The sequence below is a fragment of the Anser brachyrhynchus genome (assembly GCF_964034855.1).
Source record: "Anser brachyrhynchus genome assembly, contig: SCAFFOLD_134, whole genome shotgun sequence".
In the NCBI taxonomy this organism is placed as follows: domain Eukaryota; kingdom Metazoa; phylum Chordata; class Aves; order Anseriformes; family Anatidae; genus Anser; species Anser brachyrhynchus.
The window spans coordinates 261,582-333,670 of NW_027663843.1; the positions used below are offsets into that span (position 1 = coordinate 261,582).

Consider the following 72,089-nt stretch of genomic DNA (forward strand, 5'->3'; position numbering starts at 1 on the left):
TTAGTCGCAGTCCAGCCATTCATCCTACTAGCCTTTTCCACCACAGAACTAGCACTATTTTACATCTCATTTGAAGCAACCCTCATTCCCACCCTAATCTTAATCACCCGATGGGGGAACCAACCAGAACGCCTAAGCGCTGGCATCTACCTGCTATTCTACACGCCAGTAAGCTCTCTACCCCTGCTAATCACAATCATACACCTATACGTGAAAATTGGCACCCTGCACCTGCCAACCCTACAACTAACCCACCCAACCCTATCCACCTCATGGACAGGAATACTATCAGGTCTAGCACTGCTCATAGCATTCATAGTAAAAGCCCCACTATACGGCCTACACCTCTGACTGCCAAAAGCCCACGTAGAAGCACCCATCGCAGGCTCAATACTCCTCGCCGCCCTACTACTAAAGCTAGGAGGATACGGAATTATACGAGTCACTCTATTTATGGGCCCACTGTCCAACCTCCTGCACTACCCCTTCCTAACCCTGGCCCTATGAGGCGCCCTAATGACTAGCTCAATCTGCCTACGACAGACAGACCTAAAATCACTAATCGCTTATTCATCCGTTAGCCACATAGGCCTAGTTATCGCCGCAGGAATAATCCAAACCCACTGATCATTCTCAGGGGCAATGATCCTAATAATTTCCCATGGACTAACTTCCTCCATACTATTCTGCCTAGCCAACACAAACTATGAACGTACGCACAGCCGAATTCTACTACTCACACGAGGCCTACAACCTCTCCTACCACTCATAGCTACCTGATGATTGCTGGCCAATCTAACAAACATAGCCTTACCCCCAACAACAAACCTCATAGCAGAGCTAACCATTATAATCACCTTATTCAACTGATCTGCCTTCACGATCATCCTAACAGGAATCGCAACCCTACTAACCGCCTCCTACACCTTATTCATACTACTAATGACCCAACGAGGCTCAATCCCCTCCCACATCACATCTATGCAAAACTCAACCACGCGAGAACACCTGCTCATAACACTCCACATTATCCCAATATTCCTCCTAATCCTCAAACCCGAACTGATCTCCGGAATCCCCTCATGCAAGTATAGTTTAAACCAAACATTAGACTGTGATTCTAAGAATAGAAGTTCAAACCTTCTTACCTGCCGAGGGGAGGGTTTAACCAACAAGAGCTGCTAACTCTTACATCTGAGCCTAAAACCTCAGCCCCCTTACTTTTAAAGGATAACAGCAATCCACTGGTCTTAGGAACCACCCATCTTGGTGCAAATCCAAGTAAAAGTAGTGAACCCCACACTACTAATCAACTCCCTCACACTACTCACGCTGACAATCCTCCTAACCCCAATCATCCTGCCATTTCTATTTAAAAACTTTAAAAACACCCCACAAGCCACCACCCGCGCTGTTAAAACCGCATTCCTAATTAGCCTAGCCCCTACAACCGCATTCATCTACTCGGGAGTAGAATCTGTCACCTGCCACTGGGAGTGAAAATTCATTATAAACTTTAAAATCCCCCTGAGCCTAAAAATAGACCAATACTCAATAACATTTCTTCCAATCGCCCTATTTGTAACATGATCAATCCTACAATTCGCCATATGATACATGGCCTCAGAGCCATACGTAACAAAATTTTTCACCTACCTACTGACATTCCTAGTCGCCATACTCCTCCTAACAACCGCAAACAACATATTCCTCCTATTCGTAGGCTGGGAAGGAGTACGAATCATGTCCTTCCTTCTCATCGGCTGATGACAAGGCCGAGCAGATGCCAACACCGCCGCCCTACGAGCCGTAATCTACAACCGAATCGGAGACGTCGGACTGATCCTGAGCATAGCATGACTAGCTTCAACATTCAACACCTGAGAGATCCAACAAGCCGTACACCCCCACCAAACCCCAATCCTCCCCCTCATAGGATTAATCCTCGCAGCCGCAGGAAAATCCGCCCAATTTGGACTCCACCCATGACTGCCCGTAGCAATAGAAGGCCCCACCCCAGTATCAGCCCTACTGCACTCCAGTACCATAGTAGTAGCCGGAATCTTCCTGCTCATCCGCATGCACCCCCTGCTAGCCACCAACCAGACAGCCCTAACTGCCTGCCTATGCCTAGGTGCTCTATCAACCCTATTCGCTGCCACATGCGCCCTAACCCAAAATGACATCAAAAAAATCATTGCTTTCTCAACATCCAGCCAACTAGGACTAATAATAGTCACTATCGGACTAAACCTCCCACAACTAGCCTTCCTACACATCTCAACCCATGCCTTCTTTAAAGCCATACTATTCCTATGCTCAGGGTCTATCATCCACAACCTAAACGGAGAACAAGATATCCGAAAGATAGGAGGCCTACAGAAAATACTCCCAGTCACTACTTCCTGCCTAACCATCGGAAACCTGGCGCTGATAGGAACCCCATTCCTAGCCGGATTCTACTCAAAAGACCTCATCATCGAAAGCTTAAACACATCATACCTAAATACTTGAGCCCTACTCCTAACCCTTATAGCCACAGCATTCACCGCAACCTACAGCATCCGCATAACCATCCTAGTCCAAGCTGGACAAACCCGAATCCCCCCAATAGTATCAATAAACGAAAACAACCCACTAATCACCGCCCCCCTAACCCGACTCGCCCTAGGCAGCATTACAGCAGGAATAATCATTACCTCTTTCATCACACCAACCAAAACCCCCCCAATAACCATACCCCTTATCACCAAAACTGCTGCCATCCTCATAACAATCCTAGGAATCATCCTAGCCCTAGAACTATCGAACATAACACACACCCTCACTCACCCCAAACCAACCCCCCTCATAAAATTCTCCTCTGCATTAGGGTGCTTCAACCCCCTAGTACACCGATTCTTCTCCAAAAACCTACTAGAAAAGGGACAAAACATTGCCCTACACTTGATCGACCTCTCCTGACTCAAAAAAATAGGGCCAGAGGGCCTTGCTGAACTACAAGTAGCCGCAAGCAAAGCCGCAACCTCAATACACACAGGGCTAATTAAGGCCTACCTAGGATCCTTCGCCCTCTCCATCCTGGTAATAATCCTAATAACACACAGACTCACTAATGGCCCCTAACATCCGCAAATCCCATCCCCTACTAAAAATAATCAACAACTCCCTAATCGACCTACCTGCTCCCTCCAACATCTCTGCCTGATGAAACTTCGGCTCCCTTCTAGCCATCTGCTTAGCCACACAAATCCTAACAGGCCTGCTACTAGCCATACACTACACCGCAGACACTTCACTCGCCTTCTCCTCAGTAGCTCACACATGCCGAGACGTCCAGTACGGATGGCTCATCCGCAACCTCCACGCCAATGGTGCTTCGCTCTTCTTTATCTGCATCTACTTACACATCGGACGAGGCCTCTACTACGGCTCCTACCTATACAAAGAAACCTGAAACACAGGAGTAATCCTCCTACTCACCCTAATAGCAACTGCCTTCGTAGGGTATGTCCTACCATGAGGACAAATGTCATTCTGAGGGGCCACCGTAATCACCAACCTATTCTCAGCCATCCCGTACATTGGGCAAACTCTAGTAGAATGAGCCTGAGGAGGATTCTCAGTAGACAATCCAACCTTAACCCGATTCTTCGCCATCCACTTCCTACTGCCCTTCCTAATTGCAGGAATCACCCTAGTCCACCTAACCTTTCTACACGAATCAGGCTCAAATAACCCACTAGGAATCGTATCAGACTGCGACAAATGAGGCCTAGAAGGTTGATTGTAAGAAGTATGATTATTAGGGATGTAAATATTATGGCTCATTTGTGGCCATTTTTGTTGAGTGGGACTATTAGTTGTTTTGTGATTAGGTGAAGGAGTCATGTTTGGATAGTAGAAAGGCGGTTGTTGATTCATCGGTTGTTTGGGGACGGGAATAGTAGGGCTGGGAAGAGTAGGGATAGTAGAATTAAGGGGATGCCAAATAGATTGGGGCTGGAAAATTGGTCAAAGAAGCTTAGGTTCATGGTCAGGATCATGGTGTGGGTTTGGTAGTGAGGGAGGTCTTATTTGATGGGGGGTTGGTTGTGGTGAAGGCTAGTAGTTTTGGTTGGATGAGGAGTGCTAGGGTTAATCAGGTTATAATTATGATTGAAAATCATGGTGCGGGGTTAAGCTGTGGCATATCATTAAGGAGGGGGAAGTCCCTCTTTGGCTAGCTTAAAAGGCTAGTGCTGTTGCATAGCTTCTTAATGATTAGGATGATGATAGAAGGGACGATCAGGCCTCGAAATGTGGGAGTGGGGTTGATTCTACTACAATGGGTATGTAGCTGTGATTAGCCCCGCAAATTTCTGAGCATTGTCCGTAAAAAATCCCAGGCCGGGTGGTAATGAATGAAGTTTGGTTTAGTCGGCCTGGGATTGCGTCTGTTTTAACTCCGAGCGTTGGGACTGCTCAGGAGTGGAGTACGTCTCCTGCAGTAATGATCACGCGGATGGGGGATTCTATTGGGATAACTACGCGGTGGTCAACTTCTAGCAGTCGGAAGTGGCCGTTGGGTAAGTCTGGGGTGGGCACTATGTAGGAGTCGAAGGATAGGTCTTTGAAGTCTGTGTATTCGTAGCTTCAGTATCATTGGTGGCCGATGGCTTTTAGGGTGAGGTCTGGTTCATCGATTTTGTCCATTATGTAGAGGATTTGTAGGGATGGGAGGGCGAGGAGTACCAGGACGATAGCAGGTAGGATTGTCCAGATCAGCTCTACTTCTTGGGCGTCTACAGCATTGGACGAGAGTTTTTCTGTTAGTATGTGGGCTAAAAGGTAGAGAACTAGGCTGCAGATAGCTAGGGCAACGATTAGGGCGTGGTCGTGGAATTCAACGAGTTCTTCTATGATGGGTGATGAGGCGTCTTGGAATCCTAGTTGGGAGTGGTTGGCCACATGAGATGTACAGGATTTTTACCTGTGATTTAGTCTTGACAAGGCTATGTAATTGGTTTACTAACGTCTCATAAGAAAGAAGCATGAGCGGTGAATGCAGTTGGCTTGAAACCAGCATGTGAGGGTTCGATTCCTTCCTTTCTTGTACTTGGACGAAGGCCGGTTCCTCGAAAGTATGGTATGGGGGAGGGCAGCCGTGGATTCATTCAACGTTTGTGGTAGTTAGTTCTGGTTGTAGGACTTTTCGTTTGGCCGAAAAGGCTTCTCAGATGATGAATATTAGTATGATTACGGCTACTATTGAGATTAGGGAGCCGATGGAGGAAATGGTGTTTCATAGTGTGTAGGCGTCGGGATAGTCCGAGTATCGTCGGGGTATTCCTGCTAGGCCTAGGAAGTGCTGGGGGAAGAACGTTAGGTTTACTCCTGTAAATATTACCCCGAAGTGGGCTTTTGCTCATGTTTGGTGTAGGGTAAACCCAGTGAGTAGTGGGAATCAGTGAGTAAATCCTGCTAGAATGGCAAAGACGGCGCCTATGGATAGGACGTAGTGGAAGTGGGCAACTACGTAGTACGTGTCGTGCAGGGCGATGTCTAGGGAAGAGTTTGCAAGAACGATTCCTGTTAATCCTCCGATGGTAAATAGGAAGATAAATCCTAGAGCTCATAGTATTGGGGGGGTCTCATTTGATTGTTCCTCCGTGCAGGGTGGCTAGTCAGCTAAATACTTTGATTCCGGTAGGGATGGCAATGATTATAGTGGCTGATGTAAAGTAGGCTCGGGTATCAACGTCTATTCCTACTGTAAACATGTGGTGAGCTCAGACGATGAATCCTAGGAAGCCGATGGATAGTATGGCTCAGACTATTCCCATGTAGCCGAAGGGCTCCTTTTTGCCTGAGTAGTACGTGACTACGTGTGAGATGATTCCAAACCCCGGTAGGATCAGAATATAGACTTCTGGGTGTCCGAAGAATCAGAATAGGTGTTGGTACAGGATTGGGTCTCCTCCTCCAGCGGGGTCGAAGAATGTGGTGTTTAGGTTTCGATCAGTTAGTAATATTGTAATACCGGCGGCGAGTACGGGGAGTGATAGAAGGAGTAGGATGGCGGTAATTAGTACGGATCAGACAAATAGTGGGGTTTGGTATTGTGAGAGTGCGGGGGGTTTTATGTTGATGGCTGTGGTGATAAAGTTGATGGCCCCAAGGATGGAGGAGATACCGGCTAAGTGGAGTGAGAAGATAGCCAGGTCTACTGAAGCTCCGGCGTGGGCAAGGTTACCTGCTAGGGGAGGGTAGACAGTTCAGCCTGTGCCGGCGCCAGCTTCTACAGTGGATGAGGCTAGTAGGAGGAGGAATGATGGGGGGAGGAGTCAAAAGCTTATGTTGTTTATTCGCGGGAATGCTATGTCGGGGGCACCGATTATGAGGGGGACTAATCAGTTGCCGAATCCTCCGATCATGATGGGTATGACTATAAAGAAGCTTATTACAAAGGCGTGAGCGGTAACGATTACATTGTAAATTTGGTCGTCGCCTAGGAGAGTTCCTGGTTGTCCTAGTTCTGCGCGGATTAATAGGCTGAGTGCGGTGCCGACTATTCCTGCTCATGCCCCGAAGATGAGGTACAGGGTGCCAATATCCTTATGGTTAGTGGAAAATAGTCATCGGTTGATGAAGGTGACGGGTAAGATGGCTGAGTGTTGAAGCGTTAGGCTGTAGTCCTTTTTACAGAGGTTTAATTCCTCTTCTTATCGGCTCTGTAGTGAAATTCATGTTGAGTTGCAAGCTCATCGATGCGCACTAGGGTGCGTCAGGGTCTTTGTAGGCAGAAGCCAATTGGTTTAGGCATTTAGCTGTTAACTAGAGTTTTGTGGGATCGAAGCCCATCTGTCTAGGGAGGCTTTAGCTTAATTAAAGCGTCTGACTTGCATTCAGAAGATACAGGTTAATATTCTGTAAGTCTTAATGTGCAGAAACTAAGAGGGTTTAACTCTTATTTAAGGCTTTGAAGGCCTTCGGTTTGGGGTGTTATCCTAAGTTTCTAGACAATGGCATGTATTATTGGGGACAGGGGAAGTAAGAGGATTGATAGTGAGGCAAGGACCGCAGTAGGTGTGCTTGGGGCTTTGCTAGTGTATCATTGTTTTATGTGGTTAGAGGAGTTGGGGGGAAGGGTAATTGTTGAGTGGTATGCGAGGCGTAGGTAGAAGAAGAGGCTGAGCAGTGATAGCATGGCAATTGCCATGGCTGCTGGTGTTATTTCCTGTTTAGTTAGTTCTTGGATGATAAGTCACTTTGGTATAAAGCCTGTTAATGGGGGGAGGCCTGCTAGGGATAAAAGTACTAGTATTAGGGTGGCGTTTAGCACTGGGGTTTTTGTTCATGAGGTTGTGATCATGGATAGGTTAAGGGCTTTGATTTTGTTAAGGGCTAGGAATACGGCTGATGTTATGATTGTGTATAGGTAGAAGGTAAGTAAGGCCAATTTGGGGCTGTAAACTAGGATGATGGCGATTCAGCCTAAGTGGGAGATGGACGAGAAGGCTAGGATTTTGCGTGTTTGTGTTTGGTTCAGTCCTATTCAGCCTCCTAGTGCTGTTGAGGCTAGGGCCATGGCGGTGAGTAGAGCTGGGTCGAGGGATTTGGATGTTAGTAGGAGCAGGGTTAGTGGGGGGGAATTTTATGAGGGTCGAGAGTAGCAGGGCTGTTATTAGTGGCGATCCTTGTAGTACTTCTGGGAATCAGAAGTGAAATGGCACTAGGCCCAGTTTAATAGCGATTGCTGCTGTCAGTAGTAGACAGGAGGTTGGGTGGTTTATTTGTGTGATGTCTCATTGGCCGGTGACTCAGGCATTGGTTATGCTAGAGAATAGGACCAGGGCGGAAGCAGCTGCTTGGGTTAGGAAGTATTTCGTTGCGGCTTCTACTGCTCGTGGGTGGTGGGATTTGGCAATTAGGGGAATGATGGCTAGTGTGTTGATCTCCAGTCCTGTCCAGGCCAGAACTCAGTGGTTGCTGGAAATTGTGATTGTGGTGCCCAAGATGAGGCTGAAGGTTATGATTGGGGTCGCGTAAGGGTTCATTAGTAGAGGAGGGGGTTAAACCATCATTTTCGGGGTATGGGCCCGATAGCTTGATTAGCTGACTCTACTAGAAAATAATATAAGGGAAGTATGGAGAATTTTGATTTCTCTTGTGTGGGTTCAATTCCTACTTTTCTAAGGTCAACAGGAAATGAGAGGGCTGTTATACCTCTATGTTCACTTTATCATAGTGACCCTTTGTAGTTCAGGCACATTTCCTTATGTAAGGAGGTAGGCCTGCATAGCAGATAGGTATGCTGATGTGTCAGAGGCACAGAGCTAGTGTGAGGGGTAGGAAGTTTTTTCATAGTAGGTGCATTAGTTGGTCATATCGGAATCGTGGGTATGAAGCTCGGACCCATAAGAAACCAGAAGATAGTAGGAGGACTTTTGTGGCTAGGATGACGGGGAATAGTTCTGTGGGTGGCCCTAGGGCGCTTGGGTTTAGGAATATGATGGCTGTAAGTGTATTTATTAGCATAATGTTCGCATATTCAGCTAGGAAGAATAAGGCGAAGGGTCCTGCGGCGTATTCAACGTTAAACCCTGAGACTAGCTCAGATTCACCCTCTGTGAGGTCAAAAGGAGCTCGGTTTGTCTCTGCTAGGGTGGATACGTATCATATTATTGCTAGGGGTCATGAGGAGAAAATGAAGTATAGAGGCTCCTGTGCGACGGCAAAGGAGCTGAGTGTGTAGCTTCCGCTTAGTATGATTATTGATAGCAGGATTATGGCCAGTGTCACTTCGTATGAAATGGTCTGTGCTACTGCCCGTAGGGCTCCGATTAGTGCGTATTTTGAGTTCGAGGCTCAGCCTGATCATAGGACTGAGTAGACGGCTAGGCTTGACATGGCTATTAGGAAGAGAACTCCGAGGTTTAGATCTGCTAGGGGAAATGGGAGTGGTAGTGGTGCTCAAGTGGTGAGGGCTAGGACAAGGGCTAGTATTGGTATCAGAATGAATAGAAGTGGGGAAGAGGTAGAGGGTCGGATGGGCTCTTTGGTAAATAGTTTCAGTCCGTCCGCAAATGGTTGAAGTAGGCCAAAAGGCCCGACAACGTTAGGGCCTTTGCGGGATTGTATGTAGCTTAGGATTTTCCGTTCTACTAGGGTTAGGAAGGCTACGGCAATCAGGATTGGGATGATGTATAGGAGGGATATAACGAGGCAGCTTAGTGTTGTTATTTGAATCATGGGTGAAGCTAGGGAGAGGATTTGAACCTCTGGGGAAAGGGCTTAAGCCTTCTGCACTTGCCGGGCTCTGCCACTCTAGCTGGTCCTTTTCTAGGATTGAAAGTGGTGGGGGAAGGCCCTCTTCACGGTTTAGTTGGTTTCACTGCTTAGAGGGGGGGGGCGTGCTTGTGGTATTGGCCCCACTTTCCCGGTCCTTTCGTACTGGGGAGAGTGTGTCATAGATAGAAACCGACCTGGATTGCTCCGGTCTGAACTCAGATCACGTAGGACTGTTAATCGTTGAACAAACGAACCCTTAATAGCGGCTGCACCATTAGGATGTCCTGATCCAACATCGAGGTCGTAAACCCCCCTGTCGATATGGGCTCTTGAGGGGGATTGCGCTGTTATCCCTGGGGTAGCTTGGTCCATTAATCAATTATATTGGGTCTGGTCACTGTTAGCACTTTGAGGGGTAGCTCTAGGTAAAGAGGTATGGTCTTGTTTTTGGAGGATTTGTTCTCCTCCAAGGTCGCCCCAACCGAAAAATATCGACCAGGCTCTGCGATGGTAGTGGCCCCAGTGGGGTTGATTGAGGATTCGCGGTGGTCGTTGATTTTTAAGTTCCACAGGGTCTTCTCGTCTTATGTTCACATCCCCGCTTTTGCACGGGGAGATCAATTTCACTGATTATCTGTGAGAGACAGTTAAGACCTCGTTTAGCCATTCATACAAGTCTCGATTTATGGGACAATTGATTGCGCTACCTTTGCACGGTTAGGATACCGCGGCCGTTAAACCTAAGTCACCGGGCAGGCATCACCTTCAATACTTGTTTAATTTGCTGAAGGCTATGTTTTTGGTAAACAGTCGGGCCTTATTAATTTGCCGAGTTCCTTTCACAGATTTTAATCGCTCTTATAGGCGCTCCTGAGTCGGGTTAACAGGGTTAGTTAATACGTGGTCTTGTAGGGGTTTTTGTATCTGTCTAGGTCTGTTAATAATGTTTCTATGTAAGCTTGCGCCGTTAGAGGGGTGTGGCCCTGAGTTACTTATTTTAGCATTAATTCTCCTATATTCATAGGTTGACCTGTTTGTGATAAGGGAATCATCTTATTTTGGTATTTTTAGGTGGTGGAGCTTTGACGCACTCTTTTTTGATGGCTGCTTTAGGGCCCACGGTAGGATCAGTAGTAAGAATTATCCGCTAGTCGAGGTTGTGTCCTTTTTTAATGGAGCTGTCCCTCCATTAAATAGCTCTTAATCATCTCATTAGGGTTCAGGATGTCCGGTAGGGAGGATTAAGGGGGAACTTAGATTCGTTTCACAGGTAACCAGCTATCACCCAGCTCGGTTGGCTTTTCACCTCTACTGACAAGTCATCCCACTCTTTTGCAACAGAGACGGGTTCGCTCTCTTTAACTGCTTGAAAGTAGCTCGCTTGGGTTTCGGGGGGGCAAACTTTAGTTCACTTTGCTTGGTTGTTCTCGCTAAACCATGATGCAAAAGGTACAAGGGTTGATCTTTGCTGTCTGTCGCTTTGATTGTTTCACTGCTATTTCATCTTTCCCTTACGGTACTGGGGTCTCTATCACGTCTAAGTGTCTTTTCTATCGCCTATACTAAGACTGTAAAATGCTTTAGTTTAATTAGTTTAGTAAATTCTTTAGTTTTGGTGTACTATTTGTGTGGTTGAGCTAGAGGGGGGGCTTCAAGACGATCCGGTCTAGTAGATATCTTTCAGGTGTAAGCTGAGTGCTTTGGTGTTATAGCTACGTCTTGATATTCTAAGTACACCTTCCGGTACACTTACCTTGTTACGACTTACCTCATCTTCAGCGTATTTATGGTATTAGTTATGTGGGATGTGGCTTTTGAGGAGGGTGACGGGCGGTATGTACGTGCCCCAGGGCCGGCTTAAAGTAGGCTCTATTGTCCCACTTTACTGCTAAATCCGCCTTCCAGAAGTGGTTTCACGCTTCTTTCCGTGTGCCCTATGAATAGGGAATGTAGCCCATTTCTTCCACTCCATAGGCTATACCTTGACCTGTCTTATTAGCGGGGTGCTATTGTGTCCACTGTTGTGCTCTCATTCGAGGTGGGCTGGCGACGGCGGTATGTAGGCTGTGTTGGCAAGGGGTGGTTGGGTTAATCGGGGATTATCGATTGTAGAACAGGCTCCTCTAGGTGGGTTTGGGGCACCGCCAAGTCCTTAGAGTTTTAAGCGTTTGTGCTCGTAGTTCTCTGGCGGATACTTCGGTAAAGTAAGTATCAAGATTTAGGGCCAGGCATAGTGGGGTATCTAATCCCAGTTTGGGCCCTGGCTTTCGTGGGTTTAAATCAGTCGTTAGTTCCTAAGATCATCTTAATGGTGTGTTTAGGTGCATCTTGGGCTTATGACAGCTCAGTTGCATTTTGATCTTAGTTAGCTAGGATAGGCATTTTACCACTCTTTACGCCGTGTCAATAGGACGGTTGATTTGGGTTTCTTGTATGACCGCGGTGGCTGGCACAAGATTTACCAACCCTTGAAGTTAGGCTGTTGCTATAACTAAGTCAAGTTTGCACTCATTGCTTAATGTTAATTACTGCTGAATACCCGTGGGGGCGTGGCTTAGCGAGGCGTCTTGGGCTACTACTTGGGTGTGCCTGATACCCGCTCCTCAAGGCCTGTATGGGGGTAGGTGGTCGAGGGCGTTTACACTGGGGCGCGGATACTTGCATGTATATATTTAGCAAAAACCAACCGTAAGGTTAGGACTAAGTCTTTTGTCCGCAGGCATGTTTTATGCCATCTTGGCAACTTCAGTGCCATGCTTTGTGTTAAGCTATGTGGACGGGGGTGTGGTTAGCTGATAGTTGAGTGGTGAGTGAGAGTGAAGTATATGAAATTATTGCTTGTGTTTACTATTTTTAGTACTGGAGTTTCTCTAATAAGTTTAAGTTATTTTGTATGTGTTTGTGTGTATATGTACATCGTTCCGATGATGTCATGGAAGGGATGATTAATGGAGTTTTAGAGGTAGTTTGCTGGGATTGGGCGATGAAGGTTTATGCTACATGGTGGTTAGCGAAAGTTTACTGGTTTAGTTTGTGAAGCGCAGGGGTTGCGCTTAATGATTTGTTGTTTTGTGCTATGTCCAACGAGCATTCATCCAATAGCCCCATTTAACCCGGAGGGTGGAGGTAACATTAACTGAATGTGGTCAAAGTGCATCAGTGTCAGGATGATTCCCCATATACGCCAACCGTCTCATCGAGGGACCCTTGAAATATAGGATAGGCCGTGAGGCAGGTGTGTCCAGGCTTAGATTGTGGGACCCCCGAAATCACTGGGAATAGCCACCTGTGAGGTAACCCCGGAAAAAATAAGAGGAACCAGAGGCGCCAAAAAGCTGGAACATGCCGCGATTACGCATTGAGAAGGTGAAAGTACTCACAGATGCCACTTTGAAGGGCAAGGAGGGGTGAGTGAACCCAGTGGATGGCCCTGACCGAGGAACCAGAGGCGCAAAAATGTGAGGAGGGCGAGGGGTTTAGGGGGAACGTATGGGCCTGAAGCTAGTCATACCGGACATTATGTGCAACGGGTTGCTGATTTCACGTGAGGAGTACGATTAATAAATCCGTCTGATACGAACTGCATGAGATATGTGGTGGAGAGTTGTTGTTGGAGCATGTCCTGTGAGCATTCATTAAAATGGGGTCTTGTTATGCGCTTGAGTGGAGTTGTATTGGGTGTTGTGCGGTATGGTCCTAGAACATTCATGCCGGGTGGTTTGGTAGGAGTGTGTTTAAGGGTTTAATGGCCGTGTACATGTATGGGTTTAGCACCTGCTTATAAGATAGTCCGTATATAATGTATATTACTGGTACTATAGTATGTATGTGTATGGGGTATATAAATTTATGCACGAATATGCATAACCAAATACCCCCGCCTCGGGGGGGGAGGGGGGGGGGGTTAAGCATAATGGCATAGATGGGGTAGAATTATTGGGGGCTTGCGGTTAGTTCCTGTAGTTGAGAACAATGGCGGCTTTTCGAGCCGCAGGCCTCGGGTAGTGTCCGGGCAGGAATAATGACTTATTTTATGTTTTTTTTAGGGATTTGCTTTGCGGTGGGTGTTTTGGGTGTGGCGTCGAATCCTTCGCCGTATTATGGGGTTGTTGGTTTGGTGTTAGCGTCTGTGGCGGGGTGCGGGTGGTTGCTGGGCCTTGGGGTTTCGTTTGTGGCTTTAGTGCTGTTTATGGTGTATTTGGGGGGTATGCTGGTGGTGTTTGTTTATTCAGTAGCTTTAGCAGCGGAGCCTTTCCCTGGGGCTTGGGGGGATTGACGGGTGATTGGATGTGCAGTAGCGTTTGTGGCAATTGTTTTTGGGGGGTTGGTGTTTGGGGGGTTTATGGGGGCTTGGAAGTTCGGGGTTTCTACTGTGAATAATGTTGGGGTGTTTGTTGTTCGGTCGGATTTTAGTGGAGTTTCCATGTTTTATTCACATGGGGCAGGGATGTTTTTAGTGGCGGGTTGGGGGCTGTTGTTGACTTTGTTTGTTGTATTGGAGCTTGTGCGGGGGTTGTCGCGGGGTGCTATTCGGGCGGTTTAGGGGTTAGGGTCAGAGAATAGTTTATTGAAAATGCCAGCTTTGGGAGCTGGAGATAAAGGTTTGAGTCCTTTTTTTCTGAGTTTGGGGTACTCTAAGAAGTGGTAAGTCTTCAATCTTTGGTTTACAAGACCAATGTTTTTATAAACTATTAGAGTATTTAGCAGTTGAGTATTTTGTTTTCTAGGGCGCTTGCGGCGGGGAGGAGAAATAGGAGGATAGTGAAGTAGGCGATTGAAGCGAGTTGGCCGATGATGATGAATGGGTGTTCGACGGGTTGGCTTCCTACTCATGTTAGGACGAGGAGGTCGGCGACTAGTACTCAGAATAGGAGCTGGGAGAGTGGTCGGAATGTTATTGCTCGTTGTTTTGATTTGTGCAGGAATGGGATTAGGAATAGGATCAGTACGGAGGCGGCCAGTGCTAATACGCCTCCTAGTTTATTTGGGATTGAACGTAGGATGGCGTAGGCGAATAGGAAGTATCATTCTGGCTTGATGTGTGGTGGGGTTACTAGTGGGTTTGCTGGGGTGAAGTTTTCTGGGTCTCCCAGGAGGTTAACCGCTCATGCTTCTTTCTTATGAGACGTTAGTAAACCAATTACATAGCCTTGTCAAGACTAAATCACAGGTAAAAATCCTGTACATCTCATGTGGCCAACCACTCCCAACTAGGATTCCAAGACGCCTCATCACCCATCATAGAAGAACTCGTTGAATTCCACGACCACGCCCTAATCGTTGCCCTAGCTATCTGCAGCCTAGTTCTCTACCTTTTAGCCCACATACTAACAGAAAAACTCTCGTCCAATGCTGTAGACGCCCAAGAAGTAGAGCTGATCTGGACAATCCTACCTGCTATCGTCCTGGTACTCCTCGCCCTCCCATCCCTACAAATCCTCTACATAATGGACGAAATCGATGAACCAGACCTCACCCTAAAAGCCATCGGCCACCAATGATACTGAAGCTACGAATACACAGACTTCAAAGACCTATCCTTCGACTCCTACATAGTGCCCACCCCAGACTTACCCAACGGCCACTTCCGACTGCTAGAAGTTGACCACCGCGTAGTTATCCCAATAGAATCCCCCATCCGCGTGATCATTACTGCAGGAGACGTACTCCACTCCTGAGCAGTCCCAACGCTCGGAGTTAAAACAGACGCAATCCCAGGCCGACTAAACCAAACTTCATTCATTACCACCCGGCCTGGGATTTTTTACGGACAATGCTCAGAAATTTGCGGGGCTAATCACAGCTACATACCCATTGTAGTAGAATCAACCCCACTCCCACATTTCGAGGCCTGATCGTCCCTTCTATCATCATCCTAATCATTAAGAAGCTATGCAACAGCACTAGCCTTTTAAGCTAGCCAAAGAGGGACTTCCCCCTCCTTAATGATATGCCACAGCTTAACCCCGCACCATGATTTTCAATCATAATTATAACCTGATTAACCCTAGCACTCCTCATCCAACCAAAACTACTAGCCTTCACCACAACCAACCCCCCATCAAATAAGACCTCCCTCACTACCAAACCCACACCATGATCCTGACCATGAACCTAAGCTTCTGTGACCAATTTTCCAGCCCCAATCTATTTGGCATCCCCTTAATCCTACTATCCCTACTCTTCCCAGCCCTACTATTCCCGTCCCCAAACAACCGATGAATCAACAACCGCCTTTCTACTATCCAAACATGACTCCTTCACCTAATCACAAAACAACTAATAGTCCCACTCAACAAAAATGGCCACAAATGAGCCATAATATTTACATCCCTAATAATCATACTTCTTACAATCAACCTTCTAGGCCTCCTTCCATATACATTCACCCCAACCACCCAACTATCTATGAACATAGCCCTAGCCTTCCCACTATGGCTCGCCACACTACTAACAGGCCTACGAAACCAACCATCAGCCTCTTTAGCCCACCTATTACCCGAAGGTACCCCTACACCCCTAATCCCCACACTAATCCTGATCGAAACAACCAGCCTACTAATCCGCCCCCTAGCCCTCGGAGTCCGCCTTACAGCCAACCTTACAGCAGGACACTTACTCATCCAACTCGTCTCTACAGCCTCCATTGCATTAATACCCACCCTTCCTGCAGTATCCATCCTAACAATAATCATCCTACTACTCCTAACCATCCTAGAAGTAGCAGTAGCCATAATCCAGGCCTACGTCTTCGTGCTCCTTCTAAGCCTATACTTACAAGAAAACATCTAATGGCACACCAAGCACACTCATACCACATAGTTGACCCAAGCCCTTGACCAATCTTCGGGGCAGCCGCCGCCCTACTCACAACCTCAGGATTAATCATGTGATTCCACTACAACTCATCCATACTACTAACCCTAGGCCTCATCTCAATACTCCTAGTAATACTCCAATGATGACGAGACATTGTACGAGAAAGCACCTTCCAAGGCCATCACACTCCCACAGTCCAAAAAGGCCTACGATACGGCATAATCCTTTTCATCACATCCGAAGCATTCTTCTTCTTAGGGTTCTTCTGAGCGTTCTTCCACTCGAGCCTGGCCCCAACCCCAGAACTAGGAGGCCAATGACCCCCAACAGGAATTAAACCACTCAACCCGATAGAAGTCCCCCTACTAAACACAGCCATCCTACTAGCCTCAGGCGTTACCGTAACGTGAGCCCATCACAGCATCACAGAAGGAAACCGAAAACACGCCATCCACGCCCTAACCCTAACGATCCTCCTGGGATTCTACTTCACAGCCCTACAAGCAATAGAATACCACGAAGCCCCATTCTCAATCGCCGATAGCGTCTACGGATCTACCTTCTTCGTTGCCACTGGATTCCACGGACTCCACGTAATCATCGGATCCTCCTTCCTGACCGTCTGCCTCTTCCGACTGATCAAGTTCCACTTTACATCAGACCACCACTTCGGATTCGAGGCAGCAGCCTGATACTGACACTTCGTAGACATCATCTGACTATTCCTCTACATAACCATCTACTGATGAGGATCTTGCTCTTCTAGTATATTAATTACAATTGACTTCCAATCTCTAGAATCTGGTATAAACCCAGAGGAGAGCAATGAACGCACTCATGTTCATATTCGCCCTATCATCAATCCTAAGCGCCGCCCTAACCGCATTAAACTTCTGACTCGCCCAAATAAACCCCGACTCAGAGAAACTCTCACCGTACGAATGTGGATTCGACCCACTTGGATCTGCTCGATTACCATTCTCAGTCCGATTCTTCCTCAGTAGCCATCCTGTTCGTCCTATTCGACCTAGAAATCGCCCTCCTACTCCCCCTGCCATGAGCCGTCCAACTCCAATCCCCCCTAATGACCCTCACCTGAACTGTAGTGATCCTCCTTCTCCTAACACTCGGACTGGCCTACGAGTGAATTCAAGGGGGCCTAGAATGAGCAGAATAACAGAAAGTTAGTCTAACCAAAAAGATAGCTGGTTTCGACCCAGCAGATTACAGCCAACCCTGTAACTTTCTTATGTCGCCCCTACATTTAAGCTTCTACTCAGCCTTCATTTTCAGCGGACTAGGACTAGCCTTCCACCGAACCCACCTAGTATCCGCCCTACTATGCCTTGAAAGCATAATATTATCGATATTCGTAGGCCTATCAATATGATCCATCGAAAACCAAGTCTCCTCATTCACCATGGTACCAATTCTCATGCTAACCTTCTCAGCGTGTGAGGCGGGCACAGGCCTGGCCATCCTAGTAGCCTCCACCCGCACACATGGCTCCGACCATCTACACAACCTAAACCTCCTGCAATGCTAAAAATCATCCTACCCACAATCATACTTCTTCCAACAGCCCTGCTGTCTCCACCAAAATTTCTATGGACTAACACCACCTTATACAGCCTCCTAATCGCTGCCCTAAGCCTACAGTGATTAATCCCAACCTACTACCCCTACAAATTTTTATCCAACTGAACAGGAATTGACCAAATCTCATCCCCCCTCCTAGTACTATCCTGCTGACTACTCCCACTCATAATCATAGCAAGCCAAAACCACCTGCAACAAGAACCCCTACAACGCAAACGAATCTTTATCTCAACCTTAGTCGCAGTCCAGCCATTCATCCTACTAGCCTTTTCCACCACAGAACTAGCACTATTTTACATCTCATTTGAAGCAACCCTCATTCCCACCCTAATCTTAATCACCCGATGGGGGAACCAACCAGAACGCCTAAGCGCTGGCATCTACCTGCTATTCTACACGCCAGTAAGCTCTCTACCCCTGCTAATCACAATCATACACCTATACGTGAAAATTGGCACCCTGCACCTGCCAACCCTACAACTAACCCACCCAACCCTATCCACCTCATGGACAGGAATACTATCAGGTCTAGCACTGCTCATAGCATTCATAGTAAAAGCCCCACTATACGGCCTACACCTCTGACTGCCAAAAGCCCACGTAGAAGCACCCATCGCAGGCTCAATACTCCTCGCCGCCCTACTACTAAAGCTAGGAGGATACGGAATTATACGAGTCACTCTATTTATGGGCCCACTGTCCAACCTCCTGCACTACCCCTTCCTAACCCTGGCCCTATGAGGCGCCCTAATGACTAGCTCAATCTGCCTACGACAGACAGACCTAAAATCACTAATCGCTTATTCATCCGTTAGCCACATAGGCCTAGTTATCGCCGCAGGAATAATCCAAACCCACTGATCATTCTCAGGGGCAATGATGCTAATAATTTCTCATGGACTAACTTCCTCCATACTATTCTGCCTAGCCAACACAAACTATGAACGTACGCACAGCCGAATTCTACTACTCACACGAGGCCTACAACCTCTCCTACCACTCATAGCTACCTGATGATTGCTGGCCAATCTAACAAACATAGCCTTACCCCCAACAACAAACCTCATAGCAGAGCTAACCATTATAATCACCTTATTCAACTGATCTGCCTTCACGATCATCCTAACAGGAATCGCAACCCTACTAACCGCCTCCTACACCTTATTCATACTACTAATGACCCAACGAGGCTCAATCCCCTCCCACATCAAGCTGTGGCATATCATTAAGGAGGGGGAAGTCCCTCTTTGGCTAGCTTAAAAGGCTAGTGCTGTTGCATAGCTTCTTAATGATTAGGATGATGATAGAAGGGACGATCAGGCCTCGAAATGTGGGAGTGGGGTTGATTCTACTACAATGGGTATGTAGCTGTGATTAGCCCCGCAAATTTCTGAGCATTGTCCGTAAAAAATCCCAGGCCGGGTGGTAATGAATGAAGTTTGGTTTAGTCGGCCTGGGATTGCGTCTGTTTTAACTCCGAGCGTTGGGACTGCTCAGGAGTGGAGTACGTCTCCTGCAGTAATGATCACGCGGATGGGGGATTCTATTGGGATAACTACGCGGTGGTCAACTTCTAGCAGTCGGAAGTGGCCGTTGGGTAAGTCTGGGGTGGGCACTATGTAGGAGTCGAAGGATAGGTCTTTGAAGTCTGTGTATTCGTAGCTTCAGTATCATTGGTGGCCGATGGCTTTTAGGGTGAGGTCTGGTTCATCGATTTTGTCCATTATGTAGAGGATTTGTAGGGATGGGAGGGCGAGGAGTACCAGGACGATAGCAGGTAGGATTGTCCAGATCAGCTCTACTTCTTGGGCGTCTACAGCATTGGACGAGAGTTTTTCTGTTAGTATGTGGGCTAAAAGGTAGAGAACTAGGCTGCAGATAGCTAGGGCAACGATTAGGGCGTGGTCGTGGAATTCAACGAGTTCTTCTATGATGGGTGATGAGGCGTCTTGGAATCCTAGTTGGGAGTGGTTGGCCACATGAGATGTACAGGATTTTTACCTGTGATTTAGTCTTGACAAGGCTATGTAATTGGTTTACTAACGTCTCATAAGAAAGAAGCATGAGCGGTGAATGCAGTTGGCTTGAAACCAGCATGTGAGGGTTCGATTCCTTCCTTTCTTGTACTTGGACGAAGGCCGGTTCCTCGAAAGTATGGTATGGGGGAGGGCAGCCGTGGATTCATTCAACGTTTGTGGTAGTTAGTTCTGGTTGTAGGACTTTTCGTTTGGCCGAAAAGGCTTCTCAGATGATGAATATTAGTATGATTACGGCTACTATTGAGATTAGGGAGCCGATGGAGGAAATGGTGTTTCATAGTGTGTAGGCGTCGGGATAGTCCGAGTATCGTCGGGGTATTCCTGCTAGGCCTAGGAAGTGCTGGGGGAAGAACGTTAGGTTTACTCCTGTAAATATTACCCCGAAGTGGGCTTTTGCTCATGTTTGGTGTAGGGTAAACCCAGTGAGTAGTGGGAATCAGTGAGTAAATCCTGCTAGAATGGCAAAGACGGCGCCTATGGATAGGACGTAGTGGAAGTGGGCAACTACGTAGTACGTGTCGTGCAGGGCGATGTCTAGGGAAGAGTTTGCAAGAACGATTCCTGTTAATCCTCCGATGGTAAATAGGAAGATAAATCCTAGAGCTCATAGTATTGGGGGGGTCTCATTTGATTGTTCCTCCGTGCAGGGTGGCTAGTCAGCTAAATACTTTGATTCCGGTAGGGATGGCAATGATTATAGTGGCTGATGTAAAGTAGGCTCGGGTATCAACGTCTATTCCTACTGTAAACATGTGGTGAGCTCAGACGATGAATCCTAGGAAGCCGATGGATAGTATGGCTCAGACTATTCCCATGTAGCCGAAGGGCTCCTTTTTGCCTGAGTAGTACGTGACTACGTGTGAGATGATTCCAAACCCCGGTAGGATCAGAATATAGACTTCTGGGTGTCCGAAGAATCAGAATAGGTGTTGGTACAGGATTGGGTCTCCTCCTCCAGCGGGGTCGAAGAATGTGGTGTTTAGGTTTCAATCAGTTAGTAATATTGTAATACCGGCGGCGAGTACGGGGAGTGATAGAAGGAGTAGGATGGCGGTAATTAGTACGGATCAGACAAATAGTGGGGTTTGGTATTGTGAGAGTGCGGGGGGTTTTATGTTGATGGCTGTGGTGATAAAGTTGATGGCCCCAAGGATGGAGGAGATACCGGCTAAGTGGAGTGAGAAGATAGCCAGGTCTACTGAAGCTCCGGCGTGGGCAAGGTTACCTGCTAGGGGAGGGTAGACAGTTCAGCCTGTGCCGGCGCCAGCTTCTACAGTGGATGAGGCTAGTAGGAGGAGGAATGATGGGGGGAGGAGTCAAAAGCTTATGTTGTTTATTCGCGGGAATGCTATGTCGGGGGCACCGATTATGAGGGGGACTAATCAGTTGCCGAATCCTCCGATCATGATGGGTATGACTATAAAGAAGCTTATTACAAAGGCGTGAGCGGTAACGATTACATTGTAAATTTGGTCGTCGCCTAGGAGAGTTCCTGGTTGTCCTAGTTCTGCGCGGATTAATAGGCTGAGTGCGGTGCCGACTATTCCTGCTCATGCCCCGAAGATGAGGTACAGGGTGCCAATATCCTTATGGTTAGTGGAAAATAGTCATCGGTTGATGAAGGTGACGGGTAAGATGGCTGAGTGTTGAAGCGTTAGGCTGTAGTCCTTTTTACAGAGGTTTAATTCCTCTTCTTATCGGCTCTGTAGTGAAATTCATGTTGAGTTGCAAGCTCATCGATGCGCACTAGGGTGCGTCAGGGTCTTTGTAGGCAGAAGCCAATTGGTTTAGGCATTTAGCTGTTAACTAGAGTTTTGTGGGATCGAAGCCCATCTGTCTAGGGAGGCTTTAGCTTAATTAAAGCGTCTGACTTGCATTCAGAAGATACAGGTTAATATTCTGTAAGTCTTAATGTGCAGAAACTAAGAGGGTTTAACTCTTATTTAAGGCTTTGAAGGCCTTCGGTTTGGGGTGTTATCCTAAGTTTCTAGACAATGGCATGTATTATTGGGGACAGGGGAAGTAAGAGGATTGATAGTGAGGCAAGGACCGCAGTAGGTGTGCTTGGGGCTTTGCTAGTGTATCATTGTTTTATGTGGTTAGAGGAGTTGGGGGGAAGGGTAATTGTTGAGTGGTATGCGAGGCGTAGGTAGAAGAAGAGGCTGAGCAGTGATAGCATGGCAATTGCCATGGCTGCTGGTGTTATTTCCTGTTTAGTTAGTTCTTGGATGATAAGTCACTTTGGTATAAAGCCTGTTAATGGGGGGAGGCCTGCTAGGGATAAAAGTACTAGTATTAGGGTGGCGTTTAGCACTGGGGTTTTTGTTCATGAGGTTGTGATCATGGATAGGTTAAGGGCTTTGATTTTGTTAAGGGCTAGGAATACGGCTGATGTTATGATTGTGTATAGGTAGAAGGTAAGTAAGGCCAATTTGGGGCTGTAAACTAGGATGATGGCGATTCAGCCTAAGTGGGAGATGGACGAGAAGGCTAGGATTTTGCGTGTTTGTGTTTGGTTCAGTCCTATTCAGCCTCCTAGTGCTGTTGAGGCTAGGGCCATGGCGGTGAGTAGAGCTGGGTCGAGGGATTTGGATGTTAGTAGGAGCAGGGTTAGTGGGGGGAATTTTATGAGGGTCGAGAGTAGCAGGGCTGTTATTAGTGGCGATCCTTGTAGTACTTCTGGGAATCAGAAGTGAAATGGCACTAGGCCCAGTTTAATAGCGATTGCTGCTGTCAGTAGTAGACAGGAGGTTGGGTGGTTTATTTGTGTGATGTCTCATTGGCCGGTGACTCAGGCATTGGTTATGCTAGAGAATAGGACCAGGGCGGAAGCAGCTGCTTGGGTTAGGAAGTATTTCGTTGCGGCTTCTACTGCTCGTGGGTGGTGGGATTTGGCAATTAGGGGAATGATGGCTAGTGTGTTGATCTCCAGTCCTGTCCAGGCCAGAACTCAGTGGTTGCTGGAAATTGTGATTGTGGTGCCCAAGATGAGGCTGAAGGTTATGATTGGGGTCGCGTAAGGGTTCATTAGTAGAGGAGGGGGTTAAACCATCATTTTCGGGGTATGGGCCCGATAGCTTGATTAGCTGACTCTACTAGAAAATAATATAAGGGAAGTATGGAGAATTTTGATTTCTCTTGTGTGGGTTCAATTCCTACTTTTCTAAGGTCAACAGGAAATGAGAGGGCTGTTATACCTCTATGTTCACTTTATCATAGTGACCCTTTGTAGTTCAGGCACATTTCCTTATGTAAGGAGGTAGGCCTGCATAGCAGATAGGTATGCTGATGTGTCAGAGGCACAGAGCTAGTGTGAGGGGTAGGAAGTTTTTTCATAGTAGGTGCATTAGTTGGTCATATCGGAATCGTGGGTATGAAGCTCGGACCCATAAGAAACCAGAAGATAGTAGGAGGACTTTTGTGGCTAGGATGACGGGGAATAGTTCTGTGGGTGGCCCTAGGGCGCTTGGGTTTAGGAATATGATGGCTGTAAGTGTATTTATTAGCATAATGTTCGCATATTCAGCTAGGAAGAATAAGGCGAAGGGTCCTGCGGCGTATTCAACGTTAAACCCTGAGACTAGCTCAGATTCACCCTCTGTGAGGTCAAAAGGAGCTCGGTTTGTCTCTGCTAGGGTGGATACGTATCATATTATTGCTAGGGGTCATGAGGAGAAAATGAAGTATAGAGGCTCCTGTGCGACGGCAAAGGAGCTGAGTGTGTAGCTTCCGCTTAGTATGATTATTGATAGCAGGATTATGGCCAGTGTCACTTCGTATGAAATGGTCTGTGCTACTGCCCGTAGGGCTCCGATTAGTGCGTATTTTGAGTTCGAGGCTCAGCCTGATCATAGGACTGAGTAGACGGCTAGGCTTGACATGGCTATTAGGAAGAGAACTCCGAGGTTTAGATCTGCTAGGGGAAATGGGAGTGGTAGTGGTGCTCAAGTGGTGAGGGCTAGGACAAGGGCTAGTATTGGTATCAGAATGAATAGAAGTGGGGAAGAGGTAGAGGGTCGGATGGGCTCTTTGGTAAATAGTTTCAGTCCGTCCGCAAATGGTTGAAGTAGGCCAAAAGGCCCGACAACGTTAGGGCCTTTGCGGGATTGTATGTAGCTTAGGATTTTCCGTTCTACTAGGGTTAGGAAGGCTACGGCAATCAGGATTGGGATGATGTATAGGAGGGATATAATGAGGCAGCTTAGTGTTGTTATTTGAATCATGGGTGAAGCTAGGGAGAGGATTTGAACCTCTGGGGAAAGGGCTTAAGCCTTCTGCACTTGCCGGGCTCTGCCACTCTAGCTGGTCCTTTTCTAGGACTGAAAGTGGTGGGGGAAGGCCCTCTTCACGGTTTAGTTGGTTTCACTGCTTAGAGGGGGGGGGGCGTGCTTGTGGTATTGGCCTCCTGTTGTTGAATTAGTAGGTTACAATTGAAGGTGATGCCTGCCCGGTGACTTAGGTTTAACGGCCGCGGTATCCTAACCGTGCAAATGTAGCGCAATCAATTGTCCCATAAATCGAGACTTGTATGAATGGCTAAACGAGGTCTTAACTGTCTCTCACAGATAATCAGTGAAATTGATCTCCCCGTGCAAAAGCGGGGATGTGAACATAAGACGAGAAGACCCTGTGGAACTTAAAAATCAACGACCACCGCGAATCCTCAATCAACCCCACTGGGGCCACTACCATCGCAGAGCCTGGTCGATATTTTTCGGTTGGGGCGACCTTGGAGGAGAACAAATCCTCCAAAAACAAGACCATACCTCTTTACCTAGAGCTACCCCTCAAAGTGCTAACAGTGACCAGACCCAATATAATTGATTAATGGACCAAGCTACCCCAGGGATAACAGCGCAATCCCCCTCAAGAGCCCATATCGACAGGGGGGTTTACGACCTCGATGTTGGATCAGGACATCCTAATGGTGCAGCCGCTATTAAGGGTTCGTTTGTTCAACGATTAACAGTCCTACGTGATCTGAGTTCAGACCGGAGCAATCCAGGTCGGTTTCTATCTATGACACACTCTCCCCAGTACGAAAGGACCGGGAAAGTGGGGCCAATACCACAAGCACGCCCCCCCCCGGCTCTAAGCAGTGAAACCAACTAAACCGTGAAGAGGGCCTTCCCCCACCACTTTCAATCCTAGAAAAGGACCAGCTAGAGTGGCAGAGCCCGGCAAGTGCAGAAGGCTTAAGCCCTTTCCCCAGAGGTTCAAATCCTCTCCCTAGCTTCACCCATGATTCAAATAACAACACTAAGCTGCCTCGTTATATCCCTCCTATACATCATCCCAATCCTGATTGCCGTAGCCTTCCTAACCCTAGTAGAACGGAAAATCCTAAGCTACATACAATCCCGCAAAGGCCCTAATGTTGTCGGGCCTTTTGGCCTACTTCAACCATTTGCGGACGGACTGAAACTATTTACCAAAGAGCCCATCCGACCCTCTACCTCTTCCCCACTTCTATTCATTCTGATACCAATACTAGCCCTTGTCCTAGCCCTCACCACTTGAGCACCACTACCACTCCCATTTCCCCTAGCAGATCTAAACCTCGGAGTTCTCTTCCTAATAGCCATGTCAAGCCTAGCCGTCTACTCAGTCCTATGATCAGGCTGAGCCTCGAACTCAAAATACGCACTAATCGGAGCCCTACGGGCAGTAGCACAGACCATTTCATACGAAGTGACACTGGCCATAATCCTGCTATCAATAATCATACTAAGCGGAAGCTACACACTCAGCTCCTTTGCCGTCGCACAGGAGCCTCTATACTTCATTTTCTCCTCATGACCCCTAGCAATAATATGATACGTATCCACCCTAGCAGAGACAAACCGAGCTCCTTTTGACCTCACAGAGGGTGAATCTGAGCTAGTCTCAGGGTTTAACGTTGAATACGCCGCAGGACCCTTCGCCTTATTCTTCCTAGCTGAATATGCGAACATTATGCTAATAAATACACTTACAGCCATCATATTCCTAAACCCAAGCGCCCTAGGGCCACCCACAGAACTATTCCCCGTCATCCTAGCCACAAAAGTCCTCCTACTATCTTCTGGTTTCTTATGGGTCCGAGCTTCATACCCACGATTCCGATATGACCAACTAATGCACCTACTATGAAAAAACTTCCTACCCCTCACACTAGCTCTGTGCCTCTGACACATCAGCATACCTATCTGCTATGCAGGCCTACCTCCTTACATAAGGAAATGTGCCTGAACTACAAAGGGTCACTATGATAAAGTGAACATAGAGGTATAACAGCCCTCTCATTTCCTGTTGACCTTAGAAAAGTAGGAATTGAACCCACACAAGAGAAATCAAAATTCTCCATACTTCCCTTATATTATTTTCTAGTAGAGTCAGCTAATCAAGCTATCGGGCCCATACCCCGAAAATGATGGTTTAACCCCCTCCTCTACTAATGAACCCTTACGCGACCCCAATCATAACCTTCAGCCTCATCTTGGGCACCACCATCACAATTTCCAGCAACCACTGAGTTCTGGCCTGGACAGGACTGGAGATCAACGCACTAGCCATCATTCCCCTAATTGCCAAATCCCACCACCCACGAGCAGTAGAAGCCGCAACGAAATACTTCCTAACCCAAGCAGCTGCTTCCGCCCTGGTCCTATTCTCTAGCATAACCAATGCCTGAGTCACCGGCCAATGAGACATCACACAAATAAACCACCCAACCTCCTGTCTACTACTGACAGCAGCAATCGCTATTAAACTGGGCCTAGTGCCATTTCACTTCTGATTCCCAGAAGTACTACAAGGATCGCCACTAATAACAGCCCTGCTACTCTCGACCCTCATAAAATTCCCCCCACTAACCCTGCTCCTACTAACATCCAAATCCCTCGACCCAGCTCTACTCACCGCCATGGCCCTAGCCTCAACAGCACTAGGAGGCTGAATAGGACTGAACCAAACACAAACACGCAAAATCCTAGCCTTCTCGTCCATCTCCCACTTAGGCTGAATCGCCATCATCCTAGTTTACAGCCCCAAATTGGCCTTACTTACCTTCTACCTATACACAATCATAACATCAGCCGTATTCCTAGCCCTTAACAAAATCAAAGCCCTTAACCTATCCATGATCACAACCTCATGAACAAAAACCCCAGTGCTAAACGCCACCCTAATACTAGTACTTTTATCCCTAGCAGGCCTCCCCCCATTAACAGGCTTTATACCAAAGTGACTTATCATCCAAGAACTAACTAAACAGGAAATAACACCAGCAGCCATGGCAATTGCCATGCTATCACTGCTCAGCCTCTTCTTCTACCTACGCCTCGCATACCACTCAACAATTACCCTTCCCCCCAACTCCTCTAACCACATAAAACAATGATACACTAGCAAAGCCCCAAGCACACCTACTGCGGTCCTTGCCTCACTATCAATCCTCTTACTTCCCCTGTCCCCAATAATACATGCCATTGTCTAGAAACTTAGGATAACACCCCAAACCGAAGGCCTTCAAAGCCTTAAATAAGAGTTAAACCCTCTTAGTTTCTGCACATTAAGACTTACAGAATATTAACCTGTATCTTCTGAATGCAAGTCAGACGCTTTAATTAAGCTAAAGCCTCCCTAGACAGATGGGCTTCGATCCCACAAAACTCTAGTTAACAGCTAAATGCCTAAACCAATTGGCTTCTGCCTACAAAGACCCTGACGCACCCTAGTGCGCATCGATGAGCTTGCAACTCAACATGAATTTCACTACAGAGCCGATAAGAAGAGGAATTAAACCTCTGTAAAAAGGACTACAGCCTAACGCTTCAACACTCAGCCATCTTACCCGTCACCTTCATCAACCGATGACTATTTTCCACTAACCATAAGGATATTGGCACCCTGTACCTCATCTTCGGGGCATGAGCAGGAATAGTCGGCACCGCACTCAGCCTATTAATCCGCGCAGAACTAGGACAACCAGGAACTCTCCTAGGCGACGACCAAATTTACAATGTAATCGTTACCGCTCACGCCTTTGTAATAAGCTTCTTTATAGTCATACCCATCATGATCGGAGGATTCGGCAACTGATTAGTCCCCCTCATAATCGGTGCCCCCGACATAGCATTCCCGCGAATAAACAACATAAGCTTTTGACTCCTCCCCCCATCATTCCTCCTCCTACTAGCCTCATCCACTGTAGAAGCTGGCGCCGGCACAGGCTGAACTGTCTACCCTCCCCTAGCAGGTAACCTTGCCCACGCCGGAGCTTCAGTAGACCTGGCTATCTTCTCACTCCACTTAGCCGGTATCTCCTCCATCCTTGGGGCCATCAACTTTATCACCACAGCCATCAACATAAAACCCCCCGCACTCTCACAATACCAAACCCCACTATTTGTCTGATCCGTACTAATTACCGCCATCCTACTCCTTCTATCACTCCCCGTACTCGCCGCCGGTATTACAATATTACTAACTGATCGAAACCTAAACACCACATTCTTCGACCCCGCTGGAGGAGGAGACCCAATCCTGTACCAACACCTATTCTGATTCTTCGGACACCCAGAAGTCTATATTCTGATCCTACCGGGGTTTGGAATCATCTCACACGTAGTCACGTACTACTCAGGCAAAAAGGAGCCCTTCGGCTACATGGGAATAGTCTGAGCCATACTATCCATCGGCTTCCTAGGATTCATCGTCTGAGCTCACCACATGTTTACAGTAGGAATAGACGTTGATACCCGAGCCTACTTTACATCAGCCACTATAATCATTGCCATCCCTACCGGAATCAAAGTATTTAGCTGACTAGCCACCCTGCACGGAGGAACAATCAAATGAGACCCCCCCAATACTATGAGCTCTAGGATTTATCTTCCTATTTACCATCGGAGGATTAACAGGAATCGTTCTTGCAAACTCTTCCCTAGACATCGCCCTGCACGACACGTACTACGTAGTTGCCCACTTCCACTACGTCCTATCCATAGGCGCCGTCTTTGCCATTCTAGCAGGATTTACTCACTGATTCCCACTACTCACTGGGTTTACCCTACACCAAACATGAGCAAAAGCCCACTTCGGGGTAATATTTACAGGAGTAAACCTAACGTTCTTCCCCCAGCACTTCCTAGGCCTAGCAGGAATACCCCGACGATACTCGGACTATCCCGACGCCTACACACTATGAAACACCATTTCCTCCATCGGCTCCCTAATCTCAATAGTAGCCGTAATCATACTAATATTCATCATCTGAGAAGCCTTTTCGGCCAAACGAAAAGTCCTACAACCAGAACTAACTACCACAAACGTTGAATGAATCCACGGCTGCCCTCCCCCATACCATACTTTCGAGGAACCGGCCTTCGTCCAAGTACAAGAAAGGAAGGAATCGAACCCTCACATGCTGGTTTCAAGCCAACTGCATTCACCGCTCATGCTTCTTTCTTATGAGACGTTAGTAAACCAATTACATAGCCTTGTCAAGACTAAATCACAGGTAAAAATCCTGTACATCTCATGTGGCCAACCACTCCCAACTAGGATTCCAAGACGCCTCATCACCCATCATAGAAGAACTCGTTGAATTCCACGACCACGCCCTAATCGTTGCCCTAGCTATCTGCAGCCTAGTTCTCTACCTTTTAGCCCACATACTAACAGAAAAACTCTCGTCCAATGCTGTAGACGCCCAAGAAGTAGAGCTGATCTGGACAATCCTACCTGCTATCGTCCTGGTACTCCTCGCCCTCCCATCCCTACAAATCCTCTACATAATGGACAAAATCGATGAACCAGACCTCACCCTAAAAGCCATCGGCCACCAATGATACTGAAGCTACGAATACACAGACTTCAAAGACCTATCCTTCGACTCCTACATAGTGCCCACCCCAGACTTACCCAACGGCCACTTCCGACTGCTAGAAGTTGACCACCGCGTAGTTATCCCAATAGAATCCCCCATCCGCGTGATCATTACTGCAGGAGACGTACTCCACTCCTGAGCAGTCCCAACGCTCGGAGTTAAAACAGACGCAATCCCAGGCCGACTAAACCAAACTTCATTCATTACCACCCGGCCTGGGATTTTTTACGGACAATGCTCAGAAATTTGCGGGGCTAATCACAGCTACATACCCATTGTAGTAGAATCAACCCCACTCCCACATTTCGAGGCCTGATCGTCCCTTCTATCATCATCCTAATCATTAAGAAGCTATGCAACAGCACTAGCCTTTTAAGCTAGCCAAAGAGGGACTTCCCCCTCCTTAATGATATGCCACAGCTTGATGTGGGAGGGGATTGAGCCTCGTTGGGTCATTAGTAGTATGAATAAGGTGTAGGAGGCGGTTAGTAGGGTTGCGATTCCTGTTAGGATGATCGTGAAGGCAGATCAGTTGAATAAGGTGATTATAATGGTTAGCTCTGCTATGAGGTTTGTTGTTGGGGGTAAGGCTATGTTTGTTAGATTGGCCAGCAATCATCAGGTAGCTATGAGTGGTAGGAGAGGTTGTAGGCCTCGTGTGAGTAGTAGAATTCGGCTGTGCGTACGTTCATAGTTTGTGTTGGCTAGGCAGAATAGTATGGAGGAAGTTAGTCCATGAGAAATTATTAGCATCATTGCCCCTGAGAATGATCAGTGGGTTTGGATTATTCCTGCGGCGATAACTAGGCCTATGTGGCTAACGGATGAATAAGCGATTAGTGATTTTAGGTCTGTCTGTCGTAGGCAGATTGAGCTAGTCATTAGGGCGCCTCATAGGGCCAGGGTTAGGAAGGGGTAGTGCAGGAGGTTGGACAGTGGGCCCATAAATAGAGTGACTCGTATAATTCCGTATCCTCCTAGCTTTAGTAGTAGGGCGGCGAGGAGTATTGAGCCTGCGATGGGTGCTTCTACGTGGGCTTTTGGCAGTCAGAGGTGTAGGCCGTATAGTGGGGCTTTTACTATGAATGCTATGAGCAGTGCTAGACCTGATAGTATTCCTGTCCATGAGGTGGATAGGGTTGGGTGGGTTAGTTGTAGGGTTGGCAGGTGCAGGGTGCCAATTTTCACGTATAGGTGTATGATTGTGATTAGCAGGGGTAGAGAGCTTACTGGCGTGTAGAATAGCAGGTAGATGCCAGCGCTTAGGCGTTCTGGTTGGTTCCCCCATCGGGTGATTAAGATTAGGGTGGGAATGAGGGTTGCTTCAAATGAGATGTAAAATAGTGCTAGTTCTGTGGTGGAAAAGGCTAGTAGGATGAATGGCTGGACTGCGACTAAGGTTGAGATAAAGATTCGTTTGCGTTGTAGGGGTTCTTGTTGCAGGTGGTTTTGGCTTGCTATGATTATGAGTGGGAGTAGTCAGCAGGATAGTACTAGGAGGGGGGATGAGATTTGGTCAATTCCTGTTCAGTTGGATAAAAATTTGTAGGGGTAGTAGGTTGGGATTAATCACTGTAGGCTTAGGGCAGCGATTAGGAGGCTGTATAAGGTGGTGTTAGTCCATAGAAATTTTGGTGGAGACAGCAGGGCTGTTGGAAGAAGTATGATTGTGGGTAGGATGATTTTTAGCATTGCAGGAGGTTTAGGTTGTGTAGATGGTCGGAGCCATGTGTGCGGGTGGAGGCTACTAGGATGGCCAGGCCTGTGCCCGCCTCACACGCTGAGAAGGTTAGCATGAGAATTGGTACCATGGTGAATGAGGAGACTTGGTTTTCGATGGATCATATTGATAGGCCTACGAATATCGATAATATTATGCTTTCAAGGCATAGTAGGGCGGATACTAGGTGGGTTCGGTGGAAGGCTAGTCCTAGTCCGCTGAAAATGAAGGCTGAGTAGAAGCTTAAATGTAGGGGCGACATAAGAAAGTTACAGGGTTGGCTGTAATCTGCTGGGTCGAAACCAGCTATCTTTTTGGTTAGACTAACTTTCTGTTATTCTGCTCATTCTAGGCCCCCTTGAATTCACTCGTAGGCCAGTCCGAGTGTTAGGAGAAGGAGGATCACTACAGTTCAGGTGAGGGTCATTAGGGGGGATTGGAGTTGGACGGCTCATGGCAGGGGGAGTAGGAGGGCGATTTCTAGGTCGAATAGGACGAACAGGATGGCTACTGAGGAAGAATCGGACTGAGAATGGTAATCGAGCAGATCCAAGTGGGTCGAATCCACATTCGTACGGTGAGAGTTTCTCTGAGTCGGGGTTTATTTGGGCGAGTCAGAAGTTTAATGCGGTTAGGGCGGCGCTTAGGATTGATGATAGGGCGAATATGAACATGAGTGCGTTCATTGCTCTCCTCTGGGTTTATACCAGATTCTAGAGATTGGAAGTCAATTGTAATTAATATACTAGAAGAGCAAGATCCTCATCAGTAGATGGTTATGTAGAGGAATAGTCAGATGATGTCTACGAAGTGTCAGTATCAGGCTGCTGCCTCGAATCCGAAGTGGTGGTCTGATGTAAAGTGGAACTTGATCAGTCGGAAGAGGCAGACGGTCAGGAAGGAGGATCCGATGATTACGTGGAGTCCGTGGAATCCAGTGGCAACGAAGAAGGTAGATCCGTAGACGCTATCGGCGATTGAGAATGGGGCTTCGTGGTATTCTATTGCTTGTAGGGCTGTGAAGTAGAATCCCAGGAGGATCGTTAGGGTTAGGGCGTGGATGGCGTGTTTTCGGTTTCCTTCTGTGATGCTGTGATGGGCTCACGTTACGGTAACGCCTGAGGCTAGTAGGATGGCTGTGTTTAGTAGGGGGACTTCTATCGGGTTGAGTGGTTTAATTCCTGTTGGGGGTCATTGGCCTCCTAGTTCTGGGGTTGGGGCCAGGCTCGAGTGGAAGAACGCTCAGAAGAACCCTAAGAAGAAGAATGCTTCGGATGTGATGAAAAGGATTATGCCGTATCGTAGGCCTTTTTGGACTGTGGGAGTGTGATGGCCTTGGAAGGTGCTTTCTCGTACAATGTCTCGTCATCATTGGAGTATTACTAGGAGTATTGAGATGAGGCCTAGGGTTAGTAGTATGGATGAGTTGTAGTGGAATCACATGATTAATCCTGAGGTTGTGAGTAGGGCGGCGGCTGCCCCGAAGATTGGTCAAGGGCTTGGGTCAACTATGTGGTATGAGTGTGCTTGGTGTGCCATTAGATGTTTTCTTGTAAGTATAGGCTTAGAAGGAGCACGAAGACGTAGGCCTGGATTATGGCTACTGCTACTTCTAGGATGGTTAGGAGTAGTAGGATGATTATTGTTAGGATGGATACTGCAGGAAGGGTGGGTATTAATGCAATGGAGGCTGTAGAGACGAGTTGGATGAGTAAGTGTCCTGCTGTAAGGTTGGCTGTAAGGCGGACTCCGAGGGCTAGGGGGCGGATTAGTAGGCTGGTTGTTTCGATCAGGATTAGTGTGGGGATTAGGGGTGTAGGGGTACCTTCGGGTAATAGGTGGGCTAAAGAGGCTGATGGTTGGTTTCGTAGGCCTGTTAGTAGTGTGGCGAGCCATAGTGGGAAGGCTAGGGCTATGTTCATAGATAGTTGGGTGGTTGGGGTGAATGTATATGGAAGGAGGCCTAGAAGGTTGATTGTAAGAAGTATGATTATTAGGGATGTAAATATTATGGCTCATTTGTGGCCATTTTTGTTGAGTGGGACTATTAGTTGTTTTGTGATTAGGTGAAGGAGTCATGTTTGGATAGTAGAAAGGCGGTTGTTGATTCATCGGTTGTTTGGGGACGGGAATAGTAGGGCTGGGAAGAGTAGGGATAGTAGGATTAAGGGGATGCCAAATAGATTGGGGCTGGAAAATTGGTCACAGAAGCTTAGGTTCATGGTCAGGATCATGGTGTGGGTTTGGTAGTGAGGGAGGTCTTATTTGATGGGGGGTTGGTTGTGGTGAAGGCTAGTAGTTTTGGTTGGATGAGGAGTGCTAGGGTTAATCAGGTTATAATTATGATTGAAAATCATGGTGCGGGGTTAAGCTGTGGCATATCATTAAGGAGGGGGAAGTCCCTCTTTGGCTAGCTTAAAAGGCTAGTGCTGTTGCATAGCTTCTTAATGATTAGGATGATGATAGAAGGGACGATCAGGCCTCGAAATGTGGGAGTGGGGTTGATTCTACTACAATGGGTATGTAGCTGTGATTAGCCCCGCAAATTTCTGAGCATTGTCCGTAAAAAATCCCAGGCCGGGTGGTAATGAATGAAGTTTGGTTTAGTCGGCCTGGGATTGCGTCTGTTTTAACTCCGAGCGTTGGGACTGCTCAGGAGTGGAGTACGTCTCCTGCAGTAATGATCACGCGGATGGGGGATTCTATTGGGATAACTACGCGGTGGTCAACTTCTAGCAGTCGGAAGTGGCCGTTGGGTAAGTCTGGGGTGGGCACTATGTAGGAGTCGAAGGATAGGTCTTTGAAGTCTGTGTATTCGTAGCTTCAGTATCATTGGTGGCCGATGGCTTTTAGGGTGAGGTCTGGTTCATCGATTTCGTCCATTATGTAGAGGATTTGTAGGGATGGGAGGGCGAGGAGTACCAGGACGATAGCAGGTAGGATTGTCCAGATCAGCTCTACTTCTTGGGCGTCTACAGCATTGGACGAGAGTTTTTCTGTTAGTATGTGGGCTAAAAGGTAGAGAACTAGGCTGCAGATAGCTAGGGCAACGATTAGGGCGTGGTCGTGGAATTCAACGAGTTCTTCTATGATGGGTGATGAGGCGTCTTGGAATCCTAGTTGGGAGTGGTTGGCCACATGAGATGTACAGGATTTTTACCTGTGATTTAGTCTTGACAAGGCTATGTAATTGGTTTACTAACGTCTCATAAGAAAGAAGCATGAGCGGTTAACCTCCTGGGAGACCCAGAAAACTTCACCCCAGCAAACCCACTAGTAACCCCACCACACATCAAGCCAGAATGATACTTCCTATTCGCCTACGCCATCCTACGTTCAATCCCAAATAAACTAGGAGGCGTATTAGCACTGGCCGCCTCCGTACTGATCCTATTCCTAATCCCATTCCTGCACAAATCAAAACAACGAGCAATAACATTCCGACCACTCTCCCAGCTCCTATTCTGAGTACTAGTCGCCGACCTCCTCGTCCTAACATGAGTAGGAAGCCAACCCGTCGAACACCCATTCATCATCATCGGCCAACTCGCTTCAATCGCCTACTTCACTATCCTCCTATTTCTCCTCCCCGCCGCAAGCGCCCTAGAAAACAAAATACTCAACTGCTAAATACTCTAATAGTTTATAAAAACATTGGTCTTGTAAACCAAAGATTGAAGACTTACCACTTCTTAGAGTACCCCAAACTCAGAAAAAAAGGACTCAAACCTTTATCTCCAGCTCCCAAAGCTGGCATTTTCAATAAACTATTCTCTGACCCTAACCCCTAAACCGCCCGAATAGCACCCCGCGACAACCCCCGCACAAGCTCCAATACAACAAACAAAGTCAACAACAGCCCCCAACCCGCCACTAAAAACATCCCTGCCCCATGTGAATAAAACATGGAAACTCCACTAAAATCCGACCGAACAACAAACACCCCAACATTATTCACAGTAGAAACCCCGAACTTCCAAGCCCCCATAAACCCCCCAAACACCAACCCCCCAAAAACAATTGCCACAAACGCTACTGCACATCCAATCACCCGTCAATCCCCCCAAGCCCCAGGGAAAGGCTCCGCTGCTAAAGCTACTGAATAAACAAACACCACCAGCATACCCCCCAAATACACCATAAACAGCACTAAAGCCACGAACGAAACCCCAAGGCCCAGCAACCACCCGCACCCCGCCACAGACGCTAACACCAAACCAACAACCCCATAATACGGCGAAGGATTCGACGCCACACCCAAAACACCCACCGCAAAGCAAATCCCTAAAAAAAACATAAAATAAGTCATTATTCCTGCCCGGACACTACCCGAGGCCTGCGGCTCGAAAAGCCGCCATTGTTCTCAACTACAGGAACTAACCGCAAGCCCCCAATAATTCTACCCCATCTATGCCATTATGCTTAACCCCCCCCCCCTCCCCCCCCGAGGCGGGGGTATTTGGTTATGCATATTCGTGCATAAATTTATATACCCCATACACATACATACTATAGTACCAGTAATATACATTATATACGGACTATCTTATAAGCAGGTGCTAAACCCATACATGTACACGGCCATTAAACCCTTAAACACACTCCTACCAAACCACCCGGCATGAATGTTCTAGGACCATACCGCACAACACCCAATACAACTCCACTCAAGCGCATAACAAGACCCCATTTTAATGAATGCTCACAGGACATGCTCCAACAACAACTCTCCACCACATATCTCATGCAGTTCGTATCAGACGGATTTATTAATCGTACTCCTCACGTGAAATCAGCAACCCGTTGCACATAATGTCCGGTATGACTAGCTTCAGGCCCATACGTTCCCCCTAAACCCCTCGCCCTCCTCACATTTTTGCGCCTCTGGTTCCTCGGTCAGGGCCATCCATTGGGTTCACTCACCCCTCCTTGCCCTTCAAAGTGGCATCTGTGAGTACTTTCACCTTCTCAATGCGTAATCGCGGCATGTTCCAGCTTTTTGGCGCCTCTGGTTCCTCTTATTTTTTCCGGGGTTACCTCACAGGTGGCTATTCCCAGTGATCTCGGGGGTCCCACAATCTAAGCCTGGACACACCTGCCTCACGGCCTATCCTATATTTCAAGGGTCCCTCGATGAGACGGTTGGCGTATATGGGGAATCATCCTGACACTGATGCACTTTGACCACATTCAGTTAATGTTACCTCCACCCTCCGGGTTAAATGGGGCTATTGGATGAATGCTCGTTGGACATAGCACAAAACAACAAATCATTAAGCGCAACCCCTGCGCTTCACAAACTAAACCAGTAAACTTTCGCTAACCACCATGTAGCATAAACCTTCATCGCCCAATCCCAGCAAACTACCTCTAAAACTCCATTAATCATCCCTTCCATGACATCATCGGAACGATGTACATATACACACAAACACATACAAAATAACTTAAACTTATTAGAGAAACTCCAGTACTAAAAATAGTAAACACAAGCAATAATTTCATATACTTCACTCTCACTCACCACTCAACTATCAGCTAACCACACCCCCGTCCACATAGCTTAACACAAAGCATGGCACTGAAGTTGCCAAGATGGCATAAAACATGCCTGCGGACAAAAGACTTAGTCCTAACCTTACGGTTGGTTTTTGCTAAATATATACATGCAAGTATCCGCGCCCCAGTGTAAACGCCCTCGACCACCTACCCCCATACAGGCCTTGAGGAGCGGGTATCAGGCACACCCAAGTAGTAGCCCAAGACGCCTCGCTAAGCCACGCCCCCACGGGTATTCAGCAGTAATTAACATTAAGCAATGAGTGCAAACTTGACTTAGTTATAGCAACAGCCTAACTTCAAGGGTTGGTAAATCTTGTGCCAGCCACCGCGGTCATACAAGAAACCCAAATCAACCGTCCTATTGACACGGCGTAAAGAGTGGTAAAATGCCTATCCTAGCTAACTAAGATCAAAATGCAACTGAGCTGTCATAAGCCCAAGATGCACCTAAACACACCATTAAGATGATCTTAGGAACTAACGACTGATTTAAACCCACGAAAGCCAGGGCCCAAACTGGGATTAGATACCCCACTATGCCTGGCCCTAAATCTTGATACTTACTTTACCGAAGTATCCGCCAGAGAACTACGAGCACAAACGCTTAAAACTCTAAGGACTTGGCGGTGCCCCAAACCCACCTAGAGGAGCCTGTTCTACAATCGATAATCCCCGATTAACCCAACCACCCCTTGCCAACACAGCCTACATACCGCCGTCGCCAGCCCACCTCGAATGAGAGCACAACAGTGGACACAATAGCACCCCGCTAATAAGACAGGTCAAGGTATAGCCTATGGAGTGGAAGAAATGGGCTACATTCCCTATTCATAGGGCACACGGAAAGAAGCGTGAAACCACTTCTGGAAGGCGGATTTAGCAGTAAAGTGGGACAATAGAGCCTACTTTAAGCCGGCCCTGGGGCACGTACATACCGCCCGTCACCCTCCTCAAAAGCCACATCCCACATAACTAATACCATAAATACGCTGAAGATGAGGTAAGTCGTAACAAGGTAAGTGTACCGGAAGGTGTACTTAGAATATCAAGACGTAGCTATAACACCAAAGCACTCAGCTTACACCTGAAAGATATCTACTAGACCGGATCGTCTTGAAGCCCCCCCTCTAGCTCAACCACACAAATAGTACACCAAAACTAAAGAATTTACTAAACTAATTAAACTAAAGCATTTTACAGTCTTAGTATAGGCGATAGAAAAGACACTTAGACGTGATAGAGACCCCAGTACCGTAAGGGAAAGATGAAATAGCAGTGAAACAATCAAAGCGACAGACAGCAAAGATCAACCCTTGTACCTTTTGCATCATGGTTTAGCGAGAACAACCAAGCAAAGTGAACTAAAGTTTGCCCCCCCGAAACCCAAGCGAGCTACTTTCAAGCAGTTAAAGAGAGCGAACCCGTCTCTGTTGCAAAAGAGTGGGATGACTTGTCAGTAGAGGTGAAAAGCCAACCGAGCTGGGTGATAGCTGGTTACCTGTGAAACGAATCTAAGTTCCCCCTTAATCCTCCCTACCGGACATCCTGAACCCTAATGAGATGATTAAGAGCTATTTAATGGAGGGACAGCTCCATTAAAAAAGGACACAACCTCGACTAGCGGATAATTCTTACTACTGATCCTACCGTGGGCCCTAAAGCAGCCATCAAAAAAGAGTGCGTCAAAGCTCCACCACCTAAAAATACCAAAATAAGATGATTCCCTTATCACAAACAGGTCAACCTATGAATATAGGAGAATTAATGCTAAAATAAGTAACTCAGGGCCACACCCCTCTAACGGCGCAAGCTTACATAGAAACATTATTAACAGACCTAGACAGATACAAAAACCCCTACAAGACCACGTATTAACTAACCCTGTTAACCCGACTCAGGAGCGCCTATAAGAGCGATTAAAATCTGTGAAAGGAACTCGGCAAATTAATAAGGCCCGACTGTTTACCAAAAACATAGCCTTCAGCAAATTAAACAAGTATTGAAGGTGATGCCTGCCCGGTGACTTAGGTTTAACGGCCGCGGTATCCTAACCGTGCAAAGGTAGCGCAATCAATTGTCCCATAAATCGAGACTTGTATGAATGGCTAAACGAGGTCTTAACTGTCTCTCACAGATAATCAGTGAAATTGATCTCCCCGTGCAAAAGCGGGGATGTGAACATAAGACGAGAAGACCCTGTGGAACTTAAAAATCAACGACCACCGCGAATCCTCAATCAACCCCACTGGGGCCACTACCATCGCAGAGCCTGGTCGATATTTTTCGGTTGGGGCGACCTTGGAGGAGAACAAATCCTCCAAAAACAAGACCATACCTCTTTACCTAGAGCTACCCCTCAAAGTGCTAACAGTGACCAGACCCAATATAATTGATTAATGGACCAAGCTACCCCAGGGATAACAGCGCAATCCCCCTCAAGAGCCCATATCGACAGGGGGGTTTACGACCTCGATGTTGGATCAGGACATCCTAATGGTGCAGCCGCTATTAAGGGTTCGTTTGTTCAACGATTAACAGTCCTACGTGATCTGAGTTCAGACCGGAGCAATCCAGGTCGGTTTCTATCTATGACACACTCTCCCCAGTACGAAAGGACCGGGAAAGTGGGGCCAATACCACAAGCACGCCCCCCCCCTCTAAGCAGTGAAACCAACTAAACCGTGAAGAGGGCCTTCCCCCACCACTTTCAATCCTAGAAAAGGACCAGCTAGAGTGGCAGAGCCCGGCAAGTGCAGAAGGCTTAAGCCCTTTCCCCAGAGGTTCAAATCCTCTCCCTAGCTTCACCCATGATTCAAATAACAACACTAAGCTGCCTCGTTATATCCCTCCTATACATCATCCCAATCCTGATTGCCGTAGCCTTCCTAACCCTAGTAGAACGGAAAATCCTAAGCTACATACAATCCCGCAAAGGCCCTAACGTTGTCGGGCCTTTTGGCCTACTTCAACCATTTGCGGACGGACTGAAACTATTTACCAAAGAGCCCATCCGACCCTCTACCTCTTCCCCACTTCTATTCATTCTGATACCAATACTAGCCCTTGTCCTAGCCCTCACCACTTGAGCACCACTACCACTCCCATTTCCCCTAGCAGATCTAAACCTCGGAGTTCTCTTCCTAATAGCCATGTCAAGCCTAGCCGTCTACTCAGTCCTATGATCAGGCTGAGCCTCGAACTCAAAATACGCACTAATCGGAGCCCTACGGGCAGTAGCACAGACCATTTCATACGAAGTGACACTGGCCATAATCCTGCTATCAATAATCATACTAAGCGGAAGCTACACACTCAGCTCCTTTGCCGTCGCACAGGAGCCTCTATACTTCATTTTCTCCTCATGACCCCTAGCAATAATATGATACGTATCCACCCTAGCAGAGACAAACCGAGCTCCTTTTGACCTCACAGAGGGTGAATCTGAGCTAGTCTCAGGGTTTAACGTTGAATACGCCGCAGGACCCTTCGCCTTATTCTTCCTAGCTGAATATGCGAACATTATGCTAATAAATACACTTACAGCCATCATATTCCTAAACCCAAGCGCCCTAGGGCCACCCACAGAACTATTCCCCGTCATCCTAGCCACAAAAGTCCTCCTACTATCTTCTGGTTTCTTATGGGTCCGAGCTTCATACCCACGATTCCGATATGACCAACTAATGCACCTACTATGAAAAAACTTCCTACCCCTCACACTAGCTCTGTGCCTCTGACACATCAGCATACCTATCTGCTATGCAGGCCTACCTCCTTACATAAGGAAATGTGCCTGAACTACAAAGGGTCACTATGATAAAGTGAACATAGAGGTATAACAGCCCTCTCATTTCCTGTTGACCTTAGAAAAGTAGGAATTGAACCCACACAAGAGAAATCAAAATTCTCCATACTTCCCTTATATTATTTTCTAGTAGAGTCAGCTAATCAAGCTATCGGGCCCATACCCCGAAAATGATGGTTTAACCCCCTCCTCTACTAATGAACCCTTACGCGACCCCAATCATAACCTTCAGCCTCATCTTGGGCACCACCATCACAATTTCCAGCAACCACTGAGTTCTGGCCTGGACAGGACTGGAGATCAACACACTAGCCATCATTCCCCTAATTGCCAAATCCCACCACCCACGAGCAGTAGAAGCCGCAACGAAATACTTCCTAACCCAAGCAGCTGCTTCCGCCCTGGTCCTATTCTCTAGCATAACCAATGCCTGAGTCACCGGCCAATGAGACATCACACAAATAAACCACCCAACCTCCTGTCTACTACTGACAGCAGCAATCGCTATTAAACTGGGCCTAGTGCCATTTCACTTCTGATTCCCAGAAGTACTACAAGGATCGCCACTAATAACAGCCCTGCTACTCTCGACCCTCATAAAATTCCCCCCCACTAACCCTGCTCCTACTAACATCCAAATCCCTCGACCCAGCTCTACTCACCGCCATGGCCCTAGCCTCAACAGCACTAGGAGGCTGAATAGGACTGAACCAAACACAAACACGCAAAATCCTAGCCTTCTCGTCCATCTCCCACTTAGGCTGAATCGCCATCATCCTAGTTTACAGCCCCAAATTGGCCTTACTTACCTTCTACCTATACACAATCATAACATCAGCCGTATTCCTAGCCCTTAACAAAATCAAAGCCCTTAACCTATCCATGATCACAACCTCATGAACAAAAACCCCAGTGCTAAACGCCACCCTAATACTAGTACTTTTATCCCTAGCAGGCCTCCCCCCATTAACAGGCTTTATACCAAAGTGACTTATCATCCAAGAACTAACTAAACAGGAAATAACACCAGCAGCCATGGCAATTGCCATGCTATCACTGCTCAGCCTCTTCTTCTACCTACGCCTCGCATACCACTCAACAATTACCCTTCCCCCCAACTCCTCTAACCACATAAAACAATGATACACTAGCAAAGCCCCAAGCACACCTACTGCGGTCCTTGCCTCACTATCAATCCTCTTACTTCCCCTGTCCCCAATAATACATGCCATTGTCTAGAAACTTAGGATAACACCCCAAACCGAAGGCCTTCAAAGCCTTAAATAAGAGTTAAACCCTCTTAGTTTCTGCACATTAAGACTTACAGAATATTAACCTGTATCTTCTGAATGCAAGTCAGACGCTTTAATTAAGCTAAAGCCTCCCTAGACAGATGGGCTTCGATCCCACAAAACTCTAGTTAACAGCTAAATGCCTAAACCAATTGGCTTCTGCCTACAAAGACCCTGACGCACCCTAGTGCGCATCGATGAGCTTGCAACTCAACATGAATTTCACTACAGAGCCGATAAGAAGAGGAATTAAACCTCTGTAAAAAGGACTACAGCCTAACGCTTCAACACTCAGCCATCTTACCCGTCACCTTCATCAACCGATGACTATTTTCCACTAACCATAAGGATATTGGCACCCTGTACCTCATCTTCGGGGCATGAGCAGGAATAGTCGGCACCGCACTCAGCCTATTAATCCGCGCAGAACTAGGACAACCAGGAACTCTCCTAGGCGACGACCAAATTTACAATGTAATCGTTACCGCTCACGCCTTTGTAATAAGCTTCTTTATAGTCATACCCATCATGATCGGAGGATTCGGCAACTGATTAGTCCCCCTCATAATCGGTGCCCCCGACATAGCATTCCCGCGAATAAACAACATAAGCTTTTGACTCCTCCCCCCATCATTCCTCCTCCTACTAGCCTCATCCACTGTAGAAGCTGGCGCCGGCACAGGCTGAACTGTCTACCCTCCCCTAGCAGGTAACCTTGCCCACGCCGGAGCTTCAGTAGACCTGGCTATCTTCTCACTCCACTTAGCCGGTATCTCCTCCATCCTTGGGGCCATCAACTTTATCACCACAGCCATCAACATAAAACCCCCCGCACTCTCACAATACCAAACCCCACTATTTGTCTGATCCGTACTAATTACCGCCATCCTACTCCTTCTATCACTCCCCGTACTCGCCGCCGGTATTACAATATTACTAACTGATCGAAACCTAAACACCACATTCTTCGACCCCGCTGGAGGAGGAGACCCAATCCTGTACCAACACCTATTCTGATTCTTCGGACACCCAGAAGTCTATATTCTGATCCTACCGGGGTTTGGAATCATCTCACACGTAGTCACGTACTACTCAGGCAAAAAGGAGCCCTTCGGCTACATGGGAATAGTCTGAGCCATACTATCCATCGGCTTCCTAGGATTCATCGTCTGAGCTCACCACATGTTTACAGTAGGAATAGACGTTGATACCCGAGCCTACTTTACATCAGCCACTATAATCATTGCCATCCCTACCGGAATCAAAGTATTTAGCTGACTAGCCACCCTGCACGGAGGAACAATCAAATGAGACCCCCCCAATACTATGAGCTCTAGGATTTATCTTCCTATTTACCATCGGAGGATTAACAGGAATCGTTCTTGCAAACTCTTCCCTAGACATCGCCCTGCACGACACGTACTACGTAGTTGCCCACTTCCACTACGTCCTATCCATAGGCGCCGTCTTTGCCATTCTAGCAGGATTTACTCACTGATTCCCACTACTCACTGGGTTTACCCTACACCAAACATGAGCAAAAGCCCACTTCGGGGTAATATTTACAGGAGTAAACCTAACGTTCTTCCCCCAGCACTTCCTAGGCCTAGCAGGAATACCCCGACGATACTCGGACTATCCCGACGCCTACACACTATGAAACACCATTTCCTCCATCGGCTCCCTAATCTCAATAGTAGCCGTAATCATACTAATATTCATCATCTGAGAAGCCTTTTCGGCCAAACGAAAAGTCCTACAACCAGAACTAACTACCACAAACGTTGAATGAATCCACGGCTGCCCTCCCCCATACCATACTTTCGAGGAACCGGCCTTCGTCCAAGTACAAGAAAGGAAGGAATCGAACCCTCACATGCTGGTTTCAAGCCAACTGCATTCACCGCTCATGCTTCTTTCTTATGAGACGTTAGTAAACCAATTACATAGCCTTGTCAAGACTAAATCACAGGTAAAAATCCTGTACATCTCATGTGGCCAACCACTCCCAACTAGGATTCCAAGACGCCTCATCACCCATCATAGAAGAACTCGTTGAATTCCACGACCACGCCCTAATCGTTGCCCTAGCTATCTGCAGCCTAGTTCTCTACCTTTTAGCCCACATACTAACAGAAAAACTCTCGTCCAATGCTGTAGACGCCCAAGAAGTAGAGCTGATCTGGACAATCCTACCTGCTATCGTCCTGGTACTCCTCGCCCTCCCATCCCTACAAATCCTCTACATAATGGACAAAATCGATGAACCAGACCTCACCCTAAAAGCCATCGGCCACCAATGATACTGAAGCTACGAATACACAGACTTCAAAGACCTATCCTTCGACTCCTACATAGTGCCCACCCCAGACTTACCCAACGGCCACTTCCGACTGCTAGAAGTTGACCACCGCGTAGTTATCCCAATAGAATCCCCCATCCGCGTGATCATTACTGCAGGAGACGTACTCCACTCCTGAGCAGTCCCAACGCTCGGAGTTAAAACAGACGCAATCCCAGGCCGACTAAACCAAACTTCATTCATTACCACCCGGCCTGGGATTTTTTACGGACAATGCTCAGAAATTTGCGGGGCTAATCACAGCTACATACCCATTGTAGTAGAATCAACCCCACTCCCACATTTCGAGGCCTGATCGTCCCTTCTATCATCATCCTAATCATTAAGAAGCTATGCAACAGCACTAGCCTTTTAAGCTAGCCAAAGAGGGACTTCCCCCTCCTTAATGATATGCCACAGCTTAACCCCGCACCATGATTTTCAATCATAATTATAACCTGATTAACCCTAGCACTCCTCATCCAACCAAAACTACTAGCCTTCACCACAACCAACCCCCCATCAAATAAGACCTCCCTCACTACCAAACCCACACCATGATCCTGACCATGAACCTAAGCTTCTTTGACCAATTTTCCAGCCCCAATCTATTTGGCATCCCCTTAATTCTACTATCCCTACTCTTCCCAGCCCTACTATTCCCGTCCCCAAACAACCGATGAATCAACAACCGCCTTTCTACTATCCAAACATGACTCCTTCACCTAATCACAAAACAACTAATAGTCCCACTCAACAAAAATGGCCACAAATGAGCCATAATATTTACATCCCTAATAATCATACTTCTTACAATCAACCTTCTAGGCCTCATTTGTCGCAGTCTGATACGATTCCTAGTGGGTTATTTGAGCCTGATTCGTGTAGAAAGGTTAGGTGGACTAGGGTGATTCCTGCAATTAGGAAGGGCAGTAGGAAGTGGATGGCGAAGAATCGGGTTAAGGTTGGATTGTCTACTGAGAATCCTCCTCAGGCTCATTCTACTAGAGTTTGCCCAATGTACGGGATGGCTGAGAATAGGTTGGTGATTACGGTGGCCCCTCAGAATGACATTTGTCCTCATGGTAGGACATACCCTACGAAGGCAGTTGCTATTAGGGTGAGTAGGAGGATTACTCCTGTGTTTCAGGTTTCTTTGTATAGGTAGGAGCCGTAGTAGAGGCCTCGTCCGATGTGTAAGTAGATGCAGATAAAGAAGAGCGAAGCACCATTGGCGTGGAGGTTGCGGATGAGCCATCCGTACTGGACGTCTCGGCATGTGTGAGCTACTGAGGAGAAGGCGAGTGAAGTGTCTGCGGTGTAGTGTATGGCTAGTAGCAGGCCTGTTAGGATTTGTGTGGCTAAGCAGATGGCTAGAAGGGAGCCGAAGTTTCATCAGGCAGAGATGTTGGAGGGAGCAGGTAGGTCGATTAGGGAGTTGTTGATTATTTTTAGTAGGGGATGGGATTTGCGGATGTTAGGGGCCATTAGTGAGTCTGTGTGTTATTAGGATTATTACCAGGATGGAGAGGGCGAAGGATCCTAGGTAGGCCTTAATTAGCCCTGTGTGTATTGAGGTTGCGGCTTTGCTTGCGGCTACTTGTAGTTCAGCAAGGCCCTCTGGCCCTATTTTTTTGAGTCAGGAGAGGTCGATCAAGTGTAGGGCAATGTTTTGTCCCTTTTCTAGTAGGTTTTTGGAGAAGAATCGGTGTACTAGGGGGTTGAAGCACCCTAATGCAGAGGAGAATTTTATGAGGGGGGTTGGTTTGGGGTGAGTGAGGGTGTGTGTTATGTTCGATAGTTCTAGGGCTAGGATGATTCCTAGGATTGTTATGAGGATGGCAGCAGTTTTGGTGATAAGGGGTATGGTTATTGGGGGGGTTTTGGTTGGTGTGATGAAAGAGGTAATGATTATTCCTGCTGTAATGCTGCCTAGGGCGAGTCGGGTTAGGGGGGCGGTGATTAGTGGGTTGTTTTCGTTTATTGATACTATTGGGGGGATTCGGGTTTGTCCAGCTTGGACTAGGATGGTTATGCGGATGCTGTAGGTTGCGGTGAATGCTGTGGCTATAAGGGTTAGGAGTAGGGCTCAAGTATTTAGGTATGATGTGTTTAAGCTTTCGATGATGAGGTCTTTTGAGTAGAATCCGGCTAGGAATGGGGTTCCTATCAGCGCCAGGTTTCCGATGGTTAGGCAGGAAGTAGTGACTGGGAGTATTTTCTGTAGGCCTCCTATCTTTCGGATATCTTGTTCTCCGTTTAGGTTGTGGATGATAGACCCTGAGCATAGGAATAGTATGGCTTTAAAGAAGGCATGGGTTGAGATGTGTAGGAAGGCTAGTTGTGGGAGGTTTAGTCCGATAGTGACTATTATTAGTCCTAGTTGGCTGGATGTTGAGAAAGCAATGATTTTTTTGATGTCATTTTGGGTTAGGGCGCATGTGGCAGCGAATAGGGTTGATAGAGCACCTAGGCATAGGCAGGCAGTTAGGGCTGTCTGGTTGGTGGCTAGCAGGGGGTGCATGCGGATGAGCAGGAAGATTCCGGCTACTACTATGGTACTGGAGTGCAGTAGGGCTGATACTGGGGTGGGGCCTTCTATTGCTACGGGCAGTCATGGGTGGAGTCCAAATTGGGCGGATTTTCCTGCGGCTGCGAGGATTAATCCTATGAGGGGGAGGATTGGGGTTTGGTGGGGGTGTACGGCTTGTTGGATCTCTCAGGTGTTGAATGTTGAAGCTAGTCATGCTATGCTCAGGATCAGTCCGACGTCTCCGATTCGGTTGTAGATTACGGCTCGTAGGGCGGCGGTGTTGGCATCTGCTCGGCCTTGTCATCAGCCGATGAGAAGGAAGGACATGATTCGTACTCCTTCCCAGCCTACGAATAGGAGGAATATGTTGTTTGCGGTTGTTAGGAGGAGTATGGCGACTAGGAATGTCAGTAGGTAGGTGAAAAATTTTGTTACGTATGGCTCTGAGGCCATGTATCATATGGCGAATTGTAGGATTGATCATGTTACAAATAGGGCGATTGGAAGAAATGTTATTGAGTATTGGTCTATTTTTAGGCTCAGGGGGATTTTAAAGTTTATAATGAATTTTCACTCCCAGTGGCAGGTGACAGATTCTACTCCCGAGTAGATGAATGCGGTTGTAGGGGCTAGGCTAATTAGGAATGCGGTTTTAACAGCGCGGGTGGTGGCTTGTGGGGTGTTTTTAAAGTTTTTAAATAGAAATGGCAGGATGATTGGGGTTAGGAGGATTGTCAGCGTGAGTAGTGTGAGGGAGTTGATTAGTAGTGTGGGGTTCACTACTTTTACTTGGATTTGCACCAAGATGGGTGGTTCCTAAGACCAGTGGATTGCTGTTATCCTTTAAAAGTAAGGGGGCTGAGGTTTTAGGCTCAGATGTAAGAGTTAGCAGCTCTTGTTGGTTAAACCCTCCCCTCGGCAGGTAAGAAGGTTTGAACTTCTATTCTTAGAATCACAGTCTAATGTTTGGTTTAAACTATACTTGCATGAGGGGATTCCGGAGATCAGTTCGGGTTTGAGGATTAGGAGGAATATTGGGATAATGTGGAGTGTTATGAGCAGGTGTTCTCGCGTGGTTGAGTTTTGCATAGATGTGATGTGGGAGGGGATTGAGCCTCGTTGGGTCATTAGTAGTATGAATAAGGTGTAGGAGGCGGTTAGTAGGGTTGCGATTCCTGTTAGGATGATCGTGAAGGCAGATCAGTTGAATAAGGTGATTATAATGGTTAGCTCTGCTATGAGGTTTGTTGTTGGGGGTAAGGCTATGTTTGTTAGATTGGCCAGCAATCATCAGGTAGCTATGAGTGGTAGGAGAGGTTGTAGGCCTCGTGTGAGTAGTAGAATTCGGCTGTGCGTACGTTCATAGTTTGTGTTGGCTAGGCAGAATAGTATGGAGGAAGTTAGTCCATGGGAAATTATTAGGATCATTGCCCCTGAGAATGATCAGTGGGTTTGGATTATTCCTGCGGCGATAACTAGGCCTATGTGGCTAACGGATGAATAAGCGATTAGTGATTTTAGGTCTGTCTGTCGTAGGCAGATTGAGCTAGTCATTAGGGCGCCTCATAGGGCCAGGGTTAGGAAGGGGTAGTGCAGGAGGTTGGACAGTGGGCCCATAAATAGAGTGACTCGTATAATTCCGTATCCTCCTAGCTTTAGTAGTAGGGCGGCGAGGAGTATTGAGCCTGCGATGGGTGCTTCTACGTGGGCTTTTGGCAGTCAGAGGTGTAGGCCGTATAGTGGGGCTTTTACTATGAATGCTATGAGCAGTGCTAGACCTGATAGTATTCCTGTCCATGAGGTGGATAGGGTTGGGTGGGTTAGTTGTAGGGTTGGCAGGTGCAGGGTGCCAATTTTCACGTATAGGTGTATGATTGTGATTAGCAGGGGTAGAGAGCTTACTGGCGTGTAGAATAGCAGGTAGATGCCAGCGCTTAGGCGTTCTGGTTGGTTCCCCCATCGGGTGATTAAGATTAGGGTGGGAATGAGGGTTGCTTCAAATGAGATGTAAAATAGTGCTAGTTCTGTGGTGGAAAAGGCTAGTAGGATGAATGGCTGGACTGCGACTAAGGTTGAGATAAAGATTCGTTTGCGTTGTAGGGGTTCTTGTTGCAGGTGGTTTTGGCTTGCTATGATTATGAGTGGGAGTAGTCAGCAGGATAGTACTAGGAGGGGGGATGAGATTTGGTCAATTCCTGTTCAGTTGGATAAAAATTTGTAGGGGTAGTAGGTTGGGATTAATCACTGTAGGCTTAGGGCAGCGATTAGGAGGCTGTATAAGGTGGTGTTAGTCCATAGAAATTTTGGTGGAGACAGCAGGGCTGTTGGAAGAAGTATGATTGTGGGTAGGATGATTTTTAGCATTGCAGGAGGTTTAGGTTGTGTAGATGGTCGGAGCCATGTGTGCGGGTGGAGGCTACTAGGATGGCCAGGCCTGTGCCCGCCTCACACGCTGAGAAGGTTAGCATGAGAATTGGTACCATGGTGAATGAGGAGACTTGGTTTTCGATGGATCATATTGATAGGCCTACGAATATCGATAATATTATGCTTTCAAGGCATAGTAGGGCGGATACTAGGTGGGTTCGGTGGAAGGCTAGTCCTAGTCCGCTGAAAATGAAGGCTGAGTAGAAGCTTAAATGTAGGGGCGACATAAGAAAGTTACAGGGTTGGCTGTAATCTGCTGGGTCGAAACCAGCTATCTTTTTGGTTAGACTAACTTTCTGTTATTCTGCTCATTCTAGGCCCCCTTGAATTCACTCGTAGGCCAGTCCGAGTGTTAGGAGAAGGAGGATCACTACAGTTCAGGTGAGGGTCATTAGGGGGGATTGGAGTTGGACGGCTCATGGCAGGGGGAGTAGGAGGGCGATTTCTAGGTCGAATAGGACGAACAGGATGGCTACTGAGGAAGAATCGGACTGAGAATGGTAATCGAGCAGATCCAAGTGGGTCGAATCCACATTCGTACGGTGAGAGTTTCTCTGAGTCGGGGTTTATTTGGGCGAGTCAGAAGTTTAATGCGGTTAGGGCGGCGCTTAGGATTGATGATAGGGCGAATATGAACATGAGTGCGTTCATTGCTCTCCTCTGGGTTTATACCAGATTCTAGAGATTGGAAGTCAATTGTAATTAATATACTAGAAGAGCAAGATCCTCATCAGTAGATGGTTATGTAGAGGAATAGTCAGATGACGTCTACGAAGTGTCAGTATCAGGCTGCTGCCTCGAATCCGAAGTGGTGGTCTGATGTAAAGTGGAACTTGATCAGTCGGAAGAGGCAGACGGTCAGGAAGGAGGATCCGATGATTACGTGGAGTCCGTGGAATCCAGTGGCAACGAAGAAGGTAGATCCGTAGACGCTATCGGCGATTGAGAATGGGGCTTCGTGGTATTCTATTGCTTGTAGGGCTGTGAAGTAGAATCCCAGGAGGATCGTTAGGGTTAGGGCGTGGATGGCGTGTTTTCGGTTTCCTTCTGTGATGCTGTGATGGGCTCACGTTACGGTAACGCCTGAGGCTAGTAGGATGGCTGTGTTTAGTAGGGGGACTTCTATCGGGTTGAGTGGTTTAATTCCTGTTGGGGGTCATTGGCCTCCTAGTTCTGGGGTTGGGGCCAGGCTCGAGTGGAAGAACGCTCAGAAGAACCCTAAGAAGAAGAATGCTTCGGATGTGATGAAAAGGATTATGCCGTATCGTAGGCCTTTTTGGACTGTGGGAGTGTGATGGCCTTGGAAGGTGCTTTCTCGTACAATGTCTCGTCATCATTGGAGTATTACTAGGAGTATTGAGATGAGGCCTAGGGTTAGTAGTATGGATGAGTTGTAGTGGAATCACATGATTAATCCTGAGGTTGTGAGTAGGGCGGCGGCTGCCCCGAAGATTGGTCAAGGGCTTGGGTCAACTATGTGGTATGAGTGTGCTTGGTGTGCCATTAGATGTTTTCTTGTAAGTATAGGCTTAGAAGGAGCACGAAGACGTAGGCCTGGATTATGGCTACTGCTACTTCTAGGATGGTTAGGAGTAGTAGGATGATTATTGTTAGGATGGATACTGCAGGAAGGGTGGGTATTAATGCAATGGAGGCTGTAGAGACGAGTTGGATGAGTAAGTGTCCTGCTGTAAGGTTGGCTGTAAGGCGGACTCCGAGGGCTAGGGGGCGGATTAGTAGGCTGGTTGTTTCGATCAGGATTAGTGCGGGGATTAGGGGTGTAGGGGTACCTTCGGGTAATAGGTGGGCTAAAGAGGCTGATGGTTGGTTTCGTAGGCCTGTTAGTAGTGTGGCGAGCCATAGTGGGAAGGCTAGGGCTATGTTCATAGATAGTTGGGTGGTTGGGGTGAATGTATATGGAAGGAGGCCTAGAAGGTTGATTGTAAGAAGTATGATTATTAGGGATGTAAATATTATGGCTCATTTGTGGCCATTTTTGTTGAGTGGGACTATTAGTTGTTTTGTGATTAGGTGAAGGAGTCATGTTTGGATAGTAGAAAGGCGGTTGTTGATTCATCGGTTGTTTGGGGACGGGAATAGTAGGGCTGGGAAGAGTAGGGATAGTAGGATTAAGGGGATGCCAAATAGATTGGGGCTGGAAAATTGGTCAAAGAAGCTTAGGTTCATGGTCAGGATCATGGTGTGGGTTTGGTAGTGAGGGAGGTCTTATTTGATGGGGGGTTGGTTGTGGTGAAGGCTAGTAGTTTTGGTTGGATGAGGAGTGCTAGGGTTAATCAGGTTATAATTATGATTGAAAATCATGGTGCGGGGTTAAGCTGTGGCATATCATTAAGGAGGGGGAAGTCCCTCTTTGGCTAGCTTAAAAGGCTAGTGCTGTTGCATAGCTTCTTAATGATTAGGATGATGATAGAAGGGACGATCAGGCCTCGAAATGTGGGAGTGGGGTTGATTCTACTACAATGGGTATGTAGCTGTGATTAGCCCCGCAAATTTCTGAGCATTGTCCGTAAAATTCCCAGGCCGGGTGGTAATGAATGAAGTTTGGTTTAGTCGGCCTGGGATTGCGTCTGTTTTAACTCCGAGCGTTGGGACTGCTCAGGAGTGGAGTACGTCTCCTGCAGTAATGATCACGCGGATGGGGGATTCTATTGGGATAACTACGCGGTGGTCAACTTCTAGCAGTCGGAAGTGGCCGTTGGGTAAGTCTGGGGTGGGCACTATGTAGGAGTCGAAGGATAGGTCTTTGAAGTCTGTGTATTCGTAGCTTCAGTATCATTGGTGGCCGATGGCTTTTAGGGTGAGGTCTGGTTCATCGATTTTGTCCATTATGTAGAGGATTTGTAGGGATGGGAGGGCGAGGAGTACCAGGACGATAGCAGGTAGGATTGTCCAGATCAGCTCTACTTCTTGGGCGTCTACAGCATTGGACGAGAGTTTTTCTGTTAGTATGTGGGCTAAAAGGTAGAGAACTAGGCTGCAGATAGCTAGGGCAACGATTAGGGCGTGGTCGTGGAATTCAACGAGTTCTTCTATGATGGGTGATGAGGCGTCTTGGAATCCTAGTTGGGAGTGGTTGGCCACATGAGATGTACAGGATTTTTACCTGTGATTTAGTCTTGACAAGGCTATGTAATTGGTTTACTAACGTCTCATAAGAAAGAAGCATGAGCGGTTAACCTCCTGGGAGACCCAGAAAACTTCACCCCAGCAAACCCACTAGTAACCCCACCACACATCAAGCCAGAATGATACTTCCTATTCGCCTACGCCATCCTACGTTCAATCCCAAATAAACTAGGAGGCGTATTAGCACTGGCCGCCTCCGTACTGATCCTATTCCTAATCCCATTCCTGCACAAATCAAAACAACGAGCAATAACATTCCGACCACTCTCCCAGCTCCTATTCTGAGTACTAGTCGCCGACCTCCTCGTCCTAACATGAGTAGGAAGCCAACCCGTCGAACACCCATTCATCATCATCGGCCAACTCGCTTCAATCGCCTACTTCACTATCCTCCTATTTCTCCTCCCCGCCGCAAGCGCCCTAGAAAACAAAATACTCAACTGCTAAATACTCTAATAGTTTATAAAAACATTGGTCTTGTAAACCAAAGATTGAAGACTTACCACTTCTTAGAGTACCCCAAACTCAGAAAAAAAGGACTCAAACCTTTATCTCCAGCTCCCAAAGCTGGCATTTTCAATAAACTATTCTCTGACCCTAACCCCTAAACCGCCCGAATAGCACCCCGCGACAACCCCCGCACAAGCTCCAATACAACAAACAAAGTCAACAACAGCCCCCAACCCGCCACTAAAAACATCCCTGCCCCATGTGAATAAAACATGGAAACTCCACTAAAATCCGACCGAACAACAAACACCCCAACATTATTCACAGTAGAAACCCCGAACTTCCAAGCCCCCATAAACCCCCCAAACACCAACCCCCCAAAAACAATTGCCACAAACGCTACTGCACATCCAATCACCCGTCAATCCCCCCAAGCCCCAGGGAAAGGCTCCGCTGCTAAAGCTACTGAATAAACAAACACCACCAGCATACCCCCCAAATACACCATAAACAGCACTAAAGCCACGAACGAAACCCCAAGGCCCAGCAACCACCCGCACCCCGCCACAGACGCTAACACCAAACCAACAACCCCATAATACGGCGAAGGATTCGACGCCACACCCAAAACACCCACCGCAAAGCAAATCCCTAAAAAAAACATAAAATAAGTCATTATTCCTGCCCGGACACTACCCGAGGCCTGCGGCTCGAAAAGCCGCCATTGTTCTCAACTACAGGAACTAACCGCAAGCCCCCAATAATTCTACCCCATCTATGCCATTATGCTTAACCCCCCCCCCCCTCCCCCCCCGAGGCGGGGGTATTTGGTTATGCATATTCGTGCATAAATTTATATACCCCATACACATACATACTATAGTACCAGTAATATACATTATATACGGACTATCTTATAAGCAGGTGCTAAACCCATACATGTACACGGCCATTAAACCCTTAAACACACTCCTACCAAACCACCCGGCATGAATGTTCTAGGACCATACCGCACAACACCCAATACAACTCCACTCAAGCGCATAACAAGACCCCATTTTAATGAATGCTCACAGGACATGCTCCAACAACAACTCTCCACCACATATCTCATGCAGTTCGTATCAGACGGATTTATTAATCGTACTCCTCACGTGAAATCAGCAACCCGTTGCACATAATGTCCGGTATGACTAGCTTCAGGCCCATACGTTCCCCCTAAACCCCTTGCCCTCCTCACATTTTTGCGCCTCTGGTTCCTCGGTCAGGGCCATCCATTGGGTTCACTCACCCCTCCTTGCCCTTCAAAGTGGCATCTGTGAGTACTTTCACCTTCTCAATGCGTAATCGCGGCATGTTCCAGCTTTTTGGCGCCTCTGGTTCCTCTTATTTTTTCCGGGGTTACCTCACAGGTGGCTATTCCCAGTGATCTCGGGGGTCCCACAATCTAAGCCTGGACACACCTGCCTCACGGCCTATCCTATATTTCAAGGGTCCCTCGATGAGACGGTTGGCGTATATGGGGAATCATCCTGACACTGATGCACTTTGACCACATTCAGTTAATGTTACCTCCACCCTCCGGGTTAAATGGGGCTATTGGATGAATGCTCGTTGGACATAGCACAAAACAACAAATCATTAAGCGCAACCCCTGCGCTTCACAAACTAAACCAGTAAACTTTCGCTAACCACCATGTAGCATAAACCTTCATCGCCCAATCCCAGCAAACTACCTCTAAAACTCCATTAATCATCCCTTCCATGACATCATCGGAACGATGTACATATACACACAAACACATACAAAATAACTTAAACTTATTAGAGAAACTCCAGTACTAAAAATAGTAAACACAAGCAATAATTTCATATACTTCACTCTCACTCACCACTCAACTATCAGCTAACCACACCCCCGTCCACATAGCTTAACACAAAGCATGGCACTGAAGTTGCCAAGATGGCATAAAACATGCCTGCGGACAAAAGACTTAGTCCTAACCTTACGGTTGGTTTTTGCTAAATATATACATGCAAGTATCCGCGCCCCAGTGTAAACGCCCTCGACCACCTACCCCCATACAGGCCTTGAGGAGCGGGTATCAGGCACACCCAAGTAGTAGCCCAAGACGCCTCGCTAAGCCACGCCCCCACGGGTATTCAGCAGTAATTAACATTAAGCAATGAGTGCAAACTTGACTTAGTTATAGCAACAGCCTAACTTCAAGGGTTGGTAAATCTTGTGCCAGCCACCGCGGTCATACAAGAAACCCAAATCAACCGTCCTATTGACACGGCGTAAAGAGTGGTAAAATGCCTATCCTAGCTAACTAAGATCAAAATGCAACTGAGCTGTCATAAGCCCAAGATGCACCTAAACACACCATTAAGATGATCTTAGGAACTAACGACTGATTTAAACCCACGAAAGCCAGGGCCCAAACTGGGATTAGATACCCCACTATGCCTGGCCCTAAATCTTGATACTTACTTTACCGAAGTATCCGCCAGAGAACTACGAGCACAAACGCTTAAAACTCTAAGGACTTGGCGGTGCCCCAAACCCACCTAGAGGAGCCTGTTCTACAATCGATAATCCCCGATTAACCCAACCACCCCTTGCCAACACAGCCTACATACCGCCGTCGCCAGCCCACCTCGAATGAGAGCACAACAGTGGACACAATAGCACCCCGCTAATAAGACAGGTCAAGGTATAGCCTATGGAGTGGAAGAAATGGGCTACATTCCCTATTCATAGGGCACACGGAAAGAAGCGTGAAACCACTTCTGGAAGGCGGATTTAGCAGTAAAGTGGGACAATAGAGCCTACTTTAAGCCGGCCCTGGGGCACGTACATACCGCCCGTCACCCTCCTCAAAAGCCACATCCCACATAACTAATACCATAAATACGCTGAAGATGAGGTAAGTCGTAACAAGGTAAGTGTACCGGAAGGTGTACTTAGAATATCAAGACGTAGCTATAACACCAAAGCACTCAGCTTACACCTGAAAGATATCTACTAGACCGGATCGTCTTGAAGCCCCCCCTCTAGCTCAACCACACAAATAGTACACCAAAACTAAAGAATTTACTAAACTAATTAAACTAAAGCATTTTACAGTCTTAGTATAGGCGATAGAAAAGACACTTAGACGCGATAGAGACCCCAGTACCGTAAGGGAAAGATGAAATAGCAGTGAAACAATCAAAGCGACAGACAGCAAAGATCAACCCTTGTACCTTTTGCATCATGGTTTAGCGAGAACAACCAAGCAAAGTGAACTAAAGTTTGCCCCCCCGAAACCCAAGCGAGCTACTTTCAAGCAGTTAAAGAGAGCGAACCCGTCTCTGTTGCAAAAGAGTGGGATGACTTGTCAGTAGAGGTGAAAAGCCAACCGAGCTGGGTGATAGCTGGTTACCTGTGAAACGAATCTAAGTTCCCCCTTAATCCTCCCTACCGGACATCCTGAACCCTAATGAGATGATTAAGAGCTATTTAATGGAGGGACAGCTCCATTAAAAAAGGACACAACCTCGACTAGCGGATAATTCTTACTACTGATCCTACCGTGGGCCCTAAAGCAGCCATCAAAAAAGAGTGCGTCAAAGCTCCACCACCTAAAAATACCAAAATAAGATGATTCCCTTATCACAAACAGGTCAACCTATGAATATAGGAGAATTAATGCTAAAATAAGTAACTCAGGGCCACACCCCTCTAACGGCGCAAGCTTACATAGAAACATTATTAACAGACCTAGACAGATACAAAAACCCCTACAAGACCACGTATTAACTAACCCTGTTAACCCGACTCAGGAGCGCCTATAAGAGCGATTAAAATCTGTGAAAGGAACTCGGCAAATTAATAAGGCCCGACTGTTTACCAAAAACATAGCCTTCAGCAAATTAAACAAGTATTGAAGGTGATGCCTGCCCGGTGACTTAGGTTTAACGGCCGCGGTATCCTAACCGTGCAAAGGTAGCGCAATCAATTGTCCCATAAATCGAGACTTGTATGAATGGCTAAACGAGGTCTTAACTGTCTCTCACAGATAATCAGTGAAATTGATCTCCCCGTGCAAAAGCGGGGATGTGAACATAAGACGAGAAGACCCTGTGGAACTTAAAAATCAACGACCACCGCGAATCCTCAATCAACCCCACTGGGGCCACTACCATCGCAGAGCCTGGTCGATATTTTTCGGTTGGGGCGACCTTGGAGGAGAACAAATCCTCCAAAAACAAGACCATACCTCTTTACCTAGAGCTACCCCTCAAAGTGCTAACAGTGACCAGACCCAATATAATTGATTAATGGACCAAGCTACCCCAGGGATAACAGCGCAATCCCCCTCAAGAGCCCATATCGACAGGGGGGTTTACGACCTCGATGTTGGATCAGGACATCCTAATGGTGCAGCCGCTATTAAGGGTTCGTTTGTTCAACGATTAACAGTCCTACGTGATCTGAGTTCAGACCGGAGCAATCCAGGTCGGTTTCTATCTATGACACACTCTCCCCAGTACGAAAGGACCGGGAAAGTGGGGCCAATACCACAAGCACGCCCCCCCCCTCTAAGCAGTGAAACCAACTAAACCGTGAAGAGGGCCTTCCCCCACCACTTTCAATCCTAGAAAAGGACCAGCTAGAGTGGCAGAGCCCGGCAAGTGCAGAAGGCTTAAGCCCTTTCCCCAGAGGTTCAAATCCTCTCCCTAGCTTCACCCATGATTCAAATAACAACACTAAGCTGCCTCGTTATATCCCTCCTATACATCATCCCAATCCTGATTGCCGTAGCCTTCCTAACCCTAGTAGAACGGAAAATCCTAAGCTACATACAATCCCGCAAAGGCCCTAACGTTGTCGGGCCTTTTGGCCTACTTCAACCATTTGCGGACGGACTGAAACTATTTACCAAAGAGCCCATCCGACCCTCTACCTCTTCCCCACTTCTATTCATTCTGATACCAATACTAGCCCTTGTCCTAGCCCTCACCACTTGAGCACCACTACCACTCCCATTTCCCCTAGCAGATCTAAACCTCGGAGTTCTCTTCCTAATAGCCATGTCAAGCCTAGCCGTCTACTCAGTCCTATGATCAGGCTGAGCCTCGAACTCAAAATACGCACTAATCGGAGCCCTACGGGCAGTAGCACAGACCATTTCATACGAAGTGACACTGGCCATAATCCTGCTATCAATAATCATACTAAGCGGAAGCTACACACTCAGCTCCTTTGCCATCGCACAGGAGCCTCTATACTTCATTTTCTCCTCATGACCCCTAGCAATAATATGATACGTATCCACCCTAGCAGAGACAAACCGAGCTCCTTTTGACCTCACAGAGGGTGAATCTGAGCTAGTCTCAGGGTTTAACGTTGAATACGCCGCAGGACCCTTCGCCTTATTCTTCCTAGCTGAATATGCGAACATTATGCTAATAAATACACTTACAGCCATCATATTCCTAAACCCAAGCGCCCTAGGGCCACCCACAGAACTATTCCCCGTCATCCTAGCCACAAAAGTCCTCCTACTATCTTCTGGTTTCTTATGGGTCCGAGCTTCATACCCACGATTCCGATATGACCAACTAATGCACCTACTATGAAAAAACTTCCTACCCCTCACACTAGCTCTGTGCCTCTGACACATCAGCATACCTATCTGCTATGCAGGCCTACCTCCTTACATAAGGAAATGTGCCTGAACTACAAAGGGTCACTATGATAAAGTGAACATAGAGGTATAACAGCCCTCTCATTTCCTGTTGACCTTAGAAAAGTAGGAATTGAACCCACACAAGAGAAATCAAAATTCTCCATACTTCCCTTATATTATTTTCTAGTAGAGTCAGCTAATCAAGCTATCGGGCCCATACCCCGAAAATGATGGTTTAACCCCCTCCTCTACTAATGAACCCTTACGCGACCCCAATCATAACCTTCAGCCTCATCTTGGGCACCACAATCACAATTTCCAGCAACCACTGAGTTCTGGCCTGGACAGGACTGGAGATCAACACACTAGCCATCATTCCCCTAATTGCCAAATCCCACCACCCACGAGCAGTAGAAGCCGCAACGAAATACTTCCTAACCCAAGCAGCTGCTTCCGCCCTGGTCCTATTCTCTAGCATAACCAATGCCTGAGTCACCGGCCAATGAGACATCACACAAATAAACCACCCAACCTCCTGTCTACTACTGACAGCAGCAATCGCTATTAAACTGGGCCTAGTGCCATTTCACTTCTGATTCCCAGAAGTACTACAAGGATCGCCACTAATAACAGCCCTGCTACTCTCGACCCTCATAAAATTCCCCCCACTAACCCTGCTCCTACTAACATCCAAATCCCTCGACCCAGCTCTACTCACCGCCATGGCCCTAGCCTCAACAGCACTAGGAGGCTGAATAGGACTGAACCAAACACAAACACGCAAAATCCTAGCCTTCTCGTCCATCTCCCACTTAGGCTGAATCGCCATCATCCTAGTTTACAGCCCCAAATTGGCCTTACTTACCTTCTACCTATACACAATCATAACATCAGCCGTATTCCTAGCCCTTAACAAAATCAAAGCCCTTAACCTATCCATGATCACAACCTCATGAACAAAAACCCCAGTGCTAAACGCCACCCTAATACTAGTACTTTTATCCCTAGCAGGCCTCCCCCCATTAACAGGCTTTATACCAAAGTGACTTATCATCCAAGAACTAACTAAACAGGAAATAACACCAGCAGCCATGGCAATTGCCATGCTATCACTGCTCAGCCTCTTCTTCTACCTACGCCTCGCATACCACTCAACAATTACCCTTCCCCCCAACTCCTCTAACCACATAAAACAATGATACACTAGCAAAGCCCCAAGCACACCTACTGCGGTCCTTGCCTCACTATCAATCCTCTTACTTCCCCTGTCCCCAATAATACATGCCATTGTCTAGAAACTTAGGATAACACCCCAAACCGAAGGCCTTCAAAGCCTTAAATAAGAGTTAAACCCTCTTAGTTTCTGCACATTAAGACTTACAGAATATTAACCTGTATCTTCTGAATGCAAGTCAGACGCTTTAATTAAGCTAAAGCCTCCCTAGACAGATGGGCTTCGATCCCACAAAACTCTAGTTAACAGCTAAATGCCTAAACCAATTGGCTTCTGCCTACAAAGACCCTGACGCACCCTAGTGCGCATCGATGAGCTTGCAACTCAACATGAATTTCACTACAGAGCCGATAAGAAGAGGAATTAAACCTCTGTAAAAAGGACTACAGCCTAACGCTTCAACACTCAGCCATCTTACCCGTCACCTTCATCAACCGATGACTATTTTCCACTAACCATAAGGATATTGGCACCCTGTACCTCATCTTCGGGGCATGAGCAGGAATAGTCGGCACCGCACTCAGCCTATTAATCCGCGCAGAACTAGGACAACCAGGAACTCTCCTAGGCGACGACCAAATTTACAATGTAATCGTTACCGCTCACGCCTTTGTAATAAGCTTCTTTATAGTCATACCCATCATGATCGGAGGATTCGGCAACTGATTAGTCCCCCTCATAATCGGTGCCCCCGACATAGCATTCCCGCGAATAAACAACATAAGCTTTTGACTCCTCCCCCCATCATTCCTCCTCCTACTAGCCTCATCCACTGTAGAAGCTGGCGCCGGCACAGGCTGAACTGTCTACCCTCCCCTAGCAGGTAACCTTGCCCACGCCGGAGCTTCAGTAGACCTGGCTATCTTCTCACTCCACTTAGCCGGTATCTCCTCCATCCTTGGGGCCATCAACTTTATCACCACAGCCATCAACATAAAACCCCCCGCACTCTCACAATACCAAACCCCACTATTTGTCTGATCCGTACTAATTACCGCCATCCTACTCCTTCTATCACTCCCCGTACTCGCCGCCGGTATTACAATATTACTAACTGATCGAAACCTAAACACCACATTCTTCGACCCCGCTGGAGGAGGAGACCCAATCCTGTACCAACACCTATTCTGATTCTTCGGACACCCAGAAGTCTATATTCTGATCCTACCGGGGTTTGGAATCATCTCACACGTAGTCACGTACTACTCAGGCAAAAAGGAGCCCTTCGGCTACATGGGAATAGTCTGAGCCATACTATCCATCGGCTTCCTAGGATTCATCGTCTGAGCTCACCACATGTTTACAGTAGGAATAGACGTTGATACCCGAGCCTACTTTACATCAGCCACTATAATCATTGCCATCCCTACCGGAATCAAAGTATTTAGCTGACTAGCCACCCTGCACGGAGGAACAATCAAATGAGACCCCCCCAATACTATGAGCTCTAGGATTTATCTTCCTATTTACCATCGGAGGATTAACAGGAATCGTTCTTGCAAACTCTTCCCTAGACATCGCCCTGCACGACACGTACTACGTAGTTGCCCACTTCCACTACGTCCTATCCATAGGCGCCGTCTTTGCCATTCTAGCAGGATTTACTCACTGATTCCCACTACTCACTGGGTTTACCCTACACCAAACATGAGCAAAAGCCCACTTCGGGGTAATATTTACAGGAGTAAACCTAACGTTCTTCCCCCAGCACTTCCTAGGCCTAGCAGGAATACCCCGACGATACTCGGACTATCCCGACGCCTACACACTATGAAACACCATTTCCTCCATCGGCTCCCTAATCTCAATAGTAGCCGTAATCATACTAATATTCATCATCTGAGAAGCCTTTTCGGCCAAACGAAAAGTCCTACAACCAGAACTAACTACCACAAACGTTGAATGAATCCACGGCTGCCCTCCCCCATACCATACTTTCGAGGAACCGGCCTTCGTCCAAGTACAAGAAAGGAAGGAATCGAACCCTCACATGCTGGTTTCAAGCCAACTGCATTCACCGCTCATGCTTCTTTCTTATGAGACGTTAGTAAACCAATTACATAGCCTTGTCAAGACTAAATCACAGGTAAAAATCCTGTACATCTCATGTGGCCAACCACTCCCAACTAGGATTCCAAGACGCCTCATCACCCATCATAGAAGAACTCGTTGAATTCCACGACCACGCCCTAATCGTTGCCCTAGCTATCTGCAGCCTAGTTCTCTACCTTTTAGCCCACATACTAACAGAAAAACTCTCGTCCAATGCTGTAGACGCCCAAGAAGTAGAGCTGATCTGGACAATCCTACCTGCTATCGTCCTGGTACTCCTCGCCCTCCCATCCCTACAAATCCTCTACATAATGGACAAAATCGATGAACCAGACCTCACCCTAAAAGCCATCGGCCACCAATGATACTGAAGCTACGAATACACAGACTTCAAAGACCTATCCTTCGACTCCTACATAGTGCCCACCCCAGACTTACCCAACGGCCACTTCCGACTGCTAGAAGTTGACCACCGCGTAGTTATCCCAATAGAATCCCCCATCCGCGTGATCATTACTGCAGGAGACGTACTCCACTCCTGAGCAGTCCCAACGCTCGGAGTTAAAACAGACGCAATCCCAGGCCGACTAAACCAAACTTCATTCATTACCACCCGGCCTGGGATTTTTTACGGACAATGCTCAGAAATTTGCGGGGCTAATCACAGCTACATACCCATTGTAGTAGAATCAACCCCACTCCCACATTTCGAGGCCTGATCGTCCCTTCTATCATCATCCTAATCATTAAGAAGCTATGCAACAGCACTAGCCTTTTAAGCTAGCCAAAGAGGGACTTCCCCCTCCTTAATGATATGCCACAGCTTAACCCCGCACCATGATTTTCAATCATAATTATAACCTGATTAACCCTAGCACTCCTCATCCAACCAAAACTACTAGCCTTCACCACAACCAACCCCCCATCAAATAAGACCTCCCTCACTACCAAACCCACACCATGATCCTGACCATGAACCTAAGCTTCTTTGACCAATTTTCCAGCCCCAATCTATTTGGCATCCCCTTAATTCTACTATCCCTACTCTTCCCAGCCCTACTATTCCCGTCCCCAAACAACCGATGAATCAACAACCGCCTTTCTACTATCCAAACATGACTCCTTCACCTAATCACAAAACAACTAATAGTCCCACTCAACAAAAATGGCCACAAATGAGCCATAATATTTACATCCCTAATAATCATACTTCTTACAATCAACCTTCTAGGCCTCATTTGTCGCAGTCTGATACGATTCCTAGTGGGTTATTTGAGCCTGATTCGTGTAGAAAGGTTAGGTGGACTAGGGTGATTCCTGCAATTAGGAAGGGCAGTAGGAAGTGGATGGCGAAGAATCGGGTTAAGGTTGGATTGTCTACTGAGAATCCTCCTCAGGCTCATTCTACTAGAGTTTGCCCAATGTACGGGATGGCTGAGAATAGGTTGGTGATTACGGTGGCCCCTCAGAATGACATTTGTCCTCATGGTAGGACATACCCTACGAAGGCAGTTGCTATTAGGGTGAGTAGGAGGATTACTCCTGTGTTTCAGGTTTCTTTGTATAGGTAGGAGCCGTAGTAGAGGCCTCGTCCGATGTGTAAGTAGATGCAGATAAAGAAGAGCGAAGCACCATTGGCGTGGAGGTTGCGGATGAGCCATCCGTACTGGACGTCTCGGCATGTGTGAGCTACTGAGGAGAAGGCGAGTGAAGTGTCTGCGGTGTAGTGTATGGCTAGTAGCAGGCCTGTTAGGATTTGTGTGGCTATGGAATGGCTAGAAGGGAGCCGAAGTTTCATCAGGCAGAGATGTTGGAGGGAGCAGGTAGGTCGATTAGGGAGTTGTTGATTATTTTTAGTAGGGGATGGGATTTGCGGATGTTAGGGGCCATTAGTGAGTCTGTGTGTTATTAGGATTATTACCAGGATGGAGAGGGCGAAGGATCCTAGGTAGGCCTTAATTAGCCCTGTGTGTATTGAGGTTGCGGCTTTGCTTGCGGCTACTTGTAGTTCAGCAAGGCCCTCTGGCCCTATTTTTTTGAGTCAGGAGAGGTCGATCAAGTGTAGGGCAATGTTTTGTCCCTTTTCTAGTAGGTTTTTGGAGAAGAATCGGTGTACTAGGGGGTTGAAGCACCCTAATGCAGAGGAGAATTTTATGAGGGGGGTTGGTTTGGGGTGAGTGAGGGTGTGTGTTATGTTCGATAGTTCTAGGGCTAGGATGATTCCTAGGATTGTTATGAGGATGGCAGCAGTTTTGGTGATAAGGGGTATGGTTATTGGGGGGGTTTTGGTTGGTGTGATGAAAGAGGTAATGATTATTCCTGCTGTAATGCTGCCTAGGGCGAGTCGGGTTAGGGGGGCGGTGATTAGTGGGTTGTTTTCGTTTATTGATACTATTGGGGGGATTCGGGTTTGTCCAGCTTGGACTAGGATGGTTATGCGGATGCTGTAGGTTGCGGTGAATGCTGTGGCTATAAGGGTTAGGAGTAGGGCTCAAGTATTTAGGTATGATGTGTTTAAGCTTTCGATGATGAGGTCTTTTGAGTAGAATCCGGCTAGGAATGGGGTTCCTATCAGCGCCAGGTTTCCGATGGTTAGGCAGGAAGTAGTGACTGGGAGTATTTTCTGTAGGCCTCCTATCTTTCGGATATCTTGTTCTCCGTTTAGGTTGTGGATGATAGACCCTGAGCATAGGAATAGTATGGCTTTAAAGAAGGCATGGGTTGAGATGTGTAGGAAGGCTAGTTGTGGGAGGTTTAGTCCGATAGTGACTATTATTAGTCCTAGTTGGCTGGATGTTGAGAAAGCAATGATTTTTTTGATGTCATTTTGGGTTAGGGCGCATGTGGCAGCGAATAGGGTTGATAGAGCACCTAGGCATAGGCAGGCAGTTAGGGCTGTCTGGTTGGTGGCTAGCAGGGGGTGCATGCGGATGAGCAGGAAGATTCCGGCTACTACTATGGTACTGGAGTGCAGTAGGGCTGATACTGGGGTGGGGCCTTCTATTGCTGCGGGCAGTCATGGGTGGAGTCCAAATTGGGCGGATTTTCCTGCGGCTGCGAGGATTAATCCTATGAGGGGGAGGATTGGGGTTTGGTGGGGGTGTACGGCTTGTTGGATCTCTCAGGTGTTGAATGTTGAAGCTAGTCATGCTATGCTCAGGATCAGTCCGACGTCTCCGATTCGGTTGTAGATTACGGCTCGTAGGGCGGCGGTGTTGGCATCTGCTCGGCCTTGTCATCAGCCGATGAGAAGGAAGGACATGATTCGTACTCCTTCCCAGCCTACGAATAGGAGGAATATGTTGTTTGCGGTTGTTAGGAGGAGTATGGCGACTAGGAATGTCAGTAGGTAGGTGAAAAATTTTGTTACGTATGGCTCTGAGGCCATGTATCATATGGCGAATTGTAGGATTGATCATGTTACAAATAGGGCGATTGGAAGAAATGTTATTGAGTATTGGTCTATTTTTAGGCTCAGGGGGATTTTAAAGTTTATAATGAATTTTCACTCCCAGTGGCAGGTGACAGATTCTACTCCCGAGTAGATGAATGCGGTTGTAGGGGCTAGGCTAATTAGGAATGCGGTTTTAACAGCGCGGGTGGTGGCTTGTGGGGTGTTTTTAAAGTTTTTAAATAGAAATGGCAGGATGATTGGGGTTAGGAGGATTGTCAGCGTGAGTAGTGTGAGGGAGTTGATTAGTAGTGTGGGGTTCACTACTTTTACTTGGATTTGCACCAAGATGGGTGGTTCCTAAGACCAGTGGATTGCTGTTATCCTTTAAAAGTAAGGGGGCTGAGGTTTTAGGCTCAGATGTAAGAGTTAGCAGCTCTTGTTGGTTAAACCCTCCCCTCGGCAGGTAAGAAGGTTTGAACTTCTATTCTTAGAATCACAGTCTAATGTTTGGTTTAAACTATACTTGCATGAGGGGATTCCGGAGATCAGTTCGGGTTTGAGGATTAGGAGGAATATTGGGATAATGTGGAGTGTTATGAGCAGGTGTTCTCGCGTGGTTGAGTTTTGCATAGATGTGATGTGGGAGGGGATTGAGCCTCGTTGGGTCATTAGTAGTATGAATAAGGTGTAGGAGGCGGTTAGTAGGGTTGCGATTCCTGTTAGGATGATCGTGAAGGCAGATCAGTTGAATAAGGTGATTATAATGGTTAGCTCTGCTATGAGGTTTGTTGTTGGGGGTAAGGCTATGTTTGTTAGATTGGCCAGCAATCATCAGGTAGCTATGAGTGGTAGGAGAGGTTGTAGGCCTCGTGTGAGTAGTAGAATTCGGCTGTGCGTACGTTCATAGTTTGTGTTGGCTAGGCAGAATAGTATGGAGGAAGTTAGTCCATGGGAAATTATTAGGATCATTGCCCCTGAGAATGATCAGTGGGTTTGGATTATTCCTGCGGCGATAACTAGGCCTATGTGGCTAACGGATGAATAAGCGATTAGTGATTTTAGGTCTGTCTGTCGTAGGCAGATTGAGCTAGTCATTAGGGCGCCTCATAGGGCCAGGGTTAGGAAGGGGTAGTGCAGGAGGTTGGACAGTGGGCCCATAAATAGAGTGACTCGTATAATTCCGTATCCTCCTAGCTTTAGTAGTAGGGCGGCGAGGAGTATTGAGCCTGCGATGGGTGCTTCTACGTGGGCTTTTGGCAGTCAGAGGTGTAGGCCGTATAGTGGGGCTTTTACTATGAATGCTATGAGCAGTGCTAGACCTGATAGTATTCCTGTCCATGAGGTGGATAGGGTTGGGTGGGTTAGTTGTAGGGTTGGCAGGTGCAGGGTGCCAATTTTCACGTATAGGTGTATGATTGTGATTAGCAGGGGTAGAGAGCTTACTGGCGTGTAGAATAGCAGGTAGATGCCAGCGCTTAGGCGTTCTGGTTGGTTCCCCCATCGGGTGATTAAGATTAGGGTGGGAATGAGGGTTGCTTCAAATGAGATGTAAAATAGTGCTAGTTCTGTGGTGGAAAAGGCTAGTAGGATGAATGGCTGGACTGCGACTAAGGTTGAGATAAAGATTCGTTTGCGTTGTAGGGGTTCTTGTTGCAGGTGGTTTTGGCTTGCTATGATTATGAGTGGGAGTAGTCAGCAGGATAGTACTAGGAGGGGGGATGAGATTTGGTCAATTCCTGTTCAGTTGGATAAAAATTTGTAGGGGTAGTAGGTTGGGATTAATCACTGTAGGCTTAGGGCAGCGATTAGGAGGCTGTATAAGGTGGTGTTAGTCCATAGAAATTTTGGTGGAGACAGCAGGGCTGTTGGAAGAAGTATGATTGTGGGTAGGATGATTTTTAGCATTGCAGGAGGTTTAGGTTGTGTAGATGGTCGGAGCCATGTGTGCGGGTGGAGGCTACTAGGATGGCCAGGCCTGTGCCCGCCTCACACGCTGAGAAGGTTAGCATGAGAATTGGTACCATGGTGAATGAGGAGACTTGGTTTTCGATGGATCATATTGATAGGCCTACGAATATCGATAATATTATGCTTTCAAGGCATAGTAGGGCGGATACTAGGTGGGTTCGGTGGAAGGCTAGTCCTAGTCCGCTGAAAATGAAGGCTGAGTAGAAGCTTAAATGTAGGGGCGACATAAGAAAGTTACAGGGTTGGCTGTAATCTGCTGGGTCGAAACCAGCTATCTTTTTGGTTAGACTAACTTTCTGTTATTCTGCTCATTCTAGGCCCCCTTGAATTCACTCGTAGGCCAGTCCGAGTGTTAGGAGAAGGAGGATCACTACAGTTCAGGTGAGGGTCATTAGGGGGGATTGGAGTTGGACGGCTCATGGCAGGGGGAGTAGGAGGGCGATTTCTAGGTCGAATAGGACGAACAGGATGGCTACTGAGGAAGAATCGGACTGAGAATGGTAATCGAGCAGATCCAAGTGGGTCGAATCCACATTCGTACGGTGAGAGTTTCTCTGAGTCGGGGTTTATTTGGGCGAGTCAGAAGTTTAATGCGGTTAGGGCGGCGCTTAGGATTGATGATAGGGCGAATATGAACATGAGTGCGTTCATTGCTCTCCTCTGGGTTTATACCAGATTCTAGAGATTGGAAGTCAATTGTAATTAATATACTAGAAGAGCAAGATCCTCATCAGTAGATGGTTATGTAGAGGAATAGTCAGATGACGTCTACGAAGTGTCAGTATCAGGCTGCTGCCTCGAATCCGAAGTGGTGGTCTGATGTAAAGTGGAACTTGATCAGTCGGAAGAGGCAGACGGTCAGGAAGGAGGATCCGATGATTACGTGGAGTCCGTGGAATCCAGTGGCAACGAAGAAGGTAGATCCGTAGACGCTATCGGCGATTGAGAATGGGGCTTCGTGGTATTCTATTGCTTGTAGGGCTGTGAAGTAGAATCCCAGGAGGATCGTTAGGGTTAGGGCGTGGATGGCGTGTTTTCGGTTTCCTTCTGTGATGCTGTGATGGGCTCACGTTACGGTAACGCCTGAGGCTAGTAGGATGGCTGTGTTTAGTAGGGGGACTTCTATCGGGTTGAGTGGTTTAATTCCTGTTGGGGGTCATTGGCCTCCTAGTTCTGGGGTTGGGGCCAGGCTCGAGTGGAAGAACGCTCAGAAGAACCCTAAGAAGAAGAATGCTTCGGATGTGATGAAAAGGATTATGCCGTATCGTAGGCCTTTTTGGACTGTGGGAGTGTGATGGCCTTGGAAGGTGCTTTCTCGTACAATGTCTCGTCATCATTGGAGTATTACTAGGAGTATTGAGATGAGGCCTAGGGTTAGTAGTATGGATGAGTTGTAGTGGAATCACATGATTAATCCTGAGGTTGTGAGTAGGGCGGCGGCTGCCCCGAAGATTGGTCAAGGGCTTGGGTCAACTATGTGGTATGAGTGTGCTTGGTGTGCCATTAGATGTTTTCTTGTAAGTATAGGCTTAGAAGGAGCACGAAGACGTAGGCCTGGATTATGGCTACTGCTACTTCTAGGATGGTTAGGAGTAGTAGGATGATTATTGTTAGGATGGATACTGCAGGAAGGGTGGGTATTAATGCAATGGAGGCTGTAGAGACGAGTTGGATGAGTAAGTGTCCTGCTGTAAGGTTGGCTGTAAGGCGGACTCCGAGGGCTAGGGGGCGGATTAGTAGGCTGGTTGTTTCGATCAGGATTAGTGCGGGGATTAGGGGTGTAGGGGTACCTTCGGGTAATAGGTGGGCTAAAGAGGCTGATGGTTGGTTTCGTAGGCCTGTTAGTAGTGTGGCGAGCCATAGTGGGAAGGCTAGGGCTATGTTCATAGATAGTTGGGTGGTTGGGGTGAATGTATATGGAAGGAGGCCTAGAAGGTTGATTGTAAGAAGTATGATTATTAGGGATGTAAATATTATGGCTCATTTGTGGCCATTTTTGTTGAGTGGGACTATTAGTTGTTTTGTGATTAGGTGAAGGAGTCATGTTTGGATAGTAGAAAGGCGGTTGTTGATTCATCGGTTGTTTGGGGACGGGAATAGTAGGGCTGGGAAGAGTAGGGATAGTAGGATTAAGGGGATGCCAAATAGATTGGGGCTGGAAAATTGGTCAAAGAAGCTTAGGTTCATGGTCAGGATCATGGTGTGGGTTTGGTAGTGAGGGAGGTCTTATTTGATGGGGGGTTGGTTGTGGTGAAGGCTAGTAGTTTTGGTTGGATGAGGAGTGCTAGGGTTAATCAGGTTATAATTATGATTGAAAATCATGGTGCGGGGTTAAGCTGTGGCATATCATTAAGGAGGGGGAAGTCCCTCTTTGGCTAGCTTAAAAGGCTAGTGCTGTTGCATAGCTTCTTAATGATTAGGATGATGATAGAAGGGACGATCAGGCCTCGAAATGTGGGAGTGGGGTTGATTCTACTACAATGGGTATGTAGCTGTGATTAGCCCCGCAAATTTCTGAGCATTGTCCGTAAAATTCCCAGGCCGGGTGGTAATGAATGAAGTTTGGTTTAGTCGGCCTGGGATTGCGTCTGTTTTAACTCCGAGCGTTGGGACTGCTCAGGAGTGGAGTACGTCTCCTGCAGTAATGATCACGCGGATGGGGGATTCTATTGGGATAACTACGCGGTGGTCAACTTCTAGCAGTCGGAAGTGGCCGTTGGGTAAGTCTGGGGTGGGCACTATGTAGGAGTCGAAGGATAGGTCTTTGAAGTCTGTGTATTCGTAGCTTCAGTATCATTGGTGGCCGATGGCTTTTAGGGTGAGGTCTGGTTCATCGATTTCGTCCATTATGTAGAGGATTTGTAGGGATGGGAGGGCGAGGAGTACCAGGACGATAGCAGGTAGGATTGTCCAGATCAGCTCTACTTCTTGGGCGTCTACAGCATTGGACGAGAGTTTTTCTGTTAGTATGTGGGCTAAAAGGTAGAGAACTAGGCTGCAGATAGCTAGGGCAACGATTAGGGCGTGGTCGTGGAATTCAACGAGTTCTTCTATGATGGGTGATGAGGCGTCTTGGAATCCTAGTTGGGAGTGGTTGGCCACATGAGATGTACAGGATTTTTACCTGTGATTTAGTCTTGACAAGGCTATGTAATTGGTTTACTAACGTCTCATAAGAAAGAAGCATGAGCGGTTAACCTCCTGGGAGACCCAGAAAACTTCACCCCAGCAAACCCACTAGTAACCCCACCACACATCAAGCCAGAATGATACTTCCTATTCGCCTACGCCATCCTACGTTCAATCCCAAATAAACTAGGAGGCGTATTAGCACTGGCCGCCTCCGTACTGATCCTATTCCTAATCCCATTCCTGCACAAATCAAAACAACGAGCAATAACATTCCGACCACTCTCCCAGCTCCTATTCTGAGTACTAGTCGCCGACCTCCTCGTCCTAACATGAGTAGGAAGCCAACCCGTCGAACACCCATTCATCATCATCGGCCAACTCGCTTCAATCGCCTACTTCACTATCCTCCTATTTCTCCTCCCCGCCGCAAGCGCCCTAGAAAACAAAATACTCAACTGCTAAATACTCTAATAGTTTATAAAAACATTGGTCTTGTAAACCAAAGATTGAAGACTTACCACTTCTTAGAGTACCCCAAACTCAGAAAAAAAGGACTCAAACCTTTATCTCCAGCTCCCAAAGCTGGCATTTTCAATAAACTATTCTCTGACCCTAACCCCTAAACCGCCCGAATAGCACCCCGCGACAACCCCCGCACAAGCTCCAATACAACAAACAAAGTCAACAACAGCCCCCAACCCGCCACTAAAAACATCCCTGCCCCATGTGAATAAAACATGGAAACTCCACTAAAATCCGACCGAACAACAAACACCCCAACATTATTCACAGTAGAAACCCCGAACTTCCAAGCCCCCATAAACCCCCCAAACACCAACCCCCCAAAAACAATTGCCACAAACGCTACTGCACATCCAATCACCCGTCAATCCCCCCAAGCCCCAGGGAAAGGCTCCGCTGCTAAAGCTACTGAATAAACAAACACCACCAGCATACCCCCCAAATACACCATAAACAGCACTAAAGCCACGAACGAAACCCCAAGGCCCAGCAACCACCCGCACCCCGCCACAGACGCTAACACCAAACCAACAACCCCATAATACGGCGAAGGATTCGACGCCACACCCAAAACACCCACCGCAAAGCAAATCCCTAAAAAAAACATAAAATAAGTCATTATTCCTGCCCGGACACTACCCGAGGCCTGCGGCTCGAAAAGCCGCCATTGTTCTCAACTACAGGAACTAACCGCAAGCCCCCAATAATTCTACCCCATCTATGCCATTATGCTTAACCCCCCCCCCCTCCCCCCCCGAGGCGGGGGTATTTGGTTATGCATATTCGTGCATAAATTTATATACCCCATACACATACATACTATAGTACCAGTAATATACATTATATACGGACTATCTTATAAGCAGGTGCTAAACCCATACATGTACACGGCCATTAAACCCTTAAACACACTCCTACCAAACCACCCGGCATGAATGTTCTAGGACCATACCGCACAACACCCAATACAACTCCACTCAAGCGCATAACAAGACCCCATTTTAATGAATGCTCACAGGACATGCTCCAACAACAACTCTCCACCACATATCTCATGCAGTTCGTATCAGACGGATTTATTAATCGTACTCCTCACGTGAAATCAGCAACCCGTTGCACATAATGTCCGGTATGACTAGCTTCAGGCCCATACGTTCCCCCTAAACCCCTCGCCCTCCTCACATTTTTGCGCCTCTGGTTCCTCGGTCAGGGCCATCCATTGGGTTCACTC

General features: G+C 47.3%; 1 long non-coding RNA gene across 1 annotated transcript; it reads left to right on the forward strand.

The window, feature by feature from the left end:
* The first annotated feature begins 11,457 nt into the window (after window positions 1-11,457).
* Window positions 11,458-38,887, forward strand: LOC308186739. The gene is made up of 2 exons (XR_013944214.1): window positions 11,458-11,594; window positions 37,358-38,887. It is a non-coding gene; the product is annotated as an uncharacterized lncRNA (long non-coding RNA).
* The last annotated feature ends 33,202 nt before the right edge of the window (window positions 38,888-72,089 follow it).